The 68033-nt window shown below is 53.4% G+C and overlaps 4 protein-coding genes across 8 annotated transcripts; 2 read left to right on the forward strand and 2 right to left on the reverse strand.

The window, feature by feature from the left end:
* Positions 1-9066: 9066 nt before the first annotated feature.
* PRPF19 (pre-mRNA processing factor 19) lies at positions 9067-19452 on the reverse strand. The gene is made up of 16 exons (XM_032356883.1): positions 19209-19452; positions 17374-17523; positions 17122-17198; positions 15994-16135; positions 15837-15910; positions 15656-15718; positions 14547-14588; positions 14338-14412; positions 13960-14035; positions 13693-13802; positions 12070-12225; positions 11777-11846; positions 11464-11549; positions 10964-11134; positions 10736-10841; positions 9067-9577 (listed from the first exon to the last, which is right to left on the reverse strand). The coding sequence occupies exons 1-16, from the start codon at positions 19225-19227 to the stop codon at positions 9480-9482; spliced, it is 1515 nt and encodes a 504-aa protein (XP_032212774.1). The 5' UTR covers positions 19228-19452; the 3' UTR covers positions 9067-9479.
* A 118-nt stretch (positions 19453-19570) lies between these two features.
* TMEM109 (transmembrane protein 109) lies at positions 19571-31617 on the forward strand. Of its 3 annotated transcripts, none has more exons than XM_032356886.1 (4): positions 19571-19663; positions 28298-28542; positions 29432-29534; positions 29974-31617. In XM_032356886.1, exons 2-4 carry the CDS (start codon positions 28306-28308, stop codon positions 30363-30365), a joined length of 732 nt encoding a protein of 243 aa, XP_032212777.1. In that variant the 5' UTR covers positions 19571-19663; positions 28298-28305; the 3' UTR covers positions 30366-31617. The 3 variants fall into 3 exon arrangements, with proteins under 3 accessions (XP_032212777.1, XP_032212776.1, XP_032212775.1); XM_032356885.1 differs by lacking the exon at positions 19571-19663 and adding an exon at positions 23525-23655; XM_032356884.1 differs by lacking the exon at positions 19571-19663 and adding an exon at positions 23809-23938.
* A 678-nt stretch (positions 31618-32295) lies between these two features.
* TMEM132A (transmembrane protein 132A) lies at positions 32296-45189 on the forward strand. Of its 3 annotated transcripts, none has more exons than XM_032356880.1 (11): positions 32296-32435; positions 35338-35552; positions 35794-36012; positions 36756-37087; positions 38355-38504; positions 39633-39831; positions 39929-40072; positions 41816-42018; positions 42686-42965; positions 43307-43498; positions 43914-45189. In XM_032356880.1, exons 6-11 carry the CDS (start codon positions 39772-39774, stop codon positions 44946-44948), a joined length of 1914 nt encoding a protein of 637 aa, XP_032212771.1. In that variant the 5' UTR covers positions 32296-32435; positions 35338-35552; positions 35794-36012; positions 36756-37087; positions 38355-38504; positions 39633-39771; the 3' UTR covers positions 44949-45189. The 3 variants fall into 3 exon arrangements, with proteins under 3 accessions (XP_032212771.1, XP_032212769.1, XP_032212770.1); XM_032356878.1 differs by lacking the exon at positions 32296-32435 and adding an exon at positions 32655-32945; XM_032356879.1 differs by lacking the exon at positions 32296-32435 and adding an exon at positions 32655-32945 and having other exon boundaries at positions 39636-39831.
* Positions 45114-58467, reverse strand: SLC15A3 (solute carrier family 15 member 3). Its single transcript, XM_032356882.1, has 8 exons — positions 57230-58467; positions 53968-54257; positions 51529-51676; positions 50030-50140; positions 49134-49302; positions 47350-47508; positions 45832-45987; positions 45114-45393 (listed from the first exon to the last, which is right to left on the reverse strand). The coding sequence occupies exons 1-8, from the start codon at positions 57767-57769 to the stop codon at positions 45239-45241; spliced, it is 1728 nt and encodes a 575-aa protein (XP_032212773.1). The 5' UTR covers positions 57770-58467; the 3' UTR covers positions 45114-45238.
* Positions 58468-68033: the final 9566 nt, after the last annotated feature.

A 68033-nucleotide genomic window follows, 5' to 3' on the forward strand; every position in this document is an offset into this window, starting at 1 on the left:
CCTCTCCAGCCACTCCCAAGCCAGGCTTCATTACAACCCTGGTTCTCTTATTAGCAGTGTGATGTTGAGTTACTGAACTTGTCTAGGCCTGTTTCCTCCTCCATAAAATGTGGAGAATACCCATCCGCACAGGGATGCTAGATAAACTAGCAGGTAAGAGTCCTTAGAATGGTCCCTAGCATTCAGTAAATGTTGACTATTTCTTAGAATTTTTTTTTCCCCTATGCCAAACTTCATGCTTCCCTAAATTCTTAATTATTTATTTATTTTTAATATGAAGGCCAGTTTATAGCCCAGATGAGGAGGGGTTGGGGAAATGCTGTGCTTTGGGCTTTTCTAGCCGGAGGTGGCAGAACACTGGGGCTGGAAGCCTCAGACGCCTGCTCTGGCATGGAACTGCATCGCTTCTTTTATCTGGGCCCGTCCTGCCATCTGTGAGTGGGGCTGGCCGGGTCAGTCCACCTTCCTCCTGGCCTGTGCCCCAGGCGGTACTCTCGGGGCTGGTGTGAAAGCGCAAGGATTCGGAGCTTGGTGATGGGAGGAGCCAGGCTGACTGGCTCTTAAGGGGTCAGGGAGCCGGTTCTTCTACCCCCAACTCTGCCTCTTCTCACCACTGCCTCTAGCATCCCAGCTCGTGCAAGCATTTCAGACTGCACGGAAGGCTGGTTCTGTGAATTGCACCGATGCTGTGTTTAAACGAAGCCTGATTGTGTAGATACCAGATGGAATCCCATCATGTAACTGACTCATCTCGCCCGGGTGTGTTTTACCACAAAGGTAGACGATCTTGTGTTGTTAACTATCACTTCTAATAGACGCCTTATCTTCCATGTTGCAGTTAAACTGTGATATATTTTATCTCCTTTTGATGGAAACCAAATCTATTACTGGTGCTGAACGCTGGTTCTCCTCACTGAAGCCTGTAATTCTTTGTAGATTATTTTCTCAGAAGTTCTTAAAAGGGGCACGGCTTTTGATGGGGCAGTCAGTCCTGTCAGTCTCTGTGGGAACACCGGGACGCCGGCCCCCCACAGCCTGGCCGCCCACAGATCAGTGTCCTGTAAAGCTTTGCCTCCTGAGCCTCGTCAGCCAAACAGCACTGCTGGTCTGAACTGTACCTCTGTGGGGGTACACTCTGCCAGGGACCCTGTGACTCGACCTCAGGATTGAGTGTGAGCCCCACTTTGGATGTAGAGATTACTTAGTATCTTTAAAAAAAAATAAAAATAAAAAAATAAAGATTTTTATTTATTTATTCAACAGATATCACAAGGAGGCTGGGGGCGGGGAGGCAGGCTCCCTGCTGAGCAGAGAGCCCGCCATTGGGCTTGATCCCAGGACCCTGAGATCATGACCTGAGCCGAAGGCAGAGGCTTAACCCAGGCGTCCTTCTTTATTTTTAAGATTTTTTTCTCAAAAAAACGTTTTTAGATATGCCTCTTTGATTAGAAGACAGGCGTGGTTCGAGCCACTTGCGTCTTCCAAACTGCCACTCTGCGTCTGCTCTCCTGAACTTCTCTGCCTGCCTGCGGAAAGCTCTCCTAAGTCCGGGGGCATCTTCATCTCCCAGACTTCCCGCCAAGTTGGCCTCTGCCCTTCCCCGTGGGGGAGCTCTTCCATCTTGTTCCAGAGGATTAGGTCTCTGTAATTTTCCCCTCGGGTTTTGATCCGTGGATATGGCAAACGCGGCATTGCCCTACGTAACCCTAAAGTCGCCATAGCTTTCAGGGAGACTGGTGTTGCGGCGGTTTCTCTCCTGGCCGGGGTACACGGGCATGAGAACTTCGATACCTCTGGCAGTCAGGCCTTGTACACAGATTTTGTCACTCCTTGTGTCCGAGGGTTCTCTTGGCAGAAACAAATGCCCAAAATGTATGATCAGGGAGGGTCCCTGCCACACTAGGTTCCATTGCTTTGCCTAGAGAGGGGGGGCAGTCTCAGCTTTGACTTTCCTAGCCTCAAAATCTAGTGCAAATCTTGCCCAGTGTAACGTTTCTTCCCTCCCCTATGCCACCCAGTGTGTGCAGGAACCTGAGCCCTGAGAACAGTTGGGTCAGGCCCGATGGGGATGATAACAAGCCACTTGTGCTGACCTGTAGCAGGAAGCAGAGCTGCTCAGGGGCCTCTCAGGTTGGCTCTCTTCCTGCCCTTCTGGAGGGTGTGGGGGGCGGGGGCAAGGGCTATGGCTGCGGCAAGGTGAGGCCCCAGGGTCTCGCCTACCTCTTTGCCTACCTTTCCACCTACCCTCAGCCTCCACCACACTTGACGGAGATGAAGTCCATGTGCTTTGCCTGCAAGGAAGGGGGGAGAATCCTTCAGTCTTAGTTCAGCTCTGGTAAAATGTGACTCTCTGAAGTGTGGCCACATGCCTGGGCCTCTCTGTAAGGGCATTTCCTATAAAAGTGCCACTTCTGTCCCAGCAGCAGAAAGCCTCTGGGCCCGGATTAACCTTCGGAAGTAAATAACTAAAATGCTAGATTATATACACACTTTAAAAACATGTTTAAATTGTTGCTGAGCAACACAAAAGGGGTTTAAAAACAAAAAAAGTCATGCATATAAGCCAAAAATAAAAGCAAAAGATCTGAGAAGTAAAACCAGATTCTATTCTGGGGCTTCTGTGGAACCCTGGTGGCCCTGACATTCTGCTTTAATGAGGGCATGGGACTACAGACTGCCAAAGGTGGGAGTCCAGCTCTAGGTCTCTGGAAACTGGGGCTTCAGAGGGCTTTTTCCTTGGAGAGGGAAGGAGAAACAAGGCCACTGCACAGAGAGGGACAGCAAGGGTCTTGCCGATCATGATCTCCATGCTGGATCGTTTGAAAAAAAAAAACAAAAAACAAAAGTACTCCCCGGGGGATTACAATTCCCTCTTCTCTGGTGTGTGTTGTCCAAATTCCTAGACTGCGGCAGGAGTGGGAATACTCAAATTTCAATTGGAAAAAGCTCCACCACTGAATTTAAAGTGATCCCTGGATTTTGGACAAAAGCAAATGCAAATCCTGTCTGGAAAAAAAATGTGATTTCAGCCAGTCTCAAAGAATTCTCATGGTCACAATACAATGAGCACTTTGCAAACCAAAATCACAAGACACTAGAGAGTGAAAAACAGCACACACTGGGAAGACAGTTCCAACACCCAGAGAGAGGATTAGTATAGAAAAATATGTGTCTGTATATATCTGTATGTATAAAACTACACATCAGTGAGACAAGCCAAAGAGCAAGACAGGCGATTGGTGAAAGATAAATGGCCTAGATATGAAGATATTCAACCTCATTAGTAATCCTGGATGTGAAAACTGAACTTCGAGGTAACATTATATACCCACCAGACCAGCAAAAATTTTAAAACTGAGCAAATACTAAGGGTTGGTGAAGGGTATGAAGCCAGGAGTGCTCAACCGCATGGGACTCACAGTCCAAACTGACAGAACCATGTCGACAAAGAGCTCATCATTGTCGACGGGATTATCCATATAACAAATCCCCTCCTAAGTTAGCATCCTAGGAAAAACCTTTGCTCTAGAACGTTCACAGAAACATTGTTTATAGCAGAAGAATTAGAAACAATCGATGTGTCTGTTATGAACGGATGCATCAGTGCACTGTGGTGTAGTCTGATGATGGACTCCCCCGATGAACGAGAGGAAGGGTCAACCTGTTTGGGTGTAACAGGTGCAGTGTTAAACTCCCCAAACACGGAGCTGGCCTCTTACAAGGCTCCATGGAGTCCAGTCATTGCCAAGTGCCCAAGGCACCGACCAATTACAAAGCTTGGACCCCAGCCCCCTAATTAGTTCAGAAGGGGGTGCTTCTCCAGGCCAGCAGTCAATGCAGTAAATCCTGCCGCTGGCTAGCTATGTCGGACAGCTGCGGGAGCACGATCTGGACTGTAGATCTAGGACTATATCAAGGGGCAGAGTTGGTGCAGCCTCCCCCAAGCGAACGATCTGGCAGATTAGGGTGGAACCAAGGTTCGGCCACATCATACTTACTGTATGCCTTCCCCTGGCGACAATGGTGGAGCTGTGCCTCACGATCACGCACCTCAATGCACCACCGCGCCACGACAGGCACTCCCCGCCCAGAGCGCACTGCCCTGCGATGAAGGGGCCACACGATGCACGGGTGGGACGCACCCATCTCCAAGGAGCGCTGTTCCAGCAGCCTGGTTACCAGGAGTTCTGTGTGCGCACGCGCACAACAGTGAGTGAACCATAACCGCGTGGGTTAACACACGTACATCTCAAGAACAATACTGAGCAAATGAAGTCAAAGCAAGCAAGCTGATGATTTCATGCTATAAAGTTAAAAAATAAGCAACCCCCCCCCACACACACACAATACAGAGGTAAAATTCAAAGGAAAAGTGAAGAAATGATCACCCCAATCTCAGGTAGTGACTTCCTCTGCATTCATGGACAAACACAGAGGGCCCCCCCAAGACTGTCCTTCTTAAGCTCGGTGCTGGATATAAGGGTGCTTATTATTTTTTGAACTGCAAAGGTATTTTTGAGACACTTGTCTAATGTTTCACAAGAAGAAATTTAAAAAATATTAAAGACCTGTTTCCGCTGTTGAAAAGCATCAGGGGAGATCTTCGACTTCACGCTGCTGGTTGAGACCGGCAACTTCGTCCCCTAAATACAATTTGCTGGGCAGTTCTCCAATCTTCTGTCCCCCACCGTGCACACAGTTCGTTCTCCCTTCCCAGCCCTCCCCCTGTAGCCAGGCAGGGGGCCTGCAGTGTCCCCTCCTTCACCAGCCACTCCCACTCTGCTCCTCTGCCCACGGTCCACCGAATGAACTGTCACCTCTCCCCAGACCGACCTGACGTGCAGAACAGCGGCACACCCCCTCCTGCAGATCGGCACCTCTCTCAGAACTCCTCCCGTAGGCCTAGCCATCTGTGCGCTGCCACCTCCCTCACTGGCCCAGGTTCCAGGGCCTTCATCTTTGTAACATAGGCAGGTGTCAAGCACCACAGCCCACCGTGACCCGTAGAGTGTCACTGGATGCCAGTGCCAAGAGAAGCAGGGAAAACCACAGCCAACACTGTGTGCTCTCCGCATGTGTTCACTCACTTAACCCCTGCGAAGCCTATGAAACAGGCACCTGCTGGTCAGGGTTTCAGATGCAGAAACTGAGACACTGACGCTGTCATAGAGAGCTATTGAGCTGGGATCCAAACTCAGCTTCTGACTCCAGAGCCCACACTTGGCCACAACTCTATATACTCCCAGAAAAGTTTACAGCCAGTTGTCAGCTGCCCATTGTCTTCAAAGAGGACGGGTGGTCAGCTTGGTCTCTGAAGCAGAATGGTTTAAGGTCCCAGCTCATTACTTACTGGGTGGCTGGGAGCTAAGGCTCTCTGAGCTTGCTTCCTGTCTGTAGAATGGGGATAAGAGCACCCACTGGTGGTCCGCCTGTATCCAGGTGTCCTGCACCAGTGTTCCTGGAGAGACTAATGTAGCCACAGTGCCCCCAGGTGGCCGCCCTGGTCGGGGCTCCAAGGCCAAGCAACCTTCTACAGTGGAAGGGAAAAGGAATTTGGACCCTTGGCCCCAGACACAAGCCCATGTGTAGACTATCAAAGAGCTCAAGTTCATGCAGGCTTCTTGCAAGAAGCCCAGGTGACACCACCGAACGATCTCCCTTCAGATACCTAGAACTATCTGCTTCTGGACCCTAACTATGAGCTCACGAGCCTGATAACACGGGTCCAGAAAAGGTGAGACCCCGGAGAATCCACCAGCTGAGACCGACCGCCCAGAGGTTCGCCTGCAGGGCAGCTGAGCCCGGTCTGAGAGATGTGGCAGGGGTGGCGGCTCTCCATTCCATTTTGGCCAAAACAACCAGGTCTGTCATCCCCTGGCTTTTGTGTTTGGAAGAGAGTCAGAGACCAGGCTCCGTTCTGAGGCCCAGGGTTGACTCTCTTGGTCTGCCACTTAGCAGCCACGTGACATAAGGTAAAAGGGGGAGCGACAGCACTGCGTACAGGGCCCGCCCCTCGAAATGAAAATCTAGCTGAGACACGAATGCCTAAACCCCTCGAAGATCACAGAGCTGTGCCAGAGCCAGGAAGTAGCTCCCCTGCGGGGCCCAGGGTGGGCAGCAGAGACTTCCTGGAGGGAGCCTGACCATGGGGAGGAGGACTGTGGGGGACAGCAGATGGTGGAGGACAGAAGTAGTCGTCAGGGAAAGGCAACAGCAGAGCAGAAGCAGACATGCCAGTAGACACAGTCACAATGCTGACAGCGGTGCTGGCAGGAGGCGTGGACGCTAGCCTCAGACAACGCAGAGGAGAGGGTACCAACCCTCAGTACTTGCAAATCTGTGCTTCTGACATCCCCCCAATTTAACGACTACTAGCCCAGAAGTGTGCTGAGCAGAAGCCTCACCAATAACATCAACAGGTGCCTGAGATCTACAAGCAGACATCCTGTCTACTATACTCTGACCACCAAGTCAGCTCCGGAAAAGAAAGCGTTGTTCGGAAAATCAGAGCAGAAAATACATTCCCAGTACGTACCATGTTTAATGAAAAAAGCCTGTGTAAGTGGATGTGCACAATTCCCACTTGAGTTGTTCAAGGGTGAGTGGCAGTGGTTATAAAAGTCACAGTAGCAGCCGTGGGAGGAGGAGGAGTAGCAGGAGAGAGGAGTGCTAGTAGCAGGAGGCGGTCAGAGTGAGTGCTAGCACTAGCAATAGGGGCAAGGGTGGCGGTAGGGGGAAGGAGGCTGTAGGGGGAGAAGCAGCGGTAGGAGCAGCAGTAGTAGGAGGAGTAGCAGTAGTAGGAGCAGCAGTAGGCAGGGGCGGCAGTAGGCAGGGGCGGCAGCAGGAGGAGCAGCAGTAGCGGGGGTGGCAGCTGGAGCGGCAGCAGCAGGCACAATACATACAGCGTGTACCACGTGCACCCACCATTCTACAAACTTCTCTACGCTCTAATTCAGTTTTTACAATATCCCCAACTTCCAAAGAAACTGGAACAGAAAGAAGTCAACACAGACCTGTACCCCTGAAGCAAATACTACATGATACGTTAATAACAGAAAGAAAGAATGAATGAAAGAAAAAAAGAAAGAGAAGAGAAGGAAGGAAGGAAAGAAAGAAAAAGGAAGGAAGGAAGAAGGAAAGAAAGAGAGAGAGCAAGGAGAAAGAAAGACAGTCAGTCAAATAATCTGGCCGAGGGCCCCAGCCTCCTAAGTGCCACAGCTGGGATTCTGCGCTCCTCTCTCTATCCTGGACTGCAAAGGAGCAGCCTGAGGTTCCTGGGGGGTGCAGGGAAGCTGCTTGGCTGCACAGCCAGAAGCCAGGCTGTTTCAAGAATAAAATGAGAGAACGGACGTAACGTGTCCAGCACACAGCTGATGTGAGGGCACAGATGGCAGGACGGCGTGGAAAGCGTTTCAGGGTTTCTAACCAAACGTGCGGCTCCCAAGGCCAGAAGAGCAGGGCCAGGCTCCAGGTCCAGGACAGGGGTTTGGAGCAGGGTGAGGGTGGGACTACAGTCCCTTTGAGATCCTCTGAGATGTATGCCAAGCCCCTTCGCCACCAAAAAAAGCACATACGCGAGGACACGACATAGGCTCCACAACACAGCGGCCCCCCCCCAACCCCGCAGTCCCCAAGAACCTCCCTTTATCTCTTCAGTGGTTTTCCAGGCAACAAAGCCGACCTAACAGCGCCCATTCACGTCTAGCCAGGAACCAACCAAGGGCTCAGGGCCCGGCTAGGGGAGGTCCGGCTCCGCCCTTCCCCATCTTGCCCACGAGGCCCCACCACCTGCAAACCGCGGCTCCAACCCGTCCTCCTTTTGTAGGGTGTACGGTCTCAGGAGAACTGCATGAACGCTCTTTTCTTAAAAAGGGACAATCCCACATTTTTCAAACCAGAATATCCAAAATTGACCTTTGATTGGCAAATACTGGAAAAGTTCTAGGTGTTCAAACGCCGCCTCATCACTGACTGTTGGGCATCTCCTGTGAAAACTGACCCGAACTACCAGGAGGCCAGCGCTCAGAGCCGCCCTCAGCAGCACCCTCTGCCAACAGCTACAACTCTGCCGTGGGTCCCAAAGGCGAGTTCCAGGGACAATGACAGATACACACACACAAAGGCTGTGCTAGTCAAATACCTGTGAAAACTGGGGCAATAAGTTAAAAGGTTTCTTTCTCGCAGTTTTCAAAGGCCTTACTAGCCTAGCAAGCATTGTGGGCCTCCAAGGCAGAGAACAGCATGCCTGAACTTTCTGGACCACGGAACGCTGACCCAGCAGAACACACGCGGAGCTCTTCTGTGGCTCTAACAGGATCCCCTGTGCTTTGCGCCACTGCCCCGGCCCCAGCGCAGTACCTCACCAAATCATGCCCCCCACCCCACTCCCACACAAGCCCCCATCAAGCTTGCAGTTCAAGAGGCTCCCGGACTGTCGTTGTCCAGGGTCCTGAAGACGTCCCTGGCCCACCACCCCTGCCCCTCCACGAACACCGGGGCTCTCCTTCCTTCCCCTCCGCACACCTCCATCACTCCCCCTTAGACACCTCCCCTGCCAACACCCCTCCTCCCTTTTGGCAAATAAGCATTAAGGTTTTAGCTTCGTCATCGCGTGAAAGAGGCCACCCCGCCTTCAGCAGCCAAGGAGCTCTGCTTCCTCTCCCAGGAGAGGCATCAGCGACCTGATCTGTGTTTATTTACTGTACTGGCCGTCTTCCCTGCAACCGGCTCTACTTCCAATGTTCAAAAGCCAGAGTTTGGAAAATCCTTCAGATTTAAGCCGGCCTGGGACAGGTTTTGCAGCACCCATAGTAATGATGCCTTCATGATTTGCTCACACTTCCTCACCAGTTAAGAAAAGGCTGTTTTGCCCTCATGTCCCCTTCCCCTCTTGGCTGCTGTGGAAGGAAACCCCACAGGAAGTGGCTGCATAAGAGTGACAGGAGACCCTCTGAAACACAAGGTCAAGGCCTGCAGGGCCGTGAAAGTGTCCTTCTGGCAAATGTGCTCCCTCCCCGCCCTTCCCAGCGTGGTTTTCCTCTTACAGACACACACAGGGGGGTGCTATGTTTATTGTTTTCTTTTTTTAATGAAACTAAATCACTGCTTACAAAAACCTGCAAGAGCCCTCACGCCCATCCCCGTCACACTTCCCTTGGCTCAGCCTCTCCCCATCTCCCAGGGACTGAAGCTCATGAACGCCATGAGGGGAGAGGCCCTGGGCTCCGACCCGAGCCTTCCCAGGGTGACAGTTCTACCGCCCATGATCCTTCCTGTCAGGCTGAAGGTGGCATGGATGAGGGTGGTCCCAGCCGCTGTGGCTCTCAGACCACCACCCGGACCAGAGTGAAATGATGTGACTGCCCCGCCCCGAGACCCCCCTCCCTCAGTAGTCTCTCCCCTTCCTCCCCCCACCCCCCACCCTAATTCTACCCCTCTACTGAGATGAGGCCCGGCTCCCAGATGCGAAGGGCCAGGGCCTACAGACTGTAGAACTTGAGGCTCCTGTCCATGCCCGTTGAAGCGATGAACTTGGCGTGGTGCCCAAACGCCACGCCTGTGGTCAGGCCGCTATGCTCTGAGGAGAGAGACAAGAGGCAGTAGTGAGGCTTCTCCTGCTCGCTCGGGGTCGAGCACTAACCCTGAGGACACGCTCCCAAATCCATCCAGCGCTCCCGGGTCAGTGCTCGTGTACTCTTTCCCCAGTCACCTCTACGCCCCTGAGGGCAGGGTGCTAGTCCGACCTGCACACCACAGGTCCTACTCCACGTCTGGCACACAGCAGGCACCTGTGCACTGAGTGCAGAGAGGAACGTCAGCGCCCCCACCTGAGCTCTCGGGGCAACTGCAATTCTGCTCCGTTAAAGGGCTAGAAGCCACTGAGAGCTGGCAGAGGGCGCAGTCTGGTTCTCTGCCTTCTCACAACCTCAGTTTTACAGATTTAGCTAAGTTTTCACTTCGGTTTAAAACCTCACTGCTCAGCCAGCTGGTGTATGTTTATACTTTTTAGTTAGTTCTAACTCCTTGCTTATCACTGGGACAGTCCGTTAGCCTGTTCTAGCTCGGGGTTCCCACTTAGGGAACCTGGGCCCCCAACACAGAGCAGCACTGGGCCGAGGGCAGAAGAGGCTGGGTGACACACAGCCCTGGATTCAGGTAGTTCGTGAGCAACAAAGCAAATTCCTTCTAGATTTAGGGATAACACCTGGAGCCCCGACTACAGAGCCCAGGCTGTGCTTCTGGCCTCCATCCCACCTCCCTCCCAAGGCAGGTGCAGAGCTGAGCAACGGCAAATCCTTACTCCAAGCCACTGTTCTACGTTCTACAACCATACGTGTGTATACACATGGATGCATGTCATATACATAGCTACTTCCTGTTATATATGGATGTGTGCACGCCTAAACAGTTAACTCCATATGTGTACAAACTCACCTAAACCTCATGGCCACCCGGTGGAGTACACACTGTCAGCATTCCCCAGAGAGGCTAGGCAACTTGTCCAATGTCACACAGCCTGAAGTGCACTTGAAGTGGTAGAGCCGGCATTTAAGGCCTAGCAGTCTGACACTTGAGTTCACTTTTTTAGCCACTCAACTCTACTGTCTCAGGTGGTGATGGAAAGCTGCCTAGGCAACGTCACGCCCCCTAGAAATTCCTAGCCCAGTGGAATTTGCCCTCTTTGTCCTGGGCCAGGGCACCCAGGGGCCTTGGGGGCCCAGAGGTCAGACCCTACCTGTGAAATGAAGAATCTCTGTCCACTGTTTGCAGATGTAGATCTGGACATCCGTGCCCCCGAGCGCCAAGTAGGTGCCGCTCTGGTCAAAGATCAACGACTTCACCTGCCAGAAACAGGACAGAGGTCACATGAGAACAGTCAGGGATACACAGAAGTTGGATCACTTCGGTGAATAACCAACAACCGAGGAGCCGCAGTGACAGAGCAGGGGCAGGAGGGGCCCACCTCGAAGTTGTTATCTAGCTGCAGCGTCTTGAAGTTTTTAAGCTTGCGCAGATCCCAGAGCTTGACAGAGGAATCATCGGCCGCTGTGGCGAGGTAGTAGCCATTCTCCGAGAAGGCAATGCTGGTGATGGGGCCCGAGTGGCCGGGGAAGTTGGCCACGTTAGTGCGCTCCTACAGTTGGAGGATGGGTAGTACAACATCACCCACTGGTCACGAGAGGGAGAAGATGGAGTTCGCCAAATGCCCACCTCTGAGCCATCCTCCTCCACGCTTCAGGGAAGGACCACGAGCAGGAATGGTGGAAGCAGACAGCCCAGCCCAGGAACCCCAGACCACACCTATCACATCACATCACATCACATCACATCACATCTCTCTCTCTCTCACACACACACACACACAACACACACACTCCAGGGCCAGGTGCCATCAGACCTTAATCACACTGCGTAGTCAAGGGCTCAGAACCTGGGCCTTAGATGGAGGCTGCCATGTCCTACCTTCAAATCCCAGATCTTGATCTGCGAGTCCATGGTGCCTGTCCCAAAAATGAGTCCATCGGGGTGGAACTGCGCACAGGTGAGAGCTGTGGGAGAGGGAGACGGAGCTGCGGTCAGAGCCCACCGGACAGACAAGCACAGAGAAAAGTCCCTCGCTCTTCACGCTGCACACTGTGCCCAGCACAATGCCTGGCACCTGGCAGGTGCTGGCGGTTAATGTATTTTAAGAAAAAATGAACAAATGACAAAATAAAACATAAAACTAAATGAGAAGCAGCAAAAGACAGAGGCCAGCACCTCTGAAGCAACTTACAGCAGCCAGAGGTCTCATCTGTCACCTTGGTAAGCACACGCCCTGTCTGGATGTCAGAGAAAGCCCAGTACTGAAAAAACAGAGACAATGGAGCCAGTAAGAAAGCGGGTGCCCTTCAGGAAGGCAGGGACCCTTGTTCGGCAAACCCTGGCCAAGGTAGGCCCTCCGAGCAGAGGAACGTCCTCCTCTGGGGTTCTGGGGAACCAGCTGGTGTTGGCAAGATGCTCCCTCCTCCCAGGATGTTCAAGCTCGGAGACCAGCAGGCCTCTGCAGTGTCCAGGCTGGCACCACACCTGGTCATCAGAGGAGCTCAGGAGATAGTCCCCAGTGGCATGAAGGCTGAGGCCTGTCACAGCGCTCTCGTGCGCCCGAACAACCTGCACACAAGAGGCATTCGGGACCGACCAAATCCTGATAGTAGCATCTGGAGAGGCAGAAAAGACCAGCTCCTGAAAGGAAAGCAGAAGAGATGGACCATACAATTTTACAAAACCGGGGACAGCCACAACCCCAACAACTGCTACTCTTTCAGTCCTGTCCTGCCTAGCATCATCCATCCACCCAGTGATGCCTAACGGAGCCGACAGTAAATGCTATTTAAAATGGTAACTCAAACAGCAGCGGCCTAGATGAGGAAGCCTATCTAGTGCTAAGAAGGACAGTTGTACCAGAGAGCAGTTTCCCATGCCCTGTTTCTAAGACCAGAGCGGGCAATGTGTCTAATGCAATTGAGGAACTAAGTTTTTAAATTTTAGTTTACTTGGGGCGCCTGGGCGGCTCAGTGAGTTGAGCCTCTGCCTTCGGCACAGGTCATGATTCCCAGGGTCCTGGGATCGAGCCCCGTGTCGGGCTCTCTGTTAAGCAGGGAGCCTACTCCCCCTTCTCTCTCTGCCTGCCTCTCTGCCTACATGTGATCTGTCAAATAAATAAATTTTTTTAAAAATCTTTAATTTTTAGTTTATTTTACTTTGCTTAAATACACACATTAGCTAATGGCTAGTGGCATGGGTGGCATGGGTCTGAGCACTGGGTCTGGGAGGGGCCGCAGGACCAGGACCCCCCCCACAACTTCAGCTCTGCAGGGGCAAGTTAATCCTCAGAAAAATATGGGGCAGAGAGAACCTCCATAGTGTCAGCCACCAATTATTTGGGTTAGGACATTAAAAACTGTAAGGTACAACCAACTACCCTATTTCGTCAGTATGATCTCATTAAGAGAAATAACAGCACCCAGTCAGCAAAGAAGGAATGCCTTCCACCTGAAACACATTTAGTTTTGGGGTGCCCGGCTGACTCAGGGGAGCATGTGACCCTTGATCTCAGGGTCAGGAGTTTGAGCCCCACGTTGAGATTAGATTTAAAAAACCTGAAGAGAATAAATGAAAAACAAATAAATACATTTAATTTCACAAAAAATTCATGTTCATCATCTATTTCTAATTTCCTTAAGGAATAGGGAAAAGGCTAACTGGGAAGCACAGACTCAGCCGCTCTCCTACAGGCTCAGACCCAAACTGACCCAGACCTCAAGACTCAAATCCTCTAAGGTCAGTAATCTGGTCTACTCAAGACGTCGCTGAGTTCTGTTTTCCAGTTCGTACTACAAACAGCGTAGGGTTTTTCCTTTCCCTAACATAACGTAGGTCTATGAGTAAGCTTATTCAAGCTCTCCGTTTCCTCTCTTCCCCCTGGTCTAAAGGCCACTGCTCTAGGAGGTTCTACAGAGTACAGGGCAACCCCATGACTGCAAACAAAGGCCTAGTGCCCACTCTAAAGGCTCAGCATTCTTCCTCGGGCCTGATTCACTTCCAGGAGCACACAGCAGGGCACTGGATAACTGGGCTGCGACCCAGACCACTGCAACAGCAACCACTGCTCAGGAAGGAGGAGCCCGGGTGACTGGCAGAACCCTTTACCTGGGAAGGATGAAACACCACACTGGTGACTTTCTTGGTATGGCCTTTGAGGGTGGCCAAGATTTGCTCAGAACTCTTGTCGAAGACGACAACATTTTTATCCGCCCCACCTAAAAAGGACCCAGATGAGATCCAAAAATGAGTCACGCCCACCTGGGTCCTCTGCTGAAAAAGGTACTTTTGTCCCCAGGCCATGCAGAGAACAGGAGCATGCACCTTCCCTGCCACCCTCCCCGCCTTGGCCTGCTGGGCCCAGCTGGCTCTCACCAGTAAGGATCTTGTTTGTGTCGGCAGGGCAGAGGTCCAGGGCCAGGATCCCAGGAATGCTGGCACTGTGCAAGCCCTGAGCAGAGAGTACGACATCAAACCCAGCTGTGGCCGAACCCAAACCTGCCAGAGAGCCACACAACTCCCCCACTCCATCCCCAGCTCTGGGGAACAAGAGTGACTTCTGTCCCTCATCCACTGCACTTGGCCTTCTGCTTGGACACAGCGCCGCCCTCGCGGCATTACTGGGAAGGCCAGCACTGGGGCAAGAAGCTGGGGCCCTTGTGCAGTTCTATGGCCACCGCCCTCCACGCTGGCTGCCCACCCGATACCACAGGGGCACCCTGCCCCACAGCTAGCAGGAACCTGGCGACTCACCACATGCGAGGCCACCTGCCGGTATTTGCTCAGCTCCTCCGGCTTCACCAGCTCCTCTGGCACCGTCTTCCCTCTCTGAGCAAAAGCAAAAGGCCCCCAACAAGAGCAGCAGTGAGTGCAGGATGCAGCGACCCCCCACTTCCCCGAAGGCGGCCGCCGCCTCCACTGTCCAGCTCTCCCCTGGCTCCCCTGGCTCCGGGAAGACTCACCTTCTTACGCTCCGTGGTGAGCACAGTGGCCTTGTCTTGAAGCTGGGCGAGAGAGAGAACAGCAACACTGAGACAAGTGATTTGGCCAGCTGGATGTCGGTCCCATCTCCAAGCGCCACCTGCACTCACGATCTGCCAGTTCTGAGCTAAGGGCTTACGTGCATTCCCTCTTCTTACTCTCACCCCAATTTGATGAGGGGGGGCGCTGCTGACCTTACTTCATAGAGGGGACACTGAGCCTCCGAGGAGTGAGGGCACTTCCCCAAGGCCTCAGCAGTGACAAATGGCAGAGCGAGCACCTGAACCAGCTCTGCTGAGCCCCCAGACCAGGTCGACACCATCGAGAGAGGGGAGATGCGAGGTGAGCACAGACAAGACACAAACCACCAACTCCTACAAAAGGCGAGTTCTGTGAGTACAGCAGGGCACTGGCCCTGGAATCCCGCCCCCCTGCCTCTTGTGAGCTGTACCTTTCAATCTTTTTTCCTTTTTGAGGATTTTATTTATTTGACAGAGAGAGACGTAGTGAGAGAGGGAACACAAACAGGATGAGAGAGGGAGAGGCAGGCTTCCCACAGATCCAGGGCTCGATCCCAGGACCCTGAGATCTTGACCTGAGCCAAAGACAGACACTTCACAACAGAGCCACCCATGCGTCCCTCTGCCCTTGAATCTTAGTCTCCGGTTCTTTATCTGTAAACCTAAAAATGGTAATTCCCATTCTGTCTCCCTCAGAGAAAACACATGAGAATGTGTAACAAAGTGTTTCACAATCTGCAAAGAACCCCCATAACAGTAAGAGCTACAAGTTGCACTTACCAGGAATTACAATCTTTTAAATTCTCACAAGTCTATAAAGTAGACACTGTTACTCTCAGTTTAGAAACAAGGAAAACGAAATAAAGAGTTGGTTAAGTCAACCCAAGGTCAGCCAGCTCCTAAGAGGTGACAACACAGCATGAACACAGGCAGTGTGGCCTGAGTCTGTGCTCTGCTCCCCTCTGCCTGAGTCCCACATGGCTGGGCTTTCTAGTCAGACAGGACTCAAGGCAGAGGGTGAGAAGTGAGGGCCCACAAACATTCCAACCAAGTGACTTCCCACAACTTACCTTCTGGATAATCTCGGGGGTCATTCCCACCAACTCGCCCAAATCCATCGGCTCGCCTGCACCCTGAAGACAAGAAAGTTAAAGGTGAGGGAGGCGCAGAAAGCCAAAGACCCTTGCGAGAGAGCCACATGTGACACTGCACACAGGGGCTGCTCATGGTGGGGGGCGGGGGTCCACTCACCGCGACACTCGGCTGTGAGCTTGGCACGGCCTGAGGCACGATGAGACCAGCCTGAGGCTTCAGGGTGGCCAGAGCTGAGAGAGAAGAATACATTAGAAATGGGGTGTCACAGAGCAGGACCAGCCCAGAGTGGGGGATGGCAGGGCAGGGGCAGCACCTTCTCGGGCAGCTGTAACTTCCTTGGTGAGACGGGCTATGACGCGGCAGGCAGCATCGTGCTGGTACAGAGCGTGGGACAGCTCCTGGCGGGTTGTCTGCAGCTGCTGGCGCAGAGTGAAGCTGTGCAGCATGACTGCGTCCTGGGGAAGGGAAACACCACCGTGAGGGGGTGGGGAGGAGCAGGGAGCACCCGGTGGAAGAGTCAGCCCTTGACCAAGAGCATACTGCCCCGTATTCCCCCAGCCTGGACCAGTATCAGTAACCCAAGAGGTCCAGGAGGGGCCGGGAGCGTGCTAGCAGCTGCTCAGGAGCTGCCACCGCACACCAAACACTGGGCACAGGGAGCACTGGGAGCCCACTCTTTCCCACCCCATCTTCTCCAACTCCCTGGCCAATCTCAACATCATGCCGTCTCCTCCCCAACAGGGGAAGAGTAAGGCTGCTGTTGCCTTTTACCGACTGCCCTCGTTGTGTCGGGTGCCATACATGACAGTCGCTCAAGATGTGTTCACTCATTCGTCTTTCAGAGAGCCTTCTACATACAGTGCGGCTCTCGGTGCTGGGGATACACTGATGAACAAAACAAATCCCTAGGGCGCCTGAGTGGCTCAGTCAGTTAAACGTCTGCCTTTGGCTCCAGTCATGATCCCAGAGTCCTGGGATCGAGCCCCACACTGTGCTCCCTGCTCAGCAGGAGCCTGCTTCTCTCTCTGCCCGCTGCTCCCTTTGTTTGTGTGCTCTCGCTCTCTCTCGCTGTCTCACTCTCATTCTATCTCAAATAAAATCTTAAGGAAAAAAAAATCCCTGATGTCACCTTCTACTCTAACCTTATTCTAATTCTCCCCCAAACCCTGAGAGATTGGTATAACCCTGTCCTTTAGTCAGGAAAGCTGGGACTCACATATGAGCAATTTGCCCAAGGTCATATGGCAAGTGAGGAAGGGAGCTAAGTGTGCAACCCAGATCTGTGTGAGCTCAACAACCAGGCTCCTCCTCCACTATCATCCTGCCCCTCAAAAAACAAAATAAAGCAAAACAAAACAAGACTCCACCCTTCCCACCCCAAGTCCTATAGCAGTGATCCCCTCTGAAGTACAGAGACATCAGTTCTCTTCCAGGGACTCACCCACTCGTCCTGCAAGGCTTTCAGAATGGCTGGGATGCTGGTAGCAGAGGGAGGTTTGGGCCGGATTGGGTGAGCAACTGCCAAGAGAGGGAGAGTGCGTATGAAGAATCGTAACTCAGGGACTCTTCCTCTCCCCCACCTGTTTCCCCTATGTTAACAGAACAGCATCTCCTCCTCCAGTGCACTGGCCCCACCTCCCAGTCTCTCAAGCTCTGAGCTAAAAGCTCTGGACAGAGGCCAGCCACCGGGCACCTTTGATGTCGATGAGCTGCTCCTCAGACAGAGGCTGGTTGTTGATGGGGTCTGTGCCGTTCTCTGCAATATACTTCTCAATGAGCCGCCGCTCGTAAACATGATTAGAGACGGGGGACACGCACGGGTGCTCTGGCACTTCATTGGAGACTGTGGAGAAAAGGCAGGCAATCAGCTTGGGGTGGTGAAAGGGACTTTGGACAAAGGGATGCCTCACAGGCAACTGGCCCCGACAAAACCACACTTCCCCACATTCAACTGACAGAAAGCAGGACATGACACTAGTTTTGCAGTGTCCTCAGCATCTTTCCAGCTACATAACTAGCTTCTTTCTCCATCACTCCCCTGACAGAGAGTCAACCAACAATTACTGCGTTACTACTATGGGCCACATACCTACAGAGCAGTCAATAATCCCCGCCCATCTCCGTTTGGAACAAAGACAAGCTCCCATTATACTCTGGGACACAGAAAGACACATGGCCACTCAAATCTCAGTCTAGAACCAAGACGGATAATCAGACAACGAAATTACAAAGCACTGTGAATATGTCACATTAAGAAGAAACGCTTCAACTGCCTTCTCAAGTGCCAAGCCTGATTGTAAACATTTTCTGTAGGTTCACTCATCCTCACAACAACCCCCAACAGAGGTACCATGGGCGCGCCTGCCTCAGTAGGCTATGCACCCCTGAGGACAGGGATTCCAGGCGGTCTGCCTTCCAGCACAATGCAGATGCCCAGCCGGCATCCAGTCAACATCTAACAAAAACATCTAAGCACAATCAAATGAAAAGAAGGATGGTGCTGGGAATATGGGGGAAAAAACCTTCCTCGACACTGAAAGAAAACAATCAGTGTGAAAATATTTTGCAAACTTCCATTTCTTCACTATGAAAAATTCCTTTTTCTGGCCCTCATTTCCCTTTCTTCCTTCCTCCCTCGTTCTGGATTCATGGAGAGGTTCTGAGAAGAGCACAGGGCTTCCCGAAGCTGGAAGCAAATGGAGAAAGGGATGCTCTAGTAACCTGATGACACAGAATGGAAAACATCTGCGTGCCGCATTAAAATACCAAAAGGAAAGCCCCTACAAGGCAAGGGGGAAAAGCATGGATCTGGGGTGGGAGAAACTACCTCCACCACCCAGCTCGGCCACAGCCTCTCCCAGCCTTACATCCTCATCTGTAAAACCCCCATCTTCCTTTCTGCTTTGGAGAATTCTTGTGAGGATAAAATGAGATCACCGACTGGGAAGCGCCGCGTCGACCAAAGGCTTTACAAATGTGCGCTGTGTTTGGTACAGAGGGAGCCTGGGAGGCTGGGAGCCAGGGGCCTGGATTCCTGCCCTGTCACTGCCTCTCACTGGCCGTGTGACCTTCGCAAACTGCAGAATCTCTGACTACCCGAGCGGGACCTCAGACGTCATGCAGTGCAATACCCTCTTTTAGCAGGTGTGGAAACTGAGGCCCAGAGCCTGCGCCAGATCACAAAGCCAATCGGGAGGGAGATCCTGCACAAGCCCGATTCCTACACCGCAGCTGCTTCCCTGCACCAGCTCCCTCCATCCAGGGCTCAGTTCACTGCGTAAACGAGGTGCTTGGCCTCAGTGACGTCTGCGACAATAAACTTGAGGCGTTATGTAAACTGTGAAGCGCTGCGCAAATGCACCCCACGCCAGGGAGGAGGAGGACCCCCGCGCTGACAGGCCGCCGCCCTGCCCCCAGGGAGCCCTGTTTTCGCCTCCGTCCCGACCCCCGCGCCGCAGAGGCCCGCAGCTCCTCCCGCTCCGCGCTCCGGCCCCCTGCGACCCGCGATCGGCCGCAGCCGACACTCACTCGAGCAGATCAGGGACATGGCGCCGTCGCTGCGCTCCCAGGCGCCTCACACCGGGCTCCGGGATTCGCTTCTGCGCCCCCGCGGGCCGCTTCCGGTCTCCCGCTGCTTCCGGGACGCTCCGCGACTAGCGGGGAGCGACCCCGCCGAGCGATGTTCGCGTAGCGCTTCACGTGGGGCTGCGGCCGCTCGCGCGCCTCAGCCTCCACCACCTAACGGAAACTGCCCTTTCCCAGAATGCAACCGGGCAGGAAAGGGCCCGCCACGGAACCTTCGGCCATTTCCGGACCTACTCGGCGCCTTCCGTAAAGCGCTCCCGGGGGCGGGGGCAGAGGAGGTTCTAAACTACATTTCCCACGATGCAGTGGGAATTTAAAGCCACTGCGTTGAACAACACTTTGGGGAGACCTGTGCTGTGCTGGTCCATGGGGACGTTATCTCGCACATACTTTGGAGTGTAAGTGAATTTCCTAACACACTTTTCAAAATGCATCTTCCTGGGGTCTGCCTTAGTCTGCATTTTTAGTGCGTGCCCCACGTGATTCCGAGGCAGGTGTATCTCCGGCCACCCTTTGAGACACGCGGCTAGGTGGCCGGAAAAGAAAGCACAGGTGCAGAGGGGTAGAGAAACCAGCCCTGAGGGAAAAACTGTTCTGGCCCTGCCTCTACTACCAATTTGCGCTGGGATCGTGGGCAAGTCATCACCTTCTGTGCCCCTTTCCCGCATGACTGCCAGGCCCCTTCCAGCTCAGATCTGTCGGGTTCTAAGTGGCTGTCTGTAAGAGGTTCTAAGGAATCATGGACGGAACACGTGGTGTGGGCTAGAAGGGATCCAAGTGTAATTAGTGACGTCGTCTTGGCTGAAGAGGGCTGAATGAGCTGGATTTTTGCAGGTAGGCAATACTTAGATAGAAGGGAAGAACACGGATCCCAAGAAGAGGAAGAGCTTGAGGAAAAGCTTGGAGAGAAGAGAACAAGTTGCAGGTATGAAGGGCAGCATGGCGTAAGAGCCAAGAGCAGTCTGAAGTCTGAAGCCAGATCGCCTGTACTCTAATCCCAACCCACCCAGCTAGTAAACTGTATGAACTTCCCGGCCTTTATTTCTTCATCTGTAAAATAGGGGGAATAATACCAAAGGTTAAATTAGCTCATAGGGTTGTTGTGAGGAGTTAATATTTAAAAAGTGCTTTGGGGGGCGCTGGGGTGGCTCAGTCAGTTAAGCGTCCTTCTCTTGATCTCAGCTCGTCTTTATCTCAGGGTTGTGAGTTCAAGCCCCGCTTCTAGCCTACTTAAAAATAAATAAAAAGAGCTTTGACATTGCCTGGTACATAGTAAGTATGATATACATATTCGTGTTTATTACTATCCCTGAATCCAAGCAAGACTGTACAAACTATTATGTCTCCCCTGCAGCAGTAAATTAACATCCTCATTGGTCTTGCTTCCAGCCTAGCCTTCCAATCCACTTTTTACAGAACAGCCAGTGATCCTCTTCCCATGAAAAATCTATTCCTGCTACTCCCCAGGCTTTCCAAATTCATCCAACAAATATTAATTGGGTGCCTCCTAAGTGCCAGACTCTGCTCTGATAACTGGAGATACAAATGGTGAACAAGGTTTCTGCTCTCTTGGAGCTTACATTCCTTTTGGGGTGGTGGTGGTGAGGTAGCAAAGACAGTCAACACATCAGAAAAAAATTCCAGAGAGAGGTAAGTGCTAAGAATGAAACAAATCAGAGAAAAATGAATTAGGAGGTGGTGTGGATGGGAGAGATGGGCTGCTTTAATCAGGGTATTCAGGGAGGTCATCTCTGAGGAGGTGATATTTTTGCCAAGACCTGAATGAGGGAGAGTGTTTCTGGCAGAGAAAACTTGCCCCCAAGTCCTGCATCATCTAGCTCATCTAGCTCCTACTGACCTCCACCACCACACTTCATCTTGCCTCCAGCCACACTGGCTTTTCAAGTCCTCAAATTAGCCCCTCTGGCTGGTACCACTACTTGTGCCTGGCACACCTTCCTCCTCTCTCCTCCCCACCTATTCCCTCCAAAGTGAACTTCCATCTCATCTTAAATGGCACTTCCCCTGGGGCCTTTTCCTTGACCCCCGACTGAAGTTGACACCCCCACAGCACCCTGTAATTCTCCTTCAAGCCGTTCTGGACACTATAATCATTTGATGATTTAATTGCTTACAGGCGTCTGATCTCTGTGTTCTCCATCAGACTGTAAACTCTGTGATACCAGGAACCATTGTTGTTCTGGTCACTGTTTCCCTCAGAGTCTAACGCAGCACCTGACACACAGCGGGAACTTCATAGCTGCTGTTGGTTGAATGACAGGCTGTCCGACACCAAGTGTCTTGAATATTTGGAAGTGATAGGAAATAAAATGGATCCATTTAGTCAGGGCCTTGAACCAGAGGCTAGTTAGACTTGATCTGGCTGGTAGCAGAACAGGAGCTAAACTGTGGAGTGGTAGCTACACTTCCCAAAGAATCCTCCAGAAGACCCTGGATGGCTTGGAGGAGTCCAGAGTGGAGGAAGAGAGCCAGGAATTCATTAGTTGGACAAATCCTTGTTGAGTACCCACTGTGTGCCAGTCAGGCACTATCGTGGGCGTTAGGGATACCACTGTGAGTGAAAGCGGAGGTGTCCCGATACTGGGGAGTTTAGGGCTGTGACTGAAGAAAGGAGAAAACAGGGAGTCCTTTCAAGCCTTGTGAATTTCAAAAGCCAGCCCCTCAGGGATAGAAAGGATATAGGGAAATAAATTTTGGAGTAAATATTACAGATAAGAACTTGATCTCAGAATTCTCCCCATTCTTCCAGTCTCAAACTCCCACAAAGGAGCTAAAAATCCCCTAGGCAGGGAAGGAAGACATAGTAAAAAAGGGATATATGGATAGCCATAGGTAACACCCCAAGGGAGGAGCTCTATGCCTTGCTTCCTCGGCCAAGGCTGCTGCTACTCAGAACTTAGGGAACTTAGGGGACATGTTGGCCAGTAACCCAGAAGAAGCTCCATTTCTCTGGTAGAGTTAGTGGCAACCTGTGTGGAAAAGTGTCTGAAGAGTAGGCAAAACAGTGCAGTTTAACTGACAGGATTCTTGGCACTTTGGCCCCATTTTTTCCAAACATGGTGTACACTCTGAAAGCCAAGGTGGGAAGAACCCCAAACTGTTTGAGAATTGTTTCTACTACTCAGATGAAAAAGAGCTGAAAACAAAGTGATTTGAAATAGTGGGGATGGGGGTGAGGGTGAGGAGTTATATTTCTTGCACAAGAGTCTGTGACGAGTTTGGTAGTCCTACAAATCAAAAACATTTCACAAACAAATGTAAATTTGTAACTGTTAGGAAAGCTGGAAGGTGAGGCCCAGGAAAGAGAACCTTAGCTCAGGCAGGAAGATGGGTGAAGCTGAGAAACATCTGAAGAAATAACTGGAGGAGGTGATGGGCTGGTTGCCAGTGAGTTGTGTAGTCTGAGAAGAAGGCACAGTTAGAAGGCTGATCCAGGAAGGATGGAGTAAAGAGTTCTGTTTTAGGGTGTTGAGCTTCGAGAATTGTTTTAGCATCTAAGGGGGAGCTTCCCTAAGGCAGCCAATGTGAGAGAGGTATTCAGATAGTGACTTGGATTTTTTTTTTTTTAATATTCACTCTCATTACTGATGGACTCTCCACACCCTACTGTGAAATGAAGTGGTACTTTTAGGATTGTGTAGGAAAGCTGAAAAGCTGAGGTCAAGAGGGATGAAGCAAAGTGCCTAGAATGACAAAGTAGGCAAAGGATCATCTCATCCCAAACTCCTGTTTGTTTGCCCTCACGATCTTTCCTTTTTTCATAGAAATGGGGTCTGGGTGTTACTTCTTTTCCTTCTCTAACATCGAATGAACATTTGGGAGCCATCTGCAGGGTTTGGGTGTGTAACTGCTTTCAGAGGGGCAGATGCAACTTCCCAGCTCTAGTACCTCTAACACCTTTTTCCTTTGTGCCTTTTTAGCGGGAAAGTTCCTCAAGAGACCAGGTACCTCTAAATTAGAACTACATCTCCCACAATGCCCCACGAGGCACTGATTAGCCCGAAACTACATTGCCCGGGATGCTGAGGTATTGAAGAGATGGATAGGCTTCGACTCCGAATTTCGAGGATCCACTTTATTTACTTCACACCCCAGTTATAGTCACTTCTTCCCCCGTTCCTGCCAGAAACTTCCGATCTCACTCTTTTTCGGTGGGAATGCTTGGGGGTGGGGTGGGAATCGTGAGCAAGAGGGTAGGGCGCATGCGCTCAAGGCACAGGGTTTGGGCTGGGAGGGGGACCCGTTGGTCCCGGGCTCATCCCGCTTTGCGCGTGCGCAGACGGTAAACCAACGCCCGGGAGTTGAGGCGCGGGTTTGGTGGCGCTTTTTAGCGAAGTCGCACGTGAAGGGCAGTAGTGGCCGGAGCCGGGTGAGTGCCAGTGGAGACCGGGGCTTGGGGGCAGAACGTGGGACGGGCAGGCGGCAACCGCTGCAGGTGGGAACAAGGCGCGGCCTCGAGGCCTGGCGAACACACGTGGGGAGGGGTCCGACGGCGCCCGGCGGGGGAAACAAACTGGGGACCCGGATCCTGGTTGCTATGCAACAGGGGGCGTCGTTACTAGGTAACAGGGAGGGACGCGTTTCCGGGGTGAAGAGGGTTCGGCGCTCTCTGCTCAGAGGTCCGGCTGAGGCGGGGCTGCTGCCAGGCTGGGGTAGGAGGCTAGCGCTGAGCCCCTCGATCCCACCCCATGGCCCAGCTTCCCCCGGCCCAACTTCCCACCGCCATGCTTTGAGCCCCTCGGGGTACCCCTAGCCCCTTGGGGGTACCCCGAGCCCATGGGCCGCGCCGCGTCCCTTGCCAGCGACACCACCCAGCAGGGCTTGGCAGGGGACTTGCTGTTCGAAATAGCACATGCTACTGACACCCTGTCTGGGGGAGGCTGGGCCCTGGGGAGGAAGCTGCCCCTTTGCCCGCCGCCCTGCCCCCAAACAGTTGCTGGGCAGCAGCTGTTAGGGGCTTAGCGGGGGCTGCCCCCACCTGCTGGGATGCTGACTTCATTTTCCTCAGTGGCAGCTTCACCCCATCAAGGAGCTTCCTTTCAACGCAGCTGTGCTTCTCCGGTGGCCGCTGCCTATTTGGATCAACTTTAAAATAAGCCTTCTCTTCCCACCTCTCCCTTGCCACTCTCGCACTTCTTGGCGGGCTTCTAATATTCATTTCACAAGCATCTATTAGTCATTGTTCTGTGCTAGGCACTGAGGTTTCCAAAAAAAAGTTGACAAGTCTAACCAGAGGCGCTCAAAGTCTCCTGGGGGAGGCTGGCCTATAAACTGCTAGATTATGCTACAATGTAATGAGTGGTGTATTGGCAGTCTGTGTGCTGCAACATTTCTGTTGACCCTTAAGGTCTACAAAGCTTTGCAGAAATCCGCAGTAGTTCTTAACCCTGCTTAACCCCATTTTGCATTGAGGAGATTGAAACTCAGATTAAGTAATAGGCATAAGGTAGTGTCTTCTAGTTTGTGGCAGAACTGAGTCTGGGATGCAAGTCTCAGTTCCTTTGTCTGCTGCCACACTTTGGAGGCTTTGCCTAGAATAGACTTCCTGCGCTGCTGGTCGCTTGCGGCAGCTGTCTAGTTATGCATCAGAAATCTTCCAGGGGCTCTACAAACAAAATCCTTATCCCTGTCTTTGGGAGAGTCTAAGGTGGCCCCTCGTGGGACAGACATCCGTGTTTGAACAGGCTCCACAAGCGACCAGAGCCCAGAAGCCCTGCCACACCTGGGCAGCTCTGGGCAATTATGGGGAAAATCAGGGCCACCAGAGGGCACTGAATTAGCTGCCCCTCCTGCCATGTAGTGATTCATGGTGTGAAAGGAAGCTAACCAGAGGAAAGAGCCTTGGCAGGGGGTGTGTAGGCTGCCCCACCCTGCCCCTCTTGGCAAACCACAGCTGAACATATATGCCTCCTCACTACGGTAGTTAAGTGAAGCAGTTTTCTAGCTGAGCCGGGTTCTCCTGGCCCTGCCTGAGCCATCTTATAGATACCTGGACAGAAGGGGCAGGTCTCCCTCAATATTTACCGTCCTCATACCATTTTCCGTCCTCATTCCCATTAGGAATTTGGATGTCCTCTCACTCTGAGCTCATTGGTATTTGGTGGAACTTTCAGTGCCTTGAGGGCAGGGACTGTGTCTGTCTGAGGCAGCAGAGGGATGTGGAACAAGCCAAGAGGCAAGATTTAGATCCTGGGTTCTGCAGGCAAGGCCCAGTTCTGTTGTGTGAGCTTGAACAAGTCACTTGACCTCTGTAAGCCATGATTTTCTGAGTAAAATGTGGAATCACAGAAACTTATCAGGTTGTCGTAAGAGTTCAATGACAAGAACAGACAAGCCCCTTTTAAATTATAAAGCACTACACTCATACACAAACATATGCTTAACAAGATACAGACACACTCAACTGGGCCAGATGGCCGCTTGCATATATAAATGTGAATACACACAATCACACTTGTACAATTTGTTGTTGTTGAATGCCTACCATTTGAGGCCAGGCATTGCAGGAGATGATGTTTAAGACCTACCTACTTCGCCTCAGAGCTCGAGATGGAGTCAGATCTTGATTGCTGTGGCTTTTCTTTATTGAAAGTATTTGATTGGGCTGCAGTGAGGAGGTGTAATGACAGTTAGTCTGATTCTTGCTGCCTAGAAATGACCTAGAGGAAATGAGAAGGAAGCCTGTTAAATAAAACAACTGGAAGAAATGGACCAGCCAGTGATCTGCACCCTTATCTGCAAAGGGCATGCTCTAGAATCCTGCTAGATTTGGTTTCTGGTGCATTTCAAAAGATCAGCTGGCAAGGCAATGATGGCCTCATGGGGAGGGTTTATTCCAAGGTCCCCTAGCTCCTGTTGACTGGGGCAGATGGCTGCCTGAAAGTTGAGGCTAGCACAGAGTGCCGGAGGCTGCCTTGTGGGGAGCAGCTCGCATCACCATGACCTTCTAGAACAGAGGAGACGACATCTGATCCGTCCTGGTGGAGGTCCTTGGATATAGGACCCAACCCAAGATAGCAACCCTGCTCTTTAAGTTCCCAGGGTGGTTATGACCCAGATAGCTCAGGAACTGACCTGTGCTTTCCTCCTGTCTGACCACTGGCAGGCAGGAACCATCTGGTTCTTGATTTATGCCAAAGAGTAGAATAAAAGGCTTCCCAGCCTGAGGTTGCGCCCCATGAATGCATGTTTTGCAGACTTGCTTGATTCCACAGACCCCAAGAGGAACTTAGGGCAGCTGTTTCTGGGCCAGAAAATGCTCCGATGTGATATTTTTATAACTCTTTCTCGGACTCTCCTTCCCACTAAGTAAGAATGGGCACATCTTCCCTCTCCTCCGTCCCAGTGCCTCTCATTTCTGGCTATTTCTGGTAACTGCAAACATTCCAGATTCCTAGCTGCCCCTGTGTCAGGGGCATGGCTTAGCCTCTGATTGTCGCGTTTGAATCATGGAGACTCCCTGGAGCTACAGGTTCATTGCACAGCCTGAAAGAACAGGGGATTTGCTGGTGCTGTTTGACATTTCTCAAGCACAGTGGCAAAGGGAAGATAGACTTGGTGAACATTCTTTTTGGCTAATCCATACCTGCTTCAGTGAATCGGTGCTTGCTGGGGCCTTAACTTGCCTGTAGCATCCCGTTGGGCGAGCACAGAGCACAAAGCGGTTAAGTGAATTGTCACCAGTAATTCACGGAGATGACTGGCAGATGCCAAGTTGATTGTAGCTCGTGAATAATCTATTGTGTGACTTTCTAAATCACTTTAGAGACTGACTTAGGAGATGACACAGCTGAGTGGCATGTGCAAGGGCGCTGCTGCTATCAGGTGCACCTGGGTTCGAATCCTGACTTCCCCACTTACTGCTTCTCCCACCTCGGTTTCTTCAGTAAAATGGAGGAAAGTGACAATGCCTCCCTGTTGCGGCGGTGCTTGTGTGAAGTCGGTGGCACATGGTTCACTTTTTATTAATATCTCTCCCTAGGGGCACCTGGGTGGCTCAGTGGGTTAAAGCCTCTGCCTTCTCAGGTCATGATCCCGGAGTCCTGGGGTCGAGCCCCATATCCAACTCTCTGCTGAGCAGGGAGCCTGCTTCCCTTCCTCTCTCTCTGCCTGCCTCTCTGCCTACTTGTGATCTCTCTCTGTCAAATAAATAAATAAAATCTTAAAAAAAAAAAATCTCTCCCTAAAGGTTGCACTTTAACCCTTTGCCTGCCTTGGAGGCTGGGGAATTGAGACCATTCCCTGTCAGCGCATCTCAGCTTGGTGCTGTGGAATCCCCTGGGGAGCTTTGGCAGGTCTAAGCCCAAGTCACACCCAGTGACACCAGGACCTCTGGGCTCGGGACAAGAAGCATCAGTAGTTTGGAAGCAGAGGCCGGGGTTCAAATCCTCTCATCTCTGCTTAGCCCAGTGACCTTGGGCAGATGCCTAACTCCTAAGTCTCAGTTTCTTCTCATTGTCACCGGGAGGGTGAGGAGGCTAATGCCTACCTCGTACAATGGTCCTGCAGAGCAGATGGCATATATGCTGTATTTTCTTGCTTGAGCACGTCCCTGAGCGCTTCCCTTTACATCAATACACAGCAGTAATCATATTTGTGTGCTATTTTTTAAGCTGGTTTTTTTTTATATATATATCAGCTTTATCTTAAGTAGATTATAACCTCTCTGGGGACAAAGCTTTATAGTCTTATGCTTTCTTTTATACTCCTAGCACCTAAGACCCAGAGATGGGCCTTTGGATTTTTAGAACTGGAATAATCCTAGATCTTCTCACCCACCCGAAGGCACTGAAGAGTACTTGCTGGTTAATTAATGTGCAGGTGGTAAAAGAATGTGAAGGAGGAACCCGTGAATCAGATGGTTGTGCCCGGCTGAAGTTGAAAGGCCCACTTCTGCCTTTCTCAGCTAACAGGATGGGGTCGGGGAGGGTATTGGGGCAGGTCATGGCTGGGATAGCCACTGTCTGTGCCAGTTTTGGCTTCCTGCTCACTCTGTGCTTCTTTCCTGGCAGACCCAGCCATGGCAGGCCCAGGCAGCAGTTCACCGTGGGGCAAGCATGTGTTCAAAGTCATCCTGGTGGTCCTAGTGGCCCTCGTCCTTCTCCACTCAGCATCATCCCAGTCCCATGCAGACTTTGTGCCCCCAGGCCAGCAGAAGAAGGAGGCCCCAGTCGATCTCTTGAGCCAGATGGGCCGCTCTATGCGGGGAACACTGGATGCCTGGCTTGGGCCAGAGACCATGCACCTGGTTTCCGAGGTAAGGATGGTGGTCCCTGCTGTGAGCACACACATCGAAGAGCAGAAAGGAGGAGACGTTCACAGTCACCCCGTCTTGGCTCCACATCCTCTGTGTGTCACAATCCCTGGTGCAGAGAGTCCCTTCATTCCACAAAATGAAGCCAGCCAGTACCTGCTTTTTGCAGTCGCCTTGTTTGATTCCTGCTCTGGAGCCTTTAGCCCTTTCCCTTCTTCCTGCCCTTTCTTGTCAGAAAGCCTGGGAAATGAGCCAGTCTTTATAAATCCATGTTGCTGGATGACGATAGAGTCTGACTTTGGTCTAAATCTGACCTGAAGTCTTAAATTGGCAAATTATCAAGACCTGAATCCGTTCGTTCCCCTGTAGAGGTAGAAGTAGGTCTGACTCTGGGGCTTAAGGCAGGGCTGTCTCTTCTCACTTAGGGCATCCCAGGTATGGCATCGCATACTTCCCATAGGACGTTCTAAACAGTTGAAATGATCATTTATAAAACCCAGCATCTGAGAGAGCTGGTACCTGAGCTTTTTTCATTGAAAAGTCCTAGCCCTTCGCATATGTTGCTTCACACAACTTCATGACTCCCCGGGAGGACCCCAGCTTCACAGGGCGACCACTGGAGAGATTTGATGATTTCCCCATGCACATTAACCCACTGCCATCACCAGAGTATTCTGGTAGATCGGTTGAATGAGGGCCCGGATGTCCTGAGGTCCCAAGTTCCAGTACAGGAAGGACACATGACCTGCAGTCTAGGCTTGGTGGACAAAGCCCTGGCTGAGAGCGAGGTGGGACATGTTCTTCTAGGCCTTGACACAGTGCGGTTGGGAGGCCTGAAGGAGAAGGAGCGTGACTGATTGCAGACTCATCTCCTGCCCTGCTCTTTCCACAGACCTTGTCTCAGGTGATGTGGGCCATCTCCTCGGCCATCTCAGTGGCCTTCTTCGCACTGTCCGGGATCACTGCGCAGCTGCTGAATGCCTTGGGACTGGATGGTGAGCGCCAGAGAACTGTTCAGGGCTCCTGGAGCTTAGCCTGTCACTTCCTGCTGGTGGGACTTTATCTTTTCAGGGCCCAGACTTTTCCCTAGCTGCTTGACCTTCCTGCCAGGTTTCCCCAGAGGCAAGCCTAAGAACGGGCTAATGACTGCCAGCACCTACCAGGCATTTGCTTCATGTGAGGCAGAGCGCAGTGCTAAGCCACAGTGTCTCATTTAACTGTTACCCGCAACCCAGAGAATCACTCCCACTTTTGCAGAGGAACTGGTTCAACCAAGAGAAGTAATCTACCCCCAGCCAGCAGGCGCTGAGATTCACGCTCCTATCTTGGTGGCCCTGTGGGAAAGGGGGTTTAGCTCCTCCCCCGTTTTTGGCCCTGGCCCCCTGTGCCCTGACCACCCCAGGTTGGCTGATTCTGTGACTCTCCCTTTTCCAGGAGACCACCTCACGCAGGGCCTGAAGCTCAGCCCCAGCCAGGTCCAGACGTTCCTGCTGTGGGGAGCAGGGGCCCTAGTCGTCTATTGGCTTCTGTCCCTGCTCCTTGGCTTGGTGTTGGCCTTGCTGGGGCGGATCCTGTGGGGCCTGAAGCTTGTCCTCTTCCTTGCCGGCTTTGTGGCCCTGGTGAGGTCTGTGCCCGACCCCTCCACCCGGGCCTTGCTCCTCCTGGCCCTGCTGACCCTCTACGCCTTGCTGAGCCGGCTCACTGGCACCCGGGCCTCTGGGGCCCAGCTGGAGGCCAAGGTTCGGGGGCTGGAGCGGCAGGTGGAAGAGCTGCGCTGGCGGCAGAGGCGGGCGGCCAAGGGGCCCCGGAGTGTGGAGGAGGAGTGAGGAGGCCGCCGGACGAGGACACCTTCGTCGTACCAAAGAGCTGCACTGCTTCTGGATCGCCTAGCACTCCTTCCAGGCCCCCGCCCCTTTCTTGCCCTGTCTCTGAACTGTCAGAGCCTTCAACCCTGCCCCAGACCCTTTAGCTGAGAAAGAAGAAGACCGTGCCCCATGCTGGTCCGCAGGGGCCCTGTCTTGTGAGGTTGTCTGGGATTGGTTGTCTTAACCCTTTCTCTGCTCCCTGCCTGCCTCAGTCAGGCCAGCTTGGAAGGGCCCCCCTGTGGCTTGTGCATCTGCTCTCAGTGGACATCACTGCCATGGTTCCCCCCGTGACTCAGCCGGCTCCCCTCTGCTGCCGCCTTGCCTTCCCCCCATGCTCTTGCTCTCCTGTCCTTCTGGAGCTCCTCCTCTGCCAAGTCCCCCCTTCCTTCCTGTTTGTCTTCTTCTAGCCCAGCACTCCGCCCAAACCACTGCCCCTCAAGGCATGTTCCTGTGCTCTCCATTGCCTAGCCTTGGGGAAGAGGCAAGGCATATGGACCTGAGGGGAAGGGCTCGTGGGGGGGGGGCGGGGGTGGAGTTCCCCACGGGGGCTGGGAATGAGGATATACATTGAGTTTCATTAAGTGCCTTAATCCGAGCCAGCAGGGCCCTCTGCTTGCCCGCTGCTGTACTGTATGTAGGAAAGTGCACTGTGGCTGTTTTGTGTCAAGAAGAGAGTTGTCCCTCTCGGAACCTTGATTCCCCTTCAGCCAGAGCAAAAGGTGACTGCTTCATCGGCTTGTGGCTGCAAGTAGGACCCTGCAGTGGCCATCAGATCCCCTGTGGGGATTTCAGAGACACTGAAGGAGGGAGGAGGACGCCTCTGGTCTGCGCCGCTCTAGACAGTTCTCCACCCGTCTCCCTCCACTCACTGCCACTAAGGAACCCCTGGCCCCAGTGGCCCAGGGGGAGTGCAGGGCAGACAAACCAGAGCTGCACACATGGCCCCTTCCCCTCCCAAGCTCCAAGACAGGGCTGGGTGCCTGTCACCCGAGCCCTCTCCACCAGGGGTCTCATTCTTCCTCTGGGGCTCTGGTGGAGGTGGGCATCCTCTGCCAGGCCTAGCACATCATGTGAAGAATGAATTCAGTGCCCGGTTCTTACTGTCAAGGTTTGATGTGGAATCACAGCTGCAGTAATACGTATTTTTATCAGCGCTTGGTTGGTTTTAAATAAAATGCACGCTATTTTATTATCTCGTTCCATATAAAATGTATTTACTCAAAGTCTGGATGGCTTTCATTTCTCCCTACAGCTAAATCCTTTTCTGCAGAGCTGCTCAGTTTTCTTGACTTTTCCCTGCAGGGGCTGCGTGAAGCTGGTGGAAAGGGTGGGAGATGTGGGGCTGGGCAAGAAGAAGGCTGGTGCCAGGTACCCTTCCCTCCTGGAGTGTGAGGAATGAGGAAGTCGTGCCCCCTTTACAAAACTTCCAGGAACTGACCCGCACTGCTGGAGTAGTGTGTATGTGGGAGAGAGGAAGGAAGGGTACCCCTTCCTGCCGCTGTGTGCAAGAGTAGGAAAGGCTGGCCCCAAGACAGCCAGGAGATTTGCCTGCCTTCCCTCCTTCCCTCACCAGATGGGAGTTTCCTGCACTGTGGTTCTCCAACTGGCCCATAGGTTAAATCGGTGGTTTTCTAGGGTCCCAGGTGTGGTTGTTTTGGTGGGTTGTTTTTTTGTTTTGTTTTTTGCTTTTTTCTTTTTAAGCCGCCACGAAGATGCTAACGTGCTGCTAGGTGCCCTCGTCTGGACCTCTCCTAACTGCCTGATAGCCAAGGCTGGGCCCAGAGGCCAGACCTGGTGGGTGGGACTTCCTCAGGGGCAGAGGGGCCTCTCCCAGGGGTGGGGCTGGGCAGGAACTCCGCCCGAGACCTCCCTCCACCGGCGTGGCCTAGGGCTCTGTCAGGGCAGGCCCAGGTGGTTGTCACCCAGCCCTTTTTGGCCGCTTTCTCTGCCTTTCCGCCCTTCCGCCCCCGCAGTTTGGTTCCCCATCTTCCCCAATACCAGTTCAGATTCCGGAGTGCGATGCCTTTACAGGTGGGTTACTTGTGGGGCGGGCATGAGGCAGAGGAAGTGGCTGTTTCCTCCAGGGGCAAGAGGGAGCCAGCCGAACGCCTCCAGGCCCTCTCAGTAAGGCGGGTCAGTCTCCAGGGCAGCGGCCTTCTTCCCGACCTCAAGCGCGGGGGCGCTCGGGGCTTGGGGATCCGTGGGGCACTAGGACCCGGCGGGGCCGAGGGGCAGCCCCTGTGCCGCGCTCCCTCCCTCCCACCCTCCTGCTCCGGCTCCCGCTCCATTGTCTGGGAGCTGCGGCCGCGGGCAGGCGACCGGGCGGGCGGCGGCAGGGATCCAGCCGGCCGGGTCCGGGCGGCGCGGAGCGGGCGCGGGAGATGCCGGGCGGGCGGGGGCCACCTGAGCCACCCGCCTAGTCCCCGCCCTCCGCGGGAAGGATGTGCGCCGGGATGGCGGGGCTCGCGGCATGTGTTCCCCGGGGGCCCTGCGGCCCCTGGCTCTGCCTCCTGGTGGCCCTGGCCCTGGACGTCGTGAGAGGTCAGCGGGAGGGGAGGGGATGGGCGGGACCCGGGGTGGCTAGGGCCCGGCCCGGGCCGGTTAGGAGGGATGCGGCCAGCGGGGAGCTGCGGGTTCCCGGACTAAGCTCGGAGCGGGTCGCCCCGCAGCTTGCCCTGAGGACCGGAGGTCTCACCACCCCCCGCCCCCAAACGGATCTTCCCTCCAGTCGAGCTCCTCTGTTGCTTCCCTCACTTCCAGAACCTGGCAACTCTTCCTCATCCAGGACCAGCCAGTCCGGGGCTCTCACCGCCAGCCCACGCACCTTCCGCGAGCTCCCCCTCCCGCCCGGGCATTTAACCCGGCTACCCCTGGCTCAGGCGCACCCGCTCCCTAATCTTCGGTCCACAGAGCTCCTAGCCTTCTCCCCCACCCACTCACCCACCATCGACCTGCCCCCACGGGCTTGGGAAGCAACCCCTTTGCCTGGGACCTGCGAGGTGCGTAGCCGCCCTCCCCTTGCCCCCAGGAGCGATCTGACCTTGGAATCTCCCGGGATTGCCCCATCCGTGCCTTCCTGAATTCTGTGGGGATCCCTATCACTGGAGGAAGGGGGAGCGATTCCCGTGTGCCCAGGATGGGGGTCAGACCAGTCGGATGACACCACAGAACTTGGTGGGGGGTGGCAGATAGTGAGGCTTTCTCTAGGCCCCCCTCACTCTCACCGCAAGAGCCGAGCACTGAGTGCTGGGAGTCCGTGGGAGTCAGGCCACAGAGCGTCTTGTAATTATCCAGGCAGTCGAACAGGAGGAGGAACCGAGGTCAAGGGCTGCCCCCAGGAAGCCATAGTCACTCACCTGTTAACACTTGGGGGCAGGATGTGTGGACTGTCTCAGATACAAGCTCCTTGATGGGGACATCTTGAAAGAGGTTGAAACCGTGAAGTGCCCCGGCCCAGGATGGGGCAGAGAGGGAGCTGGCTCTAGGGCTCCTTTCAGCCACCTGCTCCCCTCCCCAGGGGACCCAGCAGGAGCCCTAATAACCTCTTACACAGAGAGTTGAGGGAAGCCTTGTCGCATCCATTATTCAGTAGCAATAACCCCTCCTCCAGACTTCGCGCCACACTTTACAAAGCCCTCCCCTACTCACAGTTGTCGCTAAATGCTCATTCTACAGGTGAGGACTCAGGCTCTGAGATGTTAAATGACCCAGGCTTTATTGAGACAGAATTAAGATGTAAACGCAGCCCTCCAGGCTCCCAGAACATCCTGTCCAGGGAGAGCTGCCCAGCTTGGGGGATTCAAGAATGAGTACAACAAGTCCCCCTGTCAATAGACAGGAAGACAGCCAATTCAGATGAGGCAATTAGGGGACTGGTGGGAGGGCAAGCAATCAAGAAGGGCTTCCTTAAGGAGACAACATGACCTTAAGGGCGAGGGGAGAGACCCACAGTCTGGGGAGTGAGGCTGGAGGTGCTCACCCTTGAAAACAGCCACGGGGAGAAGCAGGGTATCCCTCTGGGTGTAATATCAGTTCTGACTCCCAGCTTCCCCACTTTCCAGCTGGGGGACCCCAGGCAAGTCCCTTAACCTCAGCCTCATCTTCCACATCCATAAAATGGAATTCATAGCAATAGAACCTAGTTCTCAGAGTTAATTACACAAATTGAAGCGTTAATATATGTAAATGTCTTAAATAGTCATCTGCATATAGTTAGTGTCCGAAAGTGTTTATTATTACTAGGGCTAACCAATAGTTGGTACAAACCAAATACGGTCTTAGGAGTCCTTTGTCCTACTCATTGAATGTTTGGGCTCTCCCCAGGGTCGTGGTCCCCTCCTCCCCCAAAGTCCCAATCCCAATCCCATTTTTGCACTCCGGTACCCAGTTGGGACAGAGAGGAAGGGAGCAAGCTCAGGAAACCAGTGTGCGGTTTCCATGGTGATGATGGAAGTGGAGGGAGGGTGGGTGCCTGGATGAGTCTGGCCAAGGACCCAGGGACAGAGAAAGGGTCTCTGCTTCTACAAAGCTCCCCTCATCACCATCTCCCTACGCAGACCCTGTCTGGGGAGAACTGTGCCCCACAGATGGCTTGATACCAGAGGCATGTAGGTAGAGGGCAGGCATGGGGAGGGGATGCTGAGAAGGTTCTCCTCAGGGAAGGAAGGCCTGAGCCTATGGAAGGTGGACGAAGGAAAGGTTTGGAAGCTGGCATCCGGGCCAGGATATACATTCACATCCTGGTCCTGTCTTGTGCTACGATCCATTTCCCCTTCTGTGAAATGGGACAACTTCCCCCCCATCCTGGGGGGATGGGACATTTCTAACCTTTTCTTCCTCCACTGCCCACTGCTACTGTGCCCCAGGCTGGAGCGTAGTTCAGCCCTGGCCAGCTCTGGAGCTGTCATCATCGCTACGCCTTCTCCTTCTGCAGTGGGCTGTGACCAGGACCCCCTGGGCCCCGTCTACCTGCCCGCAGCCCTGGAGCTCCTTGACGCCCCTGAGCACTTCCGTGTGCAGCAAGTGGGTCACTATCCACCCGCCAACTCCTCTCTGGGCTCCCGATCAGAGACCTTTCTGCTCCTGCAGCCATGGCCCAGGGCCCAGCCGCTTCTCCGGGCCTCCTACCCACCCTTCGCCACTCAGCAGGTAAGGAGAGGACCCCAGGAACCGACTCCCAGGCTAACAGGACTCAGAGCTGAGGTCTGCTTGTGCGTGCCTCAAGGCTCTTCCCCAGCTCCAGCTGTGCTCTACATTTTCCAGAGGGGGAAACTGAGGCCTGTAAATGCTCTCTTCCGCCGCACCAGGCCTGGAAGCCTGGGATCCCCTTTTTCCAGGTCTTGCTTCCCTGCACTCCCTGTTTACTTGAGCAACCCCATTCTCCCTCCAGGTGGTCCCCCCACGGGCCACTGAGCCCCACCAACGGCCAGTGCCCTGGGATGTGCGGGCCGTGTCAGTGGAAGCGGCTGTGACTCCGGCGGAGCCCCATGCCCGAGTCCTCTTCCACCTCAAAGGGCAGGATTGGCCACCAGGGCCTGGCAGCCTGCCCTGTGCCCGGCTCCACGCCACACACCCCGCAGGCACTGCTCACCGCGCCTGCCACTTCCAGGTGAGTGGGCAGGCCCTACCTAGGCCTGCCCTACCTGCTGTGCCAGCCAGAGGGTAGTCCTGGGCGAGGGAAGAAAGAGCTTACCACTTCTGGGTGGTTTCAGAGTCCCAGACAAGCTGACTCCATTCCCGCTCTGCTAGCTTTCATGGGGACCCTTTGAAAGGGTTATTGAGGGCCCCTTACGCAAGTTGAGCTATTGTATACGACTTTGGACACGTAACTTAATTTCTGTGGGACTCAGCTTCCCCATCTATAAAATGGGGTGATAATAGATCATACTTCATATGGAGCTGGAATAAAGAGCAAATGAAATGAGTGCAATAGCTTAGTACAATGCCAATGCCTGGCCCAGAGTACTCCCTCAGCAAGTGTTTGCATTATTGTTAGAATTGCTCTTATAATTGCATTTTGCACTGTTTTGGCGCCGGGATCCTCCAGGGAGAGGTATTTTGCGGGCTTCGGGATTCTTCGAAACCTGAGATGTTGTCCAGGTGATCCTGGGGCATTGTTAGGGGGAGGCATTGGGATTGGCTCTCTTTGGAATGAGACTGTCCCCCAAAGTCGAAGTGTGGCTTTTGGATGGGTTCGGAGACCCAGCCCAAGTCACTGAGTCACCTGGGACATGTCTCTGGCCCGTGCTGGTCCTGCCTTTCATGAACCCCCTCCAGCTCTGCGTTTCCTGGTGTGGGTGCTGGAAACCGCTCCCCTGCCCCGGGTCAACCATGGCCGTTGTGTGTTTGCAGCCCTCCCTAGGTGCCTGCGTGGTGGAGCTGGAGGTTCCCTCCCACTGGTTCTCCCAGGGCTCCACCACGAGGGCCGAGCTGGCCTACACGCTGGAGCCCGCCGCTGAGGGCCCTGGGGGCTGCGGCCCCGGTGGGGAGGAGGACCCCAGGGAACAGGCCCTCCCAGTGGGTGCTGTGGAGCTGCGCCCAGCAGATCCCCCGCAGTACCAGGAGGTGCCCCTGGACGAGGCGGTGACTCTGCGGGTGCCTGATGTGCCCGTGCGGCCCGGCCAGCTCTTCAGTGCTACCGTCCTGCTTCGGCACAACTTCACAGCCAGTGTCCTGACTCTGCGGTGAGTTCTGGGCTCCTGGAAGGGTTGGGGGCAGGGGCGGTGGTTTGAAGGCAGGAACCTCTGCAGGGAGACTGGACAGATGCTTTCTCCTTTAGGGGTTCTTACTGGAATCCTTGATCTCTGCAAAGACAGGCCCACCCCAGTCTCTCCTGGTCCGGCAAGACCTGGCCATGGGCACAGCCCCGAACTCGGAGTCAGAAATAGGAAGCTCCCCTTCCCCTGGCTAACACGGCTTGCTTCATAGGGCAGCTGTGAGGCTCCGGGGAGGGAAAACAGGAGAGGACTTAGAAACTGGAAAGTGCGGTACCTGGGAATGGCTAATGCTCTAATGCCCCAGGAACAGTGTTTGCTCCAGTCAAGTTCATCTGCATGTTCTCCCGCCTGCCCCTTGGCTGCACGTCCCTTTTCACTCCTCCCCACAGGAAGGCCCTCCTTTTTGTGTCCCTCCCGGCAGGAAGTTCTCCCAAAGTGGCCCCCCAACCCAATTCCACTGACAAGGATTTGCAGAGTATGAATCTCCTCTCCCCTGTTTGGGTTTGTGTGTGTCCTGTGTCAGGTGCCTCTCCCACTCTCCTGTGCCCACTTGCACACTCATTAGATCTTTCTCAGACACTTAAAACGTGCCCAGCCCTGTGTCTCCCTCTACTCTGGAGCTACAGAGAGGAGCAAGGCCAAGTCCCCACCTGGTGCTGCAGGGCCCCAGCGGTAGGGGAAGGAGCTATATGGCACGCACTGGATTATGTGCTCTGGTGGAGGTCCCAGGTGTGGTGGGGCCTGGGTGAGGGCTGGAGGGGAGGGGAAATTCATCCTGCACAGGAAAAGCTTTCTAAGGGAAACAGTATTTGAGTTGCTGGAGGCTTGAAGAATGAGCAGTGGAAAAAAGGGCAGGGTGGGCTGAAGGCACAGCCTGAGCAAGGACTCAGAGGCGTAAATGAGCTGTGTGGAGGGGCAAGAACTTTTGGTGTCGCTGAAGCAGAGTGACAGAGGGATGTCACAGCTAAAGACAAAACTTCACCAGATCCTGGAGGGCTTCGATGCCCGGATTAGAGTTGACCTTGTGGGCAGTGGGTCTTTGAGGCAGGGAGAGCTCTGTGTCCTGACCTGCACTGAGATGGGGTCCTTCTGGACCGGAGGACGGTGAGCAGAATATTCAGAGCGCAGTTGGGGAGCCCAGACGGAAGGCCGATGTCTTTCGACAGTTGTGTCCCTCATTCAGTCCGTGGTTCAGCACCCAGCTTGACACACTGGGCCTCTGTCCCCTTCCCAGGATCAAGGTGAAGAAGGGGCTGCATGTGACGGCTGCCCGCCCAGCCCAGCCCAGCCTCTGGACTGCCAAGCTGGACCGCTTTAAGGGCTCCAAGCACCATACAACCCTCATCACCTGCCACCGTGCCGGAACCCCAGGGCCAGACTCCAGGTGGGCAACTCTTTCCCTGGGTGTCAGAGAAAGGAGAGAGCAGATTTTTTCTGGGGCCCAATGGAAGGGGGCTCCCGGGCTGCCTCCCTCCCTACTCCCATCTGAGCATGCACAGAGCACTCCTTCAGGGAAGCCGCACAGAGCAGATACTAATTCATTTAGCTACTGTGTATCCATGTCTGGGTACAGCAAAGTTATTCAGCTACTGTGTATCCATGCCCCAGTACAGCGAAGTTATTCAGCTACTGTGTATCCATGCCCCCGGACAGCAAGTGTCTATGATCTAGTTCCAGGGGATGCCAGCCCATCATGACGGCTCAGTCACAGCCCTCACAGCTGCCACCCTGTCTCCCACAGCCACATGAAATGGGTCCCCTTTTGGGGGCCATTACTATTTCAGAAACAGCTCAGCTGTGGTTAAACTTTATGAACTCTTACTGGTGCTCTGAGCCTAGGCCAAGGCCATGACTGTGGTAGCTCAGGTTTGAATCCTGTTTCTGACATTTTGGATGAATAACCACGGGCAAGCTGGTTAACCTCCCCCGATAACTTCCTCTCCTGACCAGAGCCTCAGTTTCCTCACCTGTAAAGTGCGGATGATAATATACACCCTAGGGTCTGTGAAAATAAAATATAGAGCAAGCACCCAGCCAGTGTTTGATCAAAGGAACCTGCAAGGGTTATGATTCAGGGGGTCAAGTGCCAGTCCTGGGCCTTAGAAGTGACTCTTCCTCCTGGGTAGAGATTGACCCCGGCTGCTTTATGCCTTCCCCCACCACCCAATGGCTGTGGAAGGTGGATATTTGAGTGGCGGGGGAGTAGGGAGGCAGGAGGGCAAGCAGCTTTCCAGGGAGGGTAGCAAAGTGGCTACGTGGATCTTCTAGAGGCCGAGGGTGTATGAGAGCTGGGGGTCTGGAGCCAGGCTGCTTGAGTTTAATCCCAGCCCTGCCACTTCACTCTGTGACTCTGGGCAGGTTATATGACTTCCGTCCCTCTGTTTTCTCCCCAGCAAACTGAGGGTTATCCTAGGACCTAGCTCACAATCTAGAAGTGCTGACAACAGCACCTGGCCACTAGCAAGTGCTCAGCCTCTCTCTCTCTCTCTCTCTCTCTCTCTCTCCCGGCCAGCAGCCCCCTCGAACTCTCAGAGTTCCTGTGGGTGGACTTTTTGGTGGAGAATAGCACGAGTGGGGGTGTGGCGGTCACTCGCCCTGTCACATGGCAGCTGGAGTATGCAGGCCAGGCCCCCGAAGCAGAGAAGGACAAAATGGTGTGGGAGATCTTGGTGTCAGAGCGGGATATAAGAGCCCTCGTCCCACTGGCCAAGGTAAGGAGTCCCCTCCTGTGCCTGGCCAGGCTTGGGGCCAAGTGAGGGGAAGAGCTAGGAGCTGAGCTCCTCCTGCACCCCTCCCACCCGCCCCCAGGCCGAGGAGCTGGTGAACACAGCTCTGTTGACTGGAGAGCCGCGCCGTGTGCCCGTGCGCCTGGTCACGGTGGACAGCGGGGGGGCGCTGGTGGAGGTGACAGAGCAGATCGGCTGCGAGTCAGCCAACACCCAGGTCCTGCAGGTGAGTAGCGAGTGCCAGCCCCGTGTGAGTATACCCTTGTATGCACGGGGGTGCACGGACCCCTTCCCCACTCGGGTCCCCAAGAGAACAGCTGTTTCTTCACACCAGAAACCTCGTGGAGGTAAGCCACAGATTCAACTTCATTCGTTCCCACCACCTTTTTCCACAGTCAGGTGGGAGCTGTGTCGCTCCAGCAGCCCAGGTTAGGCACCTCCACGTTCATTGACAAATGATCCGATGTGGGAGGGTTAAGAGTGCATACTTTGGAGGCACATGACTGGCTCAGTCAGTAGGCCATGTGACTGTTGATCGTGGAGTCCTGAGTTCAAGACGCATGTTGGACACAGAGCTAGAGCCTACTTTAAAAAAAAAGAGGGAGAGTATATATGTTGGGACCCACAAATTTTAGTTTGAAACCCATCTCTGGGAGTGTCTGGGTGGTTCAGTTGGTTAAGCATCTGCCTTCAGCTTAGGTCATGATCTGGGGGTCTGGAATCGAGCCCCCACATTGGGGGGGGGTCCCTGCTCAGTGGGGAGTCTGCTTCTCCCTCTCCCTCTGACTGCTGCTCCCCCTGTGCTTATGCGCTAGCTCTCGCTTTCTCTGTCAAATAAATAAATCTAAGAAAGAAAGAAAGAGAGAGGAGAAAACCCATCTTTGTTATCAATTAGCTGTGTGAGCATGGGCAAGTCTCTTCACCTCTCTGAGCCTCAGTTTTCTAAGCTTTGAAATGGGAATATATTAGACTGTTGTAAGAATTAGAAGCTCCCAGAGGTGCCTGCATGGCTCAGTTCTTGATTTCATTTCATGTCAAAATCTCAGGGTCGTGAGATTGAGCCCTACATCTGGCTCTGCTCCGGGCATGGAGCCTGCTTAAGATTCTACCCCTCCTTCTGCCCCTCCCTAACTCTCTCCCTCTCTTAAAAAAGGAAAAAGATGAATTAAAATCACCCTAAGACACTAAAGCAGCAGAGAGCAGCAGCTGAAGCCACGGCAGCTTTTAATGCAATGTAATACTTATAGGATGCTAAAAATGGTAATTATTAAAGCCTTGTAATGATCCATGAGATTAAAAAAAGGGTAGGCAACTTACTCTGTTTTGAAGTTTTAAGAGGGGAAACCCAGAGCTTGCATTTCTTAGCTCCTGGCTGCCAGTCTGGAAAAGATGTCTTGCCACTTACGATGGCACTTTGCCCCTATGTGAGTGACACCCTCCTGAGGGCTCTCGGGTGGGTAGGTCTGTCTTGCCTCTGCCCACCTTCCTGCAGTTGGTTGCCAGGCGGCTCCCACACAAAAGTCAGAGGTCAGCACTAACGAGGAGCCAAATTCGTGGTTTGAACTCTCCACTACCAAGAGAATGATTTTGTTGTAGGCAAATAGCTGGTTTCCCCAGCTGAGCCCTGGGTGAACTTGAGGAATGGGTGGTTCCTCCAGATTGAATCTTGGAGGCATGGTGAACCCCCCACCTTTTTTTTTTTTTTCAAGATTTTGAGAGAGCATGAGCAGGGGCGAGGGGCAAAGGCAGAGGGAGAAGCAGGCTCCCACATGGGGCTCAATCCCAGGACCCTGAGACCATGACCTGAGCTGAAGGCAGACCCCCTTAACCAACTAAGACACCTACGTGCCCCTTGCTGAAATCTTCCTACTCTTAAGACATGCCAGTAAATGCAGGATGAAATTCAGCCCTGCCCCTCATGGCGAAGCCCTGTCTTCCAAGGCTTAGCCCAGCTCCTGCCCTCCCATAGGTGTCGGAGACCTGTGATGCTGTGTTTGTGTCTGGCAAGGAGAGCCGGGGCGCCCACGGGGTGCGGGTGGACTTCTGGTGGCGCCGGCTGAGGGCCTCGCTGCGGCTGACAGTGTGGGCCCCGCTGCTGCCCCTGCGCGTGGAGCTGAGCGACACCACCCTGGAGCAGGTCCGAGGCTGGAGGGTCCCCGGCGCAGCTGAAGGGTGAGTGGAGGCCTTGGTGAAGTCGCACTGGGACCAGAGAGATGGTGCAGGGAACACGGCCAGGGGTCTAAAAAACCAGCCCCGTTGTTTCTGGTTCCTCCTACCCACCTGCCTGTCACCAACCGGCCTCTGGCCACTTTGTGATCACGGACCTCCACGCTCCCTCTCCCCCTTCTCCGAAGTCCAGATCATTTCCTAATTACTGGGTAGCCTGATTAACCCCACCTGCCTTCACTCTCCTCCCTGAGAATGTAAGACCTTAAAGGCGGGGGATTTTGCCTATTCTGTTCACTGCTGGGTCCTCAAAGCCTAAGATGGCACCTAGCTCAGTAAAGATCGAGAGGGTCCCACCAGAGCCCAATGGTGAGGCAGTCTCAGGAATCTGAGCCAGGCCTTCTGGACAATGAGCACCCCAAGGTCTCCCTGCTCAGAGATGGTCTCTCCACCTCCCCTGGAGACAGGAATTCAGATTAGAGCAAGAGGAGGGCGGCCTGATGGACAGGCAAAGGCACCAATTAGGAATAGGGCTGCGGCAGGGCACCCACACGTAGAGGGACAGTAGAGGGGCAGCTGCGTGTCTCCAGAGGCCGGGACCCTCTGCGGCTGGGGTGGAGCCTGAGCCGACGGCCCTCCCCCGGGTTTGTCCATTCCCTACCCCCACCCCCAGGGTACCGGAACCCGAGGCCGCTGGGGTGGCGGAGGAGGCCGAACGGCGAGCCCGTGGCTGCCGCCTGCAGTACCAGCGGGCCAGCGTGCGCTTCCTTGTCCCCTTCGCGGCCCACCCGCTGGACGGCGGGCGCCGCCTCACCCACCTGCTTGGCCCCGATTGGCTGCTGGACGTGTCCCACCTCGTGGCGCCACACGCACGTGTGCAGGACCCACGCATAGCCTCGCTGGAGGGCGGCCGCATCCTAGTGGGCCGGGAGCCTGGCGTCACCTCCATTGAGGTGGGTAGAGCCCACCCAAGGCCCCCAGAATGTTCATGGGTAGGTGTGAAGAATGTCAGAATGGGCCCCGGGTGTACCTGAGCAGGTATGAACCCAGTGATGGCCCATGTAATGAGGGACACCCTCAAAGCATGAAGGGCTGGGGTTGGATATGTGGGGGCCAGGACTTGAGAGAGGAGGGAACTGTTCCCGAGGCATGGGATCGGGGTCCTGGTATGTATTGGTCGTATGGAGGGCAAAGGGTGGGGAAACGCAGTATACAGAGGATGGGGCTCGGAGGGGAGGGGCTGTCTGTGTACTCTTCTGGCCCCCCACAACTTGCAGCTCCCTCTCACCCTCAGGTGCGCTCCCCACTCACTGACTCCATTCTGGGAGAGCAGGCATTGGCTGTGACGGATGACAAGGTCTCGGTGTTGGAGCTGCGGGTGCAGCCGGTGATGGGCATCTCACTGGCCCTGAGCCGGGGCACTGCCCACCCCGGGGAGGTCACGGCCACATGCTGGGCACAGTCAGCCTTTCCCGCCCCAAAGCAGGTGACAGCCAGGGGTCAGGGGGATGAGGTCAACATCTCCAAGTGGGGGCTAATGACAGGGGGATGGGAGGCACCTGGACCCCTCACCTTAGGGTTTTTCAGAATGAGGACTGACTGCCCTGTGAGGTAGTGAGCTCTCTGTGGATAGAGGTGATCAAGCAGTGGCCGGCTGGAGTGTGGCAGTGGGAGGTTGGTTAGATGGCTCTGAGGACCCTCCCAATGACTCAGACCCCAGGGCTGAGTGGCAGACAGGTGATTGACACACGTCCCCTCTCTCCCTGTGTTTTGTCCATCTGCCTGTGTCTGTTTTCTCTCTGATCTCTCCTCCTCCGTGTGGCCTGTCTCTGTGGGAGTGGTCTCTGTGTGCATGCGTGCGTGCCTTCGCGTGTCTCTGCCTGTGTCCGTGTGCCCCACAGGAGGTGGCCCTCTCCCTCTGGCTGTCCTTCTCTGATCACACCCTGGCCCCCGCTGAGCTCTACGACCACCATGACCTGGGACTGTCTGTCTCAGCCGAGGAGCCCGGTGCCGTCCTGCCAGCCGAGGAGCGGGGTGCCCAGCTTGGGGTGGTGGTGAGTGGGGCAGGGGCCGAGGGGCTGCCTCTGCACGTGGCTCTGCACCCGCCGGAGCCCTGCCGCCGGGGCCGCCACCGAGTCCCCCTGGCCTCTGGCACTGCCTGGCTGGGGCTGCCCCCTGCTCCTACTCCGGCCCTTGCCCTCCCATCCAGCCCCGCCCGTAGCTCACCAGACACCGAGGCCAGCATGGGAGGGAGACGATGGGAGGCGGGTGGAATTGGGGGCAACGGGGGTGTGAGGGGCAAGTTTGAGCGGGCGGAGGAGGAGGCTGGGAAGGAGGCAGAGGCTGGAGAGGAGGAGGAAGAGGAGGAGATGGTCCCTGCCCCTCAGCGGGTCACCGACCTAGAGCTGGGCATGTACGCTCTGCTGGGCATCTTCTGTCTGGCCATCCTCATCTTCCTGGTCAACGGTGTGGTCTTCGTGCTGCGCTACCAGCGCAAGGAGCCTCCTGACGGTGCCACCGACCCTGCCTCCCCCCAGCCCCACAATTGGGTCTGGCTGGGCACTGACCAGGAGGAACTGAGCCGCCAGCTGGACCGCCAGTCCCCCGGCCTGCCCAAGGGGGAGGGGGGCTGCCCTTGCGAGACTGGGGCAGGAGGGGAAGCCTTGACCATGGCCCAGGCCCCTTCTGGGGGCACCACCAGCTCCTCAAGTACCCTGGCCCGGAAGGAAGCCGGGGGGCGGCGGAAGCGCGTAGAGTTCGTGACATTTGCGACAGCCCCCCAAGCCCAGCCGTCTGAGGAGCCCGTAGGGGCCCCTGCCGTGCAGTCCATCCTGGTGGCAGGCGAGGAGGACATCCGCTGGGTATGTGAGGACATGGGACTGAAGGACCCCGAGGAGCTGCGCAGCTACATGGAGAGGATCCGGGGCAGCTCTTGACCCCTCCCCAGCCTGCCTGGCTCCGCCTCGTCGGCCGCCAGCCCAGGCAGCCTCCCCAGCACCCTCTGGTGCTTGCGGATCCAAGTCCCTCATCTGGTCTCTCCAAAGGACGCCCACCCAGGTCACCTCTGCCCTGCCCCACCCCCATCATGGACCATGCTCGTAAGGAAGGGCTTATGCCCCTTATTTATGAACCATTTCATCCTAACGTTGGGTACAGAATAAACTCAAGGAACCTCCACTGGGCCTGGACTGTCTGTGTCCTGGGGAGAGAAGGGCGGGGAAGGTGTTCAGCCCCTGTCCCTACTGGGACAGCTTTGGGAAGTTGGGGCCTGAGCTACCCTCTCGTAGCGGCCAGCGATCCACATAAACAGGAGGGCCGTGGCGGCCTGGATGCCGGCCAGCAGGAAGAAGTACAGGTCCATCCGGCAATTGTTGATGTTCCCTGGGGAAAGGAGGGGTTGGCATTTGGGTCAAGCAGGGATCCCCAGGGACTGGCGGCTGAAGCCGTGTGGGGAGTGGGTGGACAGACAGCCCTCTCGTCCTGTGCTGCCTGTGAGTCCCCATCAGATGTTCTTTCCGGGGTTTAAAACACAAAGACCCCAGAGAAAGGTGACCCTTCAGCCAGAACGACAGACTTCCAGAAGCAGGAAGGAGCTTGGAGGTCTGTCAAGTACACGGATTCCCTTTTGACAGTTAGGGAAACTGAGGCCCGAGGCGGGGAGGCCACATGGGCGACTGGCCAAGGTAGGGCTACAACCCGGTTCTTCTGAGTCCAGGCTGCTATTTCACTGGGCCTGGGGTCAAAGCACTTAGTTGCCACCTCCTTTCTAAGCCTCCCACCACCCAGGCCCCCACTCTCCAGGGAGGGCCCCACACTCACCAAAGTCCCTAGGACAATAGAGCCAGCCCCCGGGCAGGGACAGCAGTGCCACGAGGCTGGAGCCCAACAGCGAGCCCACTCCGGACAGGCAGAAGAAGATGCCCATGATGGCGCCCTGCATGGAGCGCGGAGCCTCCGAGTACGCAAACTCCAGGCCTGCAGAGGGACAGGGGGAGACCCAAGCGTCCGCTGGAGGAGCAGAGATGGGGCCTGCCCAGCTTCCATCCTGGCCTCCCCGGCATGACTGCCCACCACGAGGCTAGGATGACCCCCGTGCCCCCGTGCCCCCTTGCCTCTGCCCTGCTCATCTAGTCCCCTGGCTGAACACCTCCGCCTGGATGCCCTCCCACATTGCTCCGTCGCCCCTCCTCCTCGGTCTCCCATTTCAGGGACAGCACCTCTCTCTCCCCCGCCCTCTCCACCCTCCTTCAACATCATCGCCAAATCCTTTTGATTTAACCTGAGAAACTTCTTGTCAGCCCCCCTTTCTGTTCCCTCTGCCCCAGGCCAAAGCGCTGCCCCCAGTCATTTACTGTCCGGTCCCTGCAAATGCCTCTTAAACCACCCCCCTGCTTCCTGTCTTCCTCCTCACACAGCCAGATGGGTCTGTCTAAAAAAAAACTCTAATGGGATCGGGATCCTTTGCCTGCCATAGTCCCCTGTTGGGGGGGGAGGAGCTGTTATTGCCCTCGGGAGAGACGGCAACATCCATCCAGGTTTGGCCCCGACCTTCCCCAGCCCTTGCGCACTCCCCACAAGGCTTAGCTCTCCGCATCTGCTGTTCCCCCTGCCTGCAAACCTCCTTCCTGCTACCAGCTGAGTTCTGCCCTCCCTGCCCACCTGCCGGCTCCCCACCTCGACCCAGGGACTCTCCCTACACCCTGGAGTCACCACTACAGCCCTCCCCTGGGTTTACTGTCTTCGTGACCGCCCCCCTACCCAGTTCTGAGTGAGTCCCACAAGAGCCTAGCCGTGGGCCTCCGGCCAAGTTGCTCCTGGTACTTGGCTGAGCAAAGAGCCAACCTCCACTCCACAGCTCTGGCTCACAGCCCGGCGGGGGCTGCAAACGTCCTGCGTTATTACAGCACAGAGACCCGCAACAGAGATGAAGGAAAGAAGGTTCGAAGGACTCCCTCTGCCCAGGGGTCTTGGAAAGGGCTTTATGGAGGAGTTGGCATTTCGGCTCAGCAGTGATGGGGAAAGCGGGGTTCACTTTGAACCTGAGGCACAGGGAACAGCACCCGCACAGACATGAGGGATGAACACAGCACCAGGGACCATGTGGGAAGTCGGTAGGGAATGTCTTAACCACCTGCAAACCTCCAGTGCCTAGTCTACTGCCTGGCACAAAGCAGGAGCTGGTGAGTCTCCCCTGGGTGAACTCGGCCCCACCCAGAAAACCTGGCCTTCCTCTACCCCCATGAACTCCAGAAGCTGGACCCGTGAGACATCCGACTTCGAGGCAGCACCAGGCAGAGCCCGTCATTGGCGCGAGAGCAGGGGAGGGGGCCAGGGTACCTGGGATACTGGCAAAAATCTCACTGATCCCGATGAGCAGGTACTGAGGAATCTGCCACCAGATGGACAGCGGAGCTGCGTAGTACATGTCCTTCCCGATCTGCTGGGACACCGTCTGGTTGCGATGGACGTACTGTAAGCGCTCCATCTCCAGGCCTCCTTGGGTGGAAGGGGGTGGGGGTGGGGAATATAAATAGCCAGGCCCAGCATCGGAAGCTTAGCCCAGGGCAGAGCTTGTCTCGTGGTTGGTACTCACTAAGTCCCCAGGGACCTAGTGGCAGCAAAGGAAAAGCACACGGGCCTGGGAGCAGGCTGGAGGTCCGAGATTTGAGCTTCAACTCTTCGACTTTTGCCTTGACTGCTAAGAATGCAGTTTTGCACTCATAAACAGGAACAGCTTGTGTTACTTGAGAGCCTGTTACGTGCTGGGCATTTAATATGCATTCTTGCAAATGAAGAAAGACAATTTTAGGCTAAGCAACCAGCCCAGGGTCACCCAAGCTGATGAGGAGTTGGCGCTGGATTTGATGTCACAGCCAGCATCTGGTATCACAGCTAGCCCCGTTTCCCTGATACCACGGGAAATCCAGAAGAGTTTTTAACCTGGCTCTCAAGCTTATTTATACCTCCTTCCCCTTTGTTGCTTAGGAGGCAGCTGTGCTGTTGTGGCATGAACACTGGATGTGGTAGGAGGTGATGGTGTAGGTTCCAGTCCTGAGCCCGGGCACTGGCTAGCTGTGTGACCGTGGGCAAATCACTTAAGCTCCCTGAGACCCAGTGCTCTTATGCAAAAAGTAGGAATAAAAATCCCAGGATAAGGGGCGCCTGGGTGGCTCAGTCGTTAAGCTTTTGCCTTCAGCTCAGGTCATGATCCCGGGTCCAGTTGAGACTCAGATCTGGCTCCCTGCTCAGCAGGAGGCCTGCTTCTCCCTCTCCCACTCCCCCTGCTTGTGTTTTCTCTTTCACTGTCTCTTTCTGCCAGATAAATAAACAAAATCTTTAAAAAAAAAAGCCAGGATTGCTATGGGGATGAACTAGGACAAACTGCATTAAGGCACGGGTTGAAGAAGAACCTAGTTTGGTTTTCATCCTTGCAACACAATCCTGGTTTTTGAGCTTTGGTTCCCCTGGCTCCTCATAATCCAGGCACAGTGCTGGGCGTCTCACAGACTTCGCCTTTTTTTAATCCGCACAACACTCCGGCTAGACTACATTCCATGAGGCAGAACTCGGGTCCTGCTCTGGGGCTGAACGAATTACTATCCTCATTGCAAAGACGGAGCTCAAAGATGCTTAGTAACCTCGGGATCACTGAGCTGCTGAGTGAAAGGGACGGAGGTTTGTGCAGTAGCATGAAAGGCTTTGTCACCAGGACCCCTTTGTCATAAATGGCTTCAAATCATTTTGAACTAGAAGAAGGAAGAGAATAAATAATAAATTCTTTTTTTTTCAAGTGTCTGAGTGTCTGAAAAATTCTCCAACACATTGATTGAATGCCATGTGCATTATTCATAGCAATGAATGAAAAAGAAAAAAAAAACCTGTCTTCAGGGAGCTTCCACGACACTGGAGAAAATCTTTTTGCATCTCTTGGCCTGAGTTCCCTCATCTGACGAGCAGAGACGGGGCTAGAGGAGGAAGGTCCCCTTCAGTTCACACCCCCTGGGAAGCCAAGACTGACACCCACGGTGAGAGGGTGTACATGGCCTAGACCCACGGTTCCAGCATCAGCCCAAAGCAGAGCCAGCCTCCCTCCCCATGTCCCTCCATTAAGGCCCACACACCTGCCACAAGGACAGAGGCAAAGCCGAAGAACATCCCCAGGGCCATCTTCTGCAGGGCCGAGGGAAGCAGCTTGCACCGCAGCAGTAAAGGGTCCAGCAAGTGGTCCTTCACAGGTACCAGGATGAGCACCACCACGACGTTGGCCAGGAGGAGCCAGGCTTCTGGGATCTGGGTAAGAGGGGGCCAAGCAAGACAGGCTAGCAGTGCAGAAGGAGCTCTGGACAGGAGCGGGGAGCGCTGGCCTCCTGGGTGATCCAGGATCAGCCCCTTTCCCCTCTCTGGAATGTACTTTCCTCCACTGGGTAAGTCAGGGGTGGGATTAAATCAGAGGATGGCAAATCGGTTCCTCTGGCTTCTATCAGTGGGTAACGGCTGCCTGGAACATTCTCGGGCTCCACATGAAAACATGTGAAGATGGTCTAGTGATGTCTGTCCTGGGCAAGGAATGAAGGTATAGTGGCAAATGTCACACCCTCAGCTCTGAAGGTCTTTGATGTTATGAGTCTTTGACACACCAAGGAACGGGTTTGGAAAGTTCTGGTGAAAGACAGACATCTGGGCATCCAGGCGTCCCAGAGAGTGAGGGAAGTCAAGGTGAAATTGAGGGACCCAAGTGCACCTTGAAGGCGCTGAGGGCTGCCTCAGAGCGGCAGTGAGTGGGAGCAAAGCTGGCCCCGAATTCTCTGGAACAGCTGAGCATCTTGGCAGGATGCCTGGGCTGGGGCACAAGTTGACCCATCCTCCAGGTGCTTTTATGTTCCCTGAGGACCCCCTACCCCTGTTCCCTGAGGACCCCCTACCCCTGGGCGTGAAAACAGCTTCATTGCCTTCTGTTTACAGAGGAGACACCCTGTACCACCTGCCGTGGGGGCTGAACCCCCGCCTGGCCTCTTACCTTGTAGCCGCCGGGCTGAGCTCCCAGAGCTGCAGAGCTGTTGGCGGGGTTGTCTGGGAAAATGTTTGGGATGCGGAGGTGAAGACCCTGCAGGACGTACGTGGACTGCATCTGCCAAGAGGGGCGGAGCCGTGGCTGGCACAGAACTGGCCGCCTCCCCTCAGCCCGGGAGCCGGCCAGCTCCTCGATGGGCTTTCTTCAGAAGGAGCACCGGGCAGGCGGACAGCTGTCCTCTCTCCCAGCCTCAGGGGACGTGACCGACCCCCCCCCTCCCCCATTCTCCTTCCTCCTCAGGAGCCAGGCTGGGTCAGGGAGCCTCCTTCTCTCTGCTTCCAGGCCCATGAGCCCTGTGTGCAGCCTTATCCCAGAGCCTGGGCACAGCTGGTCTGACTCACATTTGGTGTCTCCAGGGCCTGGCACAGAGGAGGTGTGGAGAAATGTCTGTTGACATGGGGAAGATAATGACATGGCTGTCCCCACGGGGAGCTCTCCCTTGACACTGAGGCCAAGCTGCATCCCACGGGCTGACACAGCACAGGCCCCGGGTAGGCCCTGGCCCACCGGAATGGCTCTGGGCAGGATCTAGGGGGCCCACTGCCACACTGGGCATCACCCTCTTAGCTGCTCTATAAAACTGGGGGACCAGGAGAATCCCCCCAGGAGGGCCTGAGGCAGGAGAGGGCACTCAGGGTGCTCAGGACAGCAGCTATGCACCAACTGATGTATGAGGATGTCCGTATTCTGAGAATCAGCCGCGGACGCATGCACACACCCTCCTCATGTCCCTGTCCCCTCGCCTCTGTGTCACCCCAAGTAGCAGGCTGGCCCCACACGACACCCATATTCGGTAAATGCACAACAAGTTTCCTAGGAAGGGGGTACGGAAGGCAAAGGCCTTGTCCTCTGGAGGCTAAATGTTGGGGCTATAAGCTGCTGCCCACCGCCCCCCCTGCCCCCAGCACCACCAGCCTTCCCCTGAGGAGATGGCAGGAAGCAGAGACTCTCAGACAGGCTGGGTACCAGTCTCACCTGAGAAGTTTACCCTTCTAGAGCCTTCCCCCCACAGTCTGGGGTGGGACATGGAATCAGTTTCAAAAGCTCTGCAGGCGGTTCTGAGACACAGCCCGGGTGGGGGACTCAACTCACGGAGCTCGTCCCTGACTGGCTATGTGGCGTTGGGCAACCCTGGGCCTCCGTTGCCACATCAGAGGATCTGACTGCTCTTGAGCGGGGGGGGGGGGGGCTCTACATCTCCCGTTTTGCACATGAGGCCCAGACAGACGGGGTGACATTCGGGGCACTGGGCCTCAAACCTGTCTCCAGAGTTCCTCACGCTATTCATTACCGGGATGGCTTTGTGCCAGGCCCTGCGTAGCCACAGGTCACGCTGCGACCCCCTGCCTCCTCTTCCACAAGCTCTGGGCTTCTATGGTGAGAGCGGAGGCCTGTCAGGCGACCAGGGAGCCTGTGCTCCCAGAGCTTAAGACCCGGATGCTCACCTGGAAATACACCATCCAGTAAGGCACCAGGGTCACCATGACCGGCAAGAGCTTCACCAGCACCTGAAAGTTGGCCATGTCCTCTTGGGGGGAAGGACCAGGCTGGGGAGACCTCTGGTTAGGCAGTGGCTGGGTGCCTTGAGGGTCTCTGTGGGGTGATGGGGTGCAGCAGATAAAGTAGCAGCCATCACCACCCCCACGGCCACCATTATCTTGCCCCTCCATCACCAGTGGTCACCTCTGAGCCCGCCCCTCTCCTCCCTCCACCAGGAGCATCTCCTTCTCGGTCATCACCGTCATCAGCATCCTCGTCATCATCATCGTGGATGAGGCGATCTCCCCCCAAAGCCAACCTCCTGCCAACTGTTCACTACACTCCCTGTCACTGTGCTTACTGTCCCCTCCTTTCTCGCACAGGTGGCTGATCAAGAGCCCTCCCTCCTGGAGCTGGAGCCCAGCGGTCTGGGGGAAGGAAGACCAGGGACTGCGGCCAGCGGAGTGTGGAGGGACTTTTGGCCTCAGTGCCGGCATCCCGTGGGCAGCAGGGAAGTCCCAGTCCAAGCCTGACTCAGAGAGAAGGGGTGTCCCAGATCTGACATACCCCAAAGCACCCCCATTTGCCATCACCAAGTCCATCCTCCTCAACAGGCAACATTACAGCCCTCTCCCTACGGACGGAGGCAGCGGAGGGGTAGGGGTGCAGGGGAAATGGTCAGGAAACAGGATAGATTAACCACTGCTGCGACCTTCCCCTTTTGCCCTTCGTCTGGGCATGTTTCTAATCCCTTCTTGATCTAGAGCCTTGCCTCATCCTTTGAGATGCCAAAAAGGGAAACACCAGTGCAGTCATTTCTAAAGATGGCCACTATTAGCCTCTCCCCTCCCATGGTGGGATGCCACTCCTCCACCAACGGCCAGTTCGCTCCCCTGCCTGGGATCCAGGCTGGCCTTGTGGCTGACCCACGGAATGAGCAGAAATGGTGGCTCGGGGACTCCAAGCCCAATATCAGACTCTAAGACCAATAGTTTCTGTCTCTTTTCCTTCGGAACGTTCACTCTTTGAAAGCCCCCTCTCTTACAACCCACCTTGCCGTGAGGAGCTCCAGCCACAGGCATGAGGCCACATGATGCGGGACGAGATTGGACTACCAGCAATGTAAGTGAGCCATCTTGGATGTTCTAACCCCTTTGGCCAGATGACTGACCCCCCCCAACACACACACAATGACATCACAAGTAGAAGAACTGCCCGGCTGAGCCCAGTCGCCACAGAATTGTGACAGGTAAGAAAACACGGTGGCTTCAGCCACTGAATTCCACGACAGTCTGCTGGGATACACTGGATTGTTAAAAGGAAACCCCACAGCAAAGCAGTGCACCAGCTCGGACAAACATGTGCTGCCCCTTTTCCATCTAGATCCTACTGACAGGCTCCGTAACCGGTTCCAGGGTCTAGACACAGGTTTGCTTAGCGTAAATCGTCAATTAACTTTAAGAAGGACAGGGGCTGAAGCAAGCCGGTGTGCCTGTGAGAGGCTGTTGAGAACCTTCCTCTCTGGGCTGCCGGCTAACTCAGGGAGAGCAAGTTTGGTGGATTTCTTTTTTTTTTCCCCCAAAGAATTTATTTTTTTGACAGACAGAGATCACACACAGGCAGAGAGGCAGGCAGAGAGAGAGAGAGAGAGGAGAAAACAGTATCCCCGCTGAGCAGAGAGCCTGATACCTGATGTCCTTGATCCCAGGACCCTGAGATCATGACCCGAGCTGAAGGCAGAGGCTTTAACCCACTGAGCCACCCAGGTGCCCCTTTTCTTTTGTTTTTAATATTTTTATTTATTTGAGAGAGAGAGAGGAGAGAGAAAGCATGGGCAGGTGGAGGGGTGAAGGGGGAGGGAGAAGCAGACTCCCTGCTGAGCAGAGAGCCCAATGCAGGACTCCATCCCAGGACCCTGGGATCATGATCTGAGCCGAAGGCAGACGCTGAACCTACTGAACCACACAGGTGCCCTCTTAGACTTTCTTACACTTAATACCAGTGTGGCATTGGATTACTTATATTATATCCCAACAGCCTGCACTGGTACCATCGTCTCCATCACCAGCCAGCCCTACTGCCTTCGTCAGTCACCGCCGACTTCGCTTCACCGAGGCTGCTAACAAACACCTCCACCTCGATCGTGTGATCACCATCAGGGCCACAAACAGCCTCCCACTTTCTACAGTGAGCCCATCAGCCGCACCACTGTTGCTGCCACCTTGACCTCGGTCACCATCCTGAGTCACCCTTGCCACTCCAGCCCCCAGCACAGCAGGCCGTCATAGAGGACTACCACGGGCGTTGACCCCAAACGTCCTTCCAACTGGCCCATGCCTCCCCCCGGAGGAGCACAGCACATGTCCATGCTTCATGGCCCTCTTCCCCAAGAGCCCCCTTCTCACCTGACAGAGTGTTGGGGCCACAGCCGGGGACAGCAGCTTTGGAGAGCGAGTTTAAGCATAGAGGACACTTGGCTGCCTGTGGGGGGCTTGGTGACGAAGATGGGGGTGGCAAAGAGGAAGATGAAGAAGGCCAAACCCACGCAGCCCACGGGGATGCTGTAGCCCAGCAGGAAGTCAACGTTCTGTTGGATAAAAGCCACGACCAGCAGCGAGAGCACGGCACCCACGTTGATACTCCAGTAAAGCCAGTTGAAGAAGCGACGGCTGGCATGACGACCAAGATCCATCACCTGCAGGGCAGGGGTGAGAGTAAGGGAGGACCGGGGGCACCCTGCCACGAGGTACTGCACCCCCTCTCCCACAGAGGCACTTTCCTGGTCCCTGATCACTAAATAGACACTAAATAAATATTGGTTGATAGAATGAATAAGCCTTTCCCTTGGGAGTCACTTGTTAATGACCAAGATAGTTTGGCACAGCTGTTTTTTCATGCCCATGGCACACCGTGCTTTTTTAATTTTCACCAAGAAGTGCACCCAACAGATGTCTTTGATGTCACTTTGTTCATTTCTGGTTGGTTTATTCCTTTGTCTTTGACTGAATGGCCTACAGTATGCATCACCTTTATAATTAGAAGAAAGCCCATAAAGATCAGGTCTATTTCACATTATTAAATGTGGTGAACAGTTAAAAGTCTAATTGAGAATTTCCTCTGTAATTTGGAAGTGCTGAGTTTTCTCCTGTGACCCGTCGGCCCGTCCCTTCCCATCCTCTTGCTCCTTCTGATTTAAGCCCAGTCAAGCAAGGCTGGCCTACCAGGGAAAGCAGAGGTAGTCTCGGACACAGCCCCAAGAGCGGGTTCTGGCCTGACAAAAAAAGAAATCAGTCCCCCCCAGCAAGGGCAGAAAGACTGAAAATCTTTACCCAGGATTTGGATCAATCTGCAACTGTCAAGCCCCAGGCCCCCTTCCGGTCTGCTGGTTCAGGTCAGTAGTGCTGGCTGATTCTACTTCGCCCAGACCCTGGTCTCAGTTCCTGCCCAAGCAGGTCTGGGGCTGGGCCCAGGCACCTGCATTTCTAAAAAGCAGCGAAGACTAGAGGTCAATTTTCAAGGCGATTCTGTACTCTGTTACGTCTGTCACCTTTTCAACAAACCACCACATCTCGAAATCCACTGGTTTTCCTTTCTGTTAAGCTTGACATTCTGTGATGGTGTTGGGGAAAAGGTAAGTTGTTTTTGTTTTTGTTTTTGTTTTGCCTTTCTAAAGGTAAAATTATAGTCTATACAGAAGCATAGTCTTAGAGATTCTGAGGGCTCCTCTAGGCATTAGAGGGGGAAGACCATGTCCGCACGAGAATTTTTGCTGTTGACTTCCAAACAGAAAATTGAATAAGCCCCATTATGTGCAGGCACTTCCATTTATTAATCGGATGTAAATTAATATGACAATTGCAGCTCTAAGAGGGAAGACCAGGCAGCCCATTCAGGATATAAATGAGCTCTCCCAAAATGAGCACTTTGTCAAGAATGATGGATGGCCCTTTCTGAAATCAGCAAGTGTGTTAAAAACAGGGCTTCTGGGTATGGCTATCTGCCAGATGGTGCGAACCCTTCCCACCCACACACCCTCCATCTAACTGCCCTCCTGAATTCTGCAGCAGTCCCTCACTGCTTTGGGGTACCCGCCCCTGCTGTCCCTACCCACTCTCCACTGCAGCCAGAGACATTCTTAAAGAACTCAAATCCAGTGATGTCCACCCCTGCCTGGAATCATTTCAGTGTTTCCAATCTTGTCCTATGGGTCAGGTTCAGACTCCCAAGGGCAGCCTAGGGCACCCGGGGGTGTAGTGCACATCAGTGAAAGAGCAGAATGAAGGGAAGGAGAGAGATTCCTATCGGCAGATGCTGGGAGTCTCCTCGTCTGAAGGAAATCAACAGTAGCCAAGGAATGGAGAGGGTGCCCTGGGGGCACCAAGTCCCCCGACATCAAAGGAACCCCAATAGCCTGGATGAGTAAGTCCTTGGCAAGGACAATGGAAACTGGGTAGGATGCAATGATTCTTTTAAAATATCCCCTTTATGATGGTGGATAAATACAATTAAAGAACATTTGAACAACAGAGGCAATAAGGGAGAAGTACAGCAAGTTCTGTGGCCTGATCACACTGTTGTGACAGCCTTTTCCTGTTTCTCATTTTAGCTGACTCCTAGTCTTTTCAAAGGGCTGTAATCATATTCTGTACTCAGTACTGCCTTGCTTTTCCTAACACCCTCTGTGGTTGTTTTAATCATATTACATATTACTTAAACTTATTGTCTAATATCCCACTGAGTGAAGCTATCAAAGTATAGCCATATCAGGGGTGCCTGGGTGGCTCAGTGGGTTGAGCCTCTGCCTTGGGCTCAGGTCATGATCTCAAGGTCCTGGGGTTGAGCCCAGCATCGGCCTTTCTGCACATCAGAGAGCCTGCTCCCTGCCCTCCCCCCCTCCCCACAAGCCTGCCTCTCTGCCTGCTTGTGTCAAATAAATAAATAAGCCTGCTGCTCTGTCAAATAAATAAAATCTTTTAAAACATTTTTTTCTAAAAAAGAAAAAATATATAGTCATTTCATTAGGCACTTACTCATTCATTTGGTAAATATTTATTGAATTTCTCCTGTGTGCCACGCTCTGTCCAAAAGCAGAGAGAAAGGCCTCAGAGGCTGAGATATTTGCCCAAGTGCTCATGGCTAGTGAGAGGCAGAGCTGGGATCTGAACCAGTCTATGGGACCCCACCTCTGGCTCTGCTGGTTAGGAAGGAGCTTACTCCTTCCCTAGCCCCCAGATTCCCTAGGACACATAAAGATGGGGCTCCTGGAGGGGCCCGAATTCCAGCTACCCTTCCCACCCCTTGACCTGCTCCCTATGTGACCGTGGACGGGTTGATTCATATACTGAAACTTCAGCGTCCTCATCTGTAAAGTGGGCATAACAACACCACCTTCCTCCTGGGTAGTTCAGAGGATTAACGGAGTTAAAACATTGAAAGCAGCACATGGTCCAAGAAAGCCAACAACGGTTATTACCATCACGGCCATCGTTATTGTTGTTAGACTTAGCGCCCCCTCTTCTTTCCAGTAAGGAAACCGGGAGCAGAGAAGGGGGGAAGTGGTTTGCCTGAGGTCGCTGCTGGCTCTCGGTCTCAGCTCCAGGAACCGCGCAGGCCCTGCGCCCTCCCTGGACCTCGCCGGGCGCGCGGGGCGGCCCGCCCGCCACTCACCTGGTCCGCCCCGAAGGAGGTGAGGTTGCTCCTGATGGAGCTGGCGGCGAGGGCGAGCAGCAGCAGCCCGGAGTAGAGGGTGGGCGCGCAGTACGGGGTGGGCGAGACGCGCGTGCAGTCGGGCGACGGGCAGGCGGGCGCCAGCGGCGACACGGGCATCTCCCCGCAGAAGGAGCGGCGGCCGTCGACGAAGGCGGTGGCGGGCAGCAGGCTGGAGGCGACCAGGTAGAGCAGCAGGCTGAGCGCGATGGCGCGCGAGCGGCCCAGGTACGCGTCGGCCAGCCAGCCGCCCACGGGCGCCAGCAGGTAGGACGCGCCCAGGAAGACGAGCGCCGCGCGGGACGCCTGCTGGCCGTCCCAGTTGAAGCTGGCGCCGTTGAGGTAGAGCACCAGGTTGGCCGAGACGCCGAAGAAGGCGGCGCGCTCCAGCGTCTCCACCAGCAGCACCGCGGCCGCCGCGGTCCGCCGCCACCGTCGGGGCGCCCGCGGCCTGCGCGCCACCAGCGGCCGGCGCTCCTCCCGGGCTCCCCGCGCGGCCATCCTCCGCCTGCGGCCCTGCCCTGCGGCCCCGCACCCTCGGACGGGCCGCCCTCCTTTCTCAGCCCCTGGGGCTGCCCCTCTCCCCTCTCTGCCTCGCCTTCTCTCCCCCTCCGGCCTCAGTGGCCACCCAGCCTCTACCTCCCCGCCCTGACCCTGGGCTCTGTCCTCTCTCCTCCACCCACCCTGGCTCTTCCGACCCCCCACCCTTTCTCCCCCTCCTCTCAACACCGCTGCCCTCGCGGCCGACCCTTCTTCGCCCCGCCTCTCTGCCCCTCCCCCTCCTTTCCTGTTGCTCTCCCCGGTCGCCCCGGCTGAAGTGTCGTCCCTTACCCCTGTGACACCTGGCCTACACTCTGGGGAGGGGACCCTCCCACAGGGCTCACTCTGCCCCACCGCCTCCTCCTGGCCCCTCCACTGCCTCCCCTGCCTCCCCTGCTTCCCCCTCTGCCCCCCCACCTCCTCCCTGGCCCCCTCTGGCTCTCTGTCCCGCTCAGCCTCTGTCCAGCTTTCTGCTTCTTGGGAAATTCTGGTCTCTTCTCGGTTCCCCTTTCTGTGGCTGGGCTGTGTCACATGGTGCCGTGGGCTGCACAGGAGAAATGAAAGCCTGGGTCACAGGGTCCCTGTCTGCCCAGCTTTCTAAAAACCTCCCTTCTTCCCCAGCCTAATCTTCCTACCCCCACCCCCCTCCGCCTCCGGAGCCTGAGGAATTGTTTCCATCTTTCACTTTCATTTCATCCCTCCATCCTGCTTTGGCTGCATCTTCTTCCAATCACAGTCCAAAGCAACAGCAACAGAACTGGAAAGGCCACTTGCATTTTTTTGTTTTTTTGGTTCCCCCCTCCCTGTCCCTGCCCACTTTACAGATGCAGCAACGGAGGCCCAGAGAACCTGTAAGAAGGGAGGGTGCGGATGACTGTTGATGATAACTGAGCTGAGGGTAAACCCCTGCTGGGGCTCTTGAGTGATGGGAAGCTCTCCGAATGCAATTCACCTTGTGTAACTGCTATTGGGAGGAAGGAAGTGGGGTCACCTTCAGGAAGCATGTGGCATCATAGAGGGCCCACAAGTGAGTTGAGATTGGGAAGGGTCGGCCCTCAGACTTCATCTAGACTGGGCTCAGCACTCCCTCGGCGGAGCCCTGTAGTGCGTGCCTCTGCCCTCCTCCAACCTCAGGACAGCCCCACAGCCGCTCAAGTCCGGCCCCAGGCCCCTTCCTTCTCTTTCCCTGACTGCTGAGCTCTGCCCTCTCCCAGAACTGCTCTTCTCCGGATCTCCGCATGGCTGGTCTCTTCTCTTTACTCAGATTTCAGCTGAAATGTCTCCTCTTCATAGAGACCGTCCTGGTGGTCCTAAGTAGTTGCCTGCTGGATCCCCAGCACTCTCCATCTGTCACTCTGTCTTGTGTTCGTGTCTTCAGGGCATACAATACTCATCCAGTTACGGATTTATTGTCTTTCCTGATAGAATGTATATTCCACTGAGTCAAGGACTTTGTCTTTTTTTGTTCTTTTTTTAAAGAATTAATCTTTTTTAGGGGCGCCTGGGTGGCTCAGTGGGTTAAGCATCTGCCTTTGGTTCAGGTCAGGATCCTGATGTCCTGGGATCGAGTCCTGCATCAGGCTCTCTGCTCAGTGGTGAGTCTGCTTCTCCCTCTCCCTCTGTGATCTCTCTTGCTCTTGCTTGCCCTCAAATAAATAAATAAAATCTTTTAAAAAATTATTTTTTTTAGGGCAGTTTTAGGTTTATAACCAGATTGAGAGGGAGGTACAGAGATCGTCATACACCCCCTGTCCCACTGTTCCCCTCTGCTAACATCACTCACCAGAATGGTACATTGTTTACCGAGGATGAGCTGACACGGACACATGATAATCACCCTAAGTCTGTCGTTTACCTTAGGGTTCACTCTTGGTGTTGTACACTGTGTGGACAACTGTATAAGACACGTAGCCGTCATTTTAACATCAGTAGAGTATATTTTACACTGCCTTAAACCTCCTCTGTGCTCCTCCTCCTTATGTGCCCACTCCCTACCCCCACCACTTCCAAACCCTGGTAACCACTGAATTTACTATCTTTGCTCCTTTTCTGGAATGTCATGACATAGCTGGAAGCGTGCAGTGGGTGGCCTGGACAGCTCGGCTTCTTTCATTTAGTAACACACACTTAAGAATCCTCCATGTCTTTCTATGGCTTCAGACCTCATTTCTTTCGAATAATTGTCTGGATGGACCACAGTGGATCCATTTAGCTACTGAAGAACATCTTGGACACTTCCAAGCTTTGGCAATTACAAATAAAGCTGCTATCCGCTTCCTCATGTAGATTTTTGTGTGGATGTAATCTTTCAACTCCTTTGGGTAAATACCAAAGAGCATGATTGCTGGGTTATATGGTAAGAGTATATTTCGTTGTATAAGATACTGCAAAACTGTCGTCCAAAGTGACTGTACCATTTTACGTTCTCCCCAGCAGTGAATGAAGAGTACCTGTTGCTCCATATTCTTGCTGGCCTTTGCTATGGTCGTTGTTCTAGATTTTGGCCATTTTAAGAGTTATGAAGTGGTCTCTTACTGATGACAGGCTTTTTTGTATTAAAATGAGATAGGGGCCCCTGGGTGGCTCAGTGGGTTAAAGCCTCTGCCTTTGGCTCAGGTCATGATCTCAGCGTCCTGGGATCGAGCCCCATGTCAGGCTCCCCGCTCAGCAGGGAGCCTGCTTCCCCCTCTCTCTCTCTCTGCCTGCCTCTCTGCCTACTTGTGATCTCTGTCTGTCAAATAAATAAATAAATAATCTTAAAGAAAAAATTAAAATGAGATAATCAAGGCCCGTGGCTGACGTGTCATAAGAGCTCAGGAAATGTCTGCACCTTAATTAGCTGACAAAGAAAACAAGTGTTTGGAGATTGCTTACGATGTGCTGGGTGCTGTTCAAGGGGCTGGGGATACAGCAGGGACCAAAAAGGACACAACCTCTGCCCTTGTGGCAGTGATGTCCCAGTGCTTAGGGAGACAGACAAGGAACAAAGGAAGAGAGGGGAATAAAACTGAACAGAGGGTGCATTTAGTGTCACATATAATAAAGGCTATAATGAAAGGTAAAGTTGGAATGAGACGTGGAGACAACAATGGAGGCTTTTTATTTTTATTTATTTATTTATTTTAAAGATTTTATTTGTTTTTTTTAGATTTTATTTATTTATTTGTCAGAGAGAGAGAGTGAGAATGAGTGCAGGGGTGGGGAAGGGGCAGAGGGAGAAGGACAAGCAGACTCCCTGCTGAGCAGCAAGTCCAATGCAGGACTTGATCCCAAGACCCTGGGATCATGACCTGAGCTGAAGGCAGATGCTTAACCAACTGAGACACCCAGGCGCGCCTAAATTAAGGATCTTGAGAAGAGGCACTTATCCTGGATTATCCCAGTGGGCTTTAAAGGCCATCTACAACCATCCTCATCAGAGCAAAGCAGAGGGAGAGAGCACACAGCCGCCCAGAGGAGAAGGTGCTGGGAAGACAGAGGCTGACAGCAGATGTTGCAGCTGCAAATCCAGGAATGCCAAGGTACGTGGGCCACCATAATACATGTGGGGACAAGGGGCAGACTTTGGGAAGGCCTCTGCAGTGAGTTTGTTCCTACTGATATCTTGATGTCAGGCTTCTGGCCTCCTGAATTGTGAGAGGATCCACTTCTGTCATCTGTCACCAGATTTGTGGTATTTTGTTAATAACAGCCCTGGGAAACTAATGGGAAGGTATACATCATCCGTGAGTGTGTTTCAACATTGAACGTTCTGATGCTAGATTCAAATGGCCATCCGAGAATTTATGGAAGAGCTTGCTGATATTGGATGAGAGTGAACTCATTTGCAGATCACACGAAGCTGAAAAAGTTCACCCAAACAAAAACAAAACAAACAAACAAACAAAAACTTTGGCCATTAGACTCCAGACACCAGAAGATGTCCACAGGGCAGGAGACAGATGTGAATGTCAGGGTCTATTTATGGTTCACCCGGCCCCACATGCAAAGGGTCAAGATGACGTGGCTTAGTGGTAACAGGACGGAAAAAATAAAAACCTTGGGGATTTCATCAACAGATTCAGGATGAGTCAACATTGTTTGGGCCACCTGAGGTCACAACAGAGCAGCAGTTGTCAATGTGATGAGAGTATAATGATTTGTTTTCATTTCCTAAATTTCCAGAGTTGCTTCAGTGTGGTTCTAAGGGTTTGTTATGCAAAGATCAAATTTGGTTTGGGGGGTATCCTTCTGCTCAACTCCAGGTTGGGTTCAACAGAGTGTTGTGTCCAGCGGGTACCACACTTGAAAGTGCAATGGGGAGTGATCAGAGGAAGGAAAGATCTTGAAATCCTGCCCATGGGAGAGAAGAGACAATTGTCAGCATGTCCCTTTTGCCAAATGTCCACAAGGCTGCCCCTCTAAGGGGGCTTTTTATTTTTTGTTTTTAAGGATTTATTTATTTATTTGAGAGAGAGCGAGAGAGAGGGCAGGGGGAAGGGCAGAGGGAGATGGGGAGAATCTCAAGCAGACTCTGCACTGAGCACAGAGCCTGACTCAGGGCTCGATCCCACAACCCTGAGATTTGGACCTGAGCTGACACCAAGAGTCAGATGCTCAACTGACTGTAACACCCAGGTGCCCCACGAAGAAGGATTCTGTGTCTCAGGCAGCACTTCAGAGAAGAGCTAGGGTTTCAGGGTGCGTGAGGTTTGGATTCTGAGCCCCACAGCCCTTCCCGTGGAATCAGGAGTTTTCAAAGTCGAGTCCATGGGCACCCTGTGGGTCCCCAAGACCTTTTCTGGGTTCTAGGAGGTCAGAACTATTTTCGTACTAATCTGAAGACACCGTTTGCCTTTTCCATGACCTCATTTGCCTGGTACAAAAGCCATAACGGGTAAAGCTAGCTGCAGTGGCATAAGATTGTTCTAGAAGCCACTGAATTCTTCAACCCTCTGCTCAGAGTACAAGCAGGGGGAAAAACGTCTAGTTTTACTTAAAAATGGCCTCCACGAAGCAGTTAAAATCATTAACATGATTAGAGCACAACCCTGTGTGCCCAGTTTCTTGGGATTCGGTGTGACAGGATGAGACCAGCCAGAGTGCTCTTCCGCTGGCCGCTGTCACCACCAAGCAGAATTCTGCTGCTGCTCTCTGGTTTGCCAACAAGCTAGCTGGCCGGGTTTGTGGGGTTTTCATCCCCCCATGGAACACCATCTTTACTCAAAAACTATGGTTATTCAGACTGGAGAATTTGGCAGATAATTTTTTGAAACCGAGCAAAGGAAACCTGTTATTTCCAAGGAAGCACAAGACAGTATTTGCTGCCAGTGATGAAATTGGAGCTTTTAAGTGAAAATTTGAATTTTAGAAAAACTCTTATCTGCCACCGTGCTCTTGACAGCTTCCCAGGACTTAAAAGTTTTCTGATGAGCTCACTGATGATATTAATGAATGTGATTGCTTTGATACCGTATAATGAAATATGTCAACCTTCGGAAGATCCGCGTAACTTTTTTGAGCCAGTATGTTCCAGAATGACCGACGCATGTTATTACAGAAACACGCGTGGATAAAAGACCCATTCAAACTGTAAGATAAGCCAATGGATTTTAATTTAACAGTGGATTAAAGTTCACTGATACAGTTTCAGATCTCATACTACAACTAACCTTTAGAAAACATCACTTGTCAAATTTTGTGGCAATATCAGAGAATATCTAAAATTACCTAAAAAGGGTATGAAAATATTCCTCCTTTCCCCAATTGCATATTATGAGGCCAGATTTTTTTACTGTATACTTTGACCAAAACAACACCTCTCAACAGATTGAAGAAGCTGATATATGAATCCAAGCATCTTCTATAAAGCCAGACATTGAAGAGATTTGAAAATGTGTAAAACCATGCTCCTCTTCCCAATAATTTTTTTGGTTCGGAATATATAATGATTTTTCTTTAAGTGCTATTTACATTGACACGTGGTGAGTTCCCTGTTACTATTTTTATTTTTATTTTATTTTATTTATTTTTTTAAAATATTTTATTTAGTTCAGAGAGACACAGATAGCAAGAGGTGGGGGGTGGTGATAATTTTTAAGAATATAGAGGAGGCTTGAGACTGACGAGGTGGAGAACGGCTACTCTCTATGGGCTGAAAGGGGGAGACATGCCCCACAGAGATTGAGGTGGTTGCTGTATTGGGGAAGGTTTTAAGTATCCGAAGGTCTGGGGCTGCCGAGACACTGCCTCTATGGTGAAGACCCAGACTTTGCGCCTTATATCCCCTTGCACCAAGAACAGGGCACAGTACGCAGTGGGCCTGTTTAGAATTTGGAGCATAGACTATCCTTAGCAATTCTTCTCTGACCCATGGATCATGTGACTTGAGGGGCTGCGGTGGAGCTGCCATTGACGGAGGAGGAAAACCTCAGGCCTGGTTCACAAATGGGACAGTGGAGTAGGCGGATCCTAACCAGAAATGGAAGTCCTCCAGGAGTGGGAGAACAAGGCAGAGATGTGAAAGTACGTTGGGTCCTCTGCTGCCTGTGGAAGAGGGGCTGAAGACATGGTTGTTCATGACCCCCTGGGTGGGGCCTGGGGACCAAGCATGCAATGCTCTGTGTCTTGTGTTAATGCCCAGCAGAGAAGGTCTACCCATGGGAGGCACCAGCAAGCGGGGCGACAGGATGCCAACTTCTCTCTCCCTCAGCTGCGGTGCAGCAGGGGGCAGGAATGGGGTTATCCCTGGGGCAGACCATTCTGAGAACCATCTCCTAAGTCTGATATCCAGTAGTACCCGCTAGAATGGGGCCAACCCAATGGTGTGCCCTTTTGCTGACTGTCTTCCTCTGTCACCCCTCTGTGTTCCTCTCTGTTCCCTGGGATCGCATTCCCTAGTGACCCACCTGCAAGCAAGGCTCTTCTGAGAGGGGCAAGCCGACCCCCTGTTTACATGCCCTCCTAGTACCCAGGACTCAGCTCCACTCCTTTTCTTGTCTAATTTACTTATCTGTTACGTCTCTTGTTTATGGTGTGACCAAGGACAGCAACATTTGTGTTTTGTTCAGTCCTGTGTCCCCGGCACCTAGAACACATGATATCTCTGTTGAATGAGTGACCAAGTGACAACAGTTAATGTATGTACATTTAGGTGCTGGATGTTTAGACCGTGGAAGAAAATGCTGGACTTCAGGAAAGACAAGGAGCTGGCTGTGCTGCGGTGGGGACAGTTTCAGGACTCCAGAGACAGGAGTTGGGCTTGACTCGAGGTGGGGCAAGGCTGGTCCAAGATTCAGAGCCCCATACAGCCAGAGCCCTCCTGTCTGAGAGGCCATGGTTCAGCCAAAGCATTCATGCTGAAGACTGAACTGCCTATGGTTAAGAGTTTAGGGTCTTGGGGTGGACAGACCTGAGTTTGGAGCCTAACTCTACTCCACATCTTAGCTGTGGGATCTTGAGCAAACTGTGTCTCTAACTTCAGTTTCCTGATCTGCATGGGCGTGTTAGAAAGAGCCCCTGAACTGCTGTGAGAATCAGGGCAGACTCCACTCAAAGCATGGGTCATAATAGGCTGCACTCACTAGAGTCAGTCAGCAGGAGGCTTTCCCCTGTCCCATATGGGGCAGGGGGATGCAGGTCTAGGGCTCCCCTTCCTTCTGGCCAGAGAGGCAGACTTACGTCCCTCAAAAATGTTACATGTTCCACTTTGCTGGGCCAAGGTCAGGAGAGAGACACTGTCTGAGTGAAAGATGCCTGGGCTGTCCACAGCATGGGGGAGCACTAGGTGTCCTTGCAAATTGAGTTCAAAAGAGCTTGGCTCCTGGGCCCCTGGCTAGCTCAGTAGTCAGAGTATGTGCCTCTTAATCTTGGGGTTGTAAGTTCAAGCCCCATGTTGGGCCCAGAGTTTACTTTAAAAAAAAAAGTCCCCCCAAAAAAGTCTTGGCTATAAGAGTTATAAATAAAAATGAGCTTATTAAGGGGCACCTGGGTGGCTCAGTCATTAAACATCCAACTCTTGATTTCGCTCAGGCCGTGAACTCAAGTTCGTGAGATTGAGCCTCACATTGGGTTCTATGCAGGGCGTGGAATCTGCTTAAGACTTAGAGTCTTTCCCTCTGCCCCTCCCCAGTCACCCCCTTCAGAAAAATAATAAAAGCTCATGGAGTTGGGTACCCAGCCGGGTGTGTCTTACTCTTCCTGCTCAGAGGGTCATGTCCATGAAACACGGGTGACTGAGGGGTGTCACATCAGTTCCCAGGGACACTTCCCCCATGCTGTCCCGCCTTGACTTACTCTGTGCCCTCTGCAGGGAAACCTACCATCATTCTGTTTGTCCTTCATTTCTTTTCCTTTCCTGTCCTGACTTCTTATGGCATTATTATTTAAGATTTATTTATTTGCCAGAGAGAGAGGTAGAGGGAGAAGCAGGCTCCCCACGGAGCAGAGAACCCAATGTAGGACTCAATCTTAGGACCCTGAGATCATGACCTGAGCTGAAGGCAGAGGCTTAACCCACTGAGCCACCCAGGCACCCAACCATTTCTTGATCCATTCCTTCACAGATGGACATTCAAGTTGTTTCTGTATCTTGGCTTTGGTAAATAATGCTCAAAGACTACGGAGCTGCATATACCTTTTTGAGTTAGTGTTTTTGTTTCCTTCAGAAAAATACCCCAAAGTGGAATTGCTGGGTCGTATGGTACTTCTATTTTTAATTATTTGAGGAAACTCCATATTGTTTTCCATAGCGGCTGCACCGATTTCCATTCCCAGCAAAAGTATACAGACAGTCCCTTTTCCCTACATCCTCTACATCCTTTGTCCTTTTGATAATGGGCATTTTGACAGGTGGGAGATAATAACCCATTGTGGCTTTAATTTAAATCTCCCTGATGATTAGTGATGTTGGGCATCTTTTCATGTGTCTGTTGGCCATTCAAATGTCTTCTTTGGAAAATGTCTTTTCAAATCCTCTGCCCATTTTAAAATCAGATTTATTTTATTTGCTATTGAGTTGTATGAATTCTTAACATATTATGGATATTAACCCAGATATATGATTTGCACATCTGTTCTCCCTTTCTGTAGATTTTTCGATCTCATTCCTGGAGCATAGTTAAAGTCGACTGTTTTCGTAGCACTTTGAGATGGTGTTCCATTGTCTTCCAGCTTCTATCTAAGATGAAAAAGTCAGCTGTAAGTCTACTTTGCAGTTCCTCTTTCCAGGGAGTAGCAATCTTGTTTCCACAAGTGACTGGTGTAGATCTATTTACTGATTGATGTGTGTATGAAAGCATTTTTATTCCTTTTTTAAAATTATTCCCCCCACCAAGTTTTATTGAGAGAGATTTCTTTTTATTTAACAAGGCGGGGTTGGGGAAGCTTCTGGGATCTGAGGGCTATGTATTTATTTCATCAGTTTGGGATTTGACCTACTCACCTTGTTCCATCCTCTGTGTCTCTTAACTTCTGCTTCATAGTCTTCTCTTAGACACTTCTTTGTCACTCTGTGCGGCATTCTGGGAGAGTTCTTCAGACCTACTGTCCAGCTCACTAGTTTCTCTTCTACTATGTTAATCTGCTGCTTAATCTGTCCATGGGATTGCTAGTTTTGAAGATTATATTTTTCATTTATAGAAGTATTTTTTTTTCTAAATCTTCCTGGTCACTTAGTTCCTTATTTATAGTCTCTTGTTCCTTATCTGCAGCCTCAATTACCAACTTTATTTTTTTAAGCATATGAAACATCCTTATTTTATATTATGTATACTGTAAGTCCAGTAGCCAAAGTGTTTGATGGCCTGGATCTGTTACTTACTGCTTTGTGCAATTTTCACTTAAAATGCCTTGTTGTGATGGTTACTTTTATGTGTCAGTTTGATCTGTGGGGTGCCCAGATATCCGGTTAAACATTATTCTGGGTGTGTTTGTGAGGGGCTTTTGAAGTGAGATTAGCCTTGAATCAATAGGCTGAATAAAGCAGATTGCCCTCCCCACTGTGGATAAACTTTGTTCGTTGAAGGCCTGAATAGAATAAAAAGGAGTAAGAAAGAATTGTCTCTCTCTGCCTGTCTGCAGGTTAACACCTGTCTTCCCCTTGCCTTTCGACTTACACTCTGACTGGAACTTACCATTTGTTTTCCTGGTTCTCAGGCCTCTGGACCTATACTGAAATGATACCACCAACTCTCCTGTGTTTCCAGCTTGCCAAATGAGATCTTGGGACTTAATTTTCAAAATCACT

This window comes from Mustela erminea, chromosome 9, assembly GCF_009829155.1.
Source record: "Mustela erminea isolate mMusErm1 chromosome 9, mMusErm1.Pri, whole genome shotgun sequence".
NCBI lineage: Eukaryota > Metazoa > Chordata > Mammalia > Carnivora > Mustelidae > Mustela > Mustela erminea.

What these genes read in the sequence shown, in the direction of transcription:
- PRPF19 (XM_032356883.1), bottom strand. An exon ending in GCTCACAGCCGAGTGTCGCG is followed by an intron (nt 15,719 to 15,836) that starts GTGAGTGGACCC and finishes TCTTGTCTTCAG; the next exon opens with GGTGCAGGCGAGCCGATGGA. An exon ending in GGCAGGTGGCCTCGCATGTG is followed by an intron (nt 14,036 to 14,337) that starts GTGAGTCGCCAG and finishes CTCTCTGCTCAG; the next exon opens with GGCTTGCACAGTGCCAGCAT.
- TMEM109 (XM_032356884.1), top strand. Translation starts at nt 23,824, where the DNA reads ATGCAACAGGGGGCGTCGTTACTAGGTAACAGGGAGGGACGCGTTTCC. An exon ending in GGGGCTGCTGCCAGGCTGGG is followed by an intron (nt 23,939 to 28,297) that starts GTAGGAGGCTAG and finishes CTTTCCTGGCAG; the next exon opens with ACCCAGCCATGGCAGGCCCA. An exon ending in CCATGCACCTGGTTTCCGAG is followed by an intron (nt 28,543 to 29,431) that starts GTAAGGATGGTG and finishes CTCTTTCCACAG; the next exon opens with ACCTTGTCTCAGGTGATGTG.
- TMEM132A (XM_032356878.1), top strand. Translation starts at nt 32,846, where the DNA reads ATGTGCGCCGGGATGGCGGGGCTCGCGGCATGTGTTCCCCGGGGGCCC. An exon ending in CACCCTTCGCCACTCAGCAG is followed by an intron (nt 35,553 to 35,793) that starts GTAAGGAGAGGA and finishes TTCTCCCTCCAG; the next exon opens with GTGGTCCCCCCACGGGCCAC. An exon ending in ACCGCGCCTGCCACTTCCAG is followed by an intron (nt 36,013 to 36,755) that starts GTGAGTGGGCAG and finishes GTGTGTTTGCAG; the next exon opens with CCCTCCCTAGGTGCCTGCGT.
- SLC15A3 (XM_032356882.1), bottom strand. Translation starts at nt 57,769, where the DNA reads ATGGCCGCGCGGGGAGCCCGGGAGGAGCGCCGGCCGCTGGTGGCGCGC. An exon ending in CTCAGCCCGGCGGCTACAAG is followed by an intron (nt 49,303 to 50,029) that starts GTAAGAGGCCAG and finishes CCTCTTACCCAG; the next exon opens with ATCCCAGAAGCCTGGCTCCT. An exon ending in CTATTGTCCTAGGGACTTTG is followed by an intron (nt 45,394 to 45,831) that starts GTGAGTGTGGGG and finishes TCCTTTCCCCAG; the next exon opens with GGAACATCAACAATTGCCGG.